This window comes from Silene latifolia, chromosome 3, assembly GCF_048544455.1.
Source record: "Silene latifolia isolate original U9 population chromosome 3, ASM4854445v1, whole genome shotgun sequence".
NCBI lineage: Eukaryota > Viridiplantae > Streptophyta > Magnoliopsida > Caryophyllales > Caryophyllaceae > Silene > Silene latifolia.
This window is the reverse complement of record NC_133528.1, coordinates 131,990,058-132,062,146: the sequence shown is the minus strand read 5'-3', so window position 1 is coordinate 132,062,146 and position 72,089 is coordinate 131,990,058. Positions and strand designations below refer to the sequence as shown.

Sequence of the window (72,089 nt, the reverse complement as noted above, 5' to 3'; positions counted from 1 at the left end):
TTTTAAAGAAAAAATTTTCTCCATATTGAATTTTGGGTAAATTGATAAAACTGCCAACTTTAGTCATCTTTTTCATAATCAATAGCAACATAATCAAAATTAATAATCACTAACAAAATATTAACTTTTTTCTACGATAGGTACCAAGTCGCCTTCTTACTCTAATTTTTTTTCCTACTTTAAAAGTGTTTTCATCTAAGAGAGGGATTTTGGAAGTGGGCGAGTGGAGATTTGTACTTGAATGATGGCTTTTTGGACTTTTTCAAGTAGGTTGAGATTAGATTTTCATGCGACTTAGTACCGATCGTAGAAAAAAGTTAATATTTTGGTAGTGATTACTTATTATTGATTATGTTGATACTGATTATGAAAAATCGTCCTTATATTGTTATTGTTTATCAATTAACCCTTGAATTTTTTATATTGATAATTTTCCCGATATGTTTTTTTCTTAATTTATTTGTGGAAAAACATTTTTTTCTTTTATTTCTCAGCGCACTTATTTTATTTAATCAATTTTGTAATCTAATTGTCCCGAGAAGAGGAAGGTTGAGAGCGAGGGTGGTGGTCAGTCTAGTTACAAGAGGGGTAACCATAACCAAGTGAGGGCTTACTCATCGGGGTCGGGGTTCAGTGGTGGAGCTTCCTATGGGCGTGGCCGAGGTGGTGGTAGTAGCAGCTGGGGTATATCTTGCTTTAACTGCAGCGGTATAGGCCACAAGAGACATGAGTGCAATAGTGCTGTGGGCAGAGGTTTTCAGAGGCCATCACAGGAGAGTTTCTTTTAGGGTTCGTCTCCGAGTTATGCTAGTAACAGGCCAGCTGGGTCATGGAACAGTCAGGGTGGTCAGAATACCAACAACGGTGGGGCTAACCGCAATGGCGGTAATTCATATCAGAAATCGACAACAAACAGCAACCGGGGGTCGGCTGCCAAGCCGTTTACTTCTGCTAGTATTGTCCAGGGATGTGGACAGAAGACCAGTGGTAAGCTATTCATGATGGACAATAAAGCTGCTGAGGATGATGCTCATGTGATCACGGGTACTTTTCTTGTTAATGCTGTCTTTACCGTTGTTTTGTTTGATTCGGGGGTATCGCATTCTTTTGTATCGTCGACTCATGCTAAGCTTTTGGGTTTGAGAGAGTTTGAGTCTGTAAAAGATGAAGTTTTTATACCGTCGAGTTTGTCTGTATCTTGTGGGAGGTTGTATAAGGGTGTGTCTATGATAGTTGGGCAGGTTGACCTTTTAGTGGATTTGTTAGAGTTTCATATGGATGGTTTTGAGATGATAGTTGGAATGGATTGGTTGGATAAGTACAAAGCTAGAATAGACTGTCACCAAAAGAGAGTCTCTTTGAGGGGTCCTAAGGGAGTTAGTGTCTCTTATCGTGGGCTTGTTGTCAAACCCAAAGTCAAAGTGATTGCAGCGGTGACATTGAAGTCTTATATGAGGAAGGGGTGTCCTTTAATCTTATGCCATGTGAGAGACCATAGTATGGTGAGTTCGACAGTTGATCAGATACCCGTGGTGGAAGAGTTTTGAGATGTTTTTCCGGAGGAGATACCAGGCTTACCACCAAAGAGGGAGATAGATTTCAGTGTGGAGCTGAAACCAGGGACATGACCAATCTCTAAGGCCCCATACCGCATGGGTCCTAAGGAATTGGAGGAGCTGAAGAAGCAGCTGGATGATTTGATTGATAAGGGATACATTAGACTTAGTGTATCACCGTGGGGAGCACCGATTCTGTTTGTAAAGAAGAAAGATGAGAGTTTGAGGTTGTGCATCGACTACCGAGAGCTGAACAGGGTTACAGTGAAGAATAAGTATCCTTTGCCGAGGATAGATGATCTGTTTGACCAATTGAACGGGGCAACAGTCTTTTCCAAGATTGACTTGAGGTCGGGTTACCATCAGGTGAAGATTCGGGATGAGGACATATCAAAGACAACTTTTACATCGAGGTATGGTCACTATGAGTATGTGGTGATGCCGTTTGGGTTATCTTATGCACCTGCAGTGTTTATGGATTTGATGAACCGGGTCTTCAGTCAGCTTTTGGATCGGTTTGTTGTGGTCTTCATAAATGATATCTTAGTCTATTCCAAGACTAAGAGGGAGCATGAGGAGCACTTGAGGTTGGTGTTGCAGACGTTGCGTGACAATCAGCTGTATGTAAAGTTGTCTAAGTGTGAGTTCTAACTTGAGGAGGTTGCCTTTCTAGGGCATGTGATTTCCAAGAAGGGTGTAGCTGTGGATCCGACAATGATTGAGGCAGTCACTGGGTGGGAAGCACCGAAGAATGTGGCAGAGATCAGGAGTTTCTTGGGTTTGGCAGGGTACTATTGTCGGTTTGTGAAAGACTTTTCTAAAATAGTCAGACCTATGACAGCGTTGATGAGGAAAGAGAACAGGTTTCGTTGGGATGAAAATTGTGAGACGACGTTCCAAACATTAAAAGAGCGTTTGACCACAGCTCCAGTTTTAGCATTACCTGAGGGGTGTGAGAACTTTGAGATATATACAGATGCTTCAAAGAATGGTTTCGGTTATGTGTTAATGCAGAACGGGAAAATAATTGTCTATGCCTCTAGGCAATTGAAGCCTTATGAGGAGAAATATCTGACACATGATCTGGAGTTGGGTGCGGTTGTATTTGCTCTCAAGATTTGGAAGCACTATCTTTATGGGGCGACCTTTTAGGTATTTTCAAATCACAAGAGTCTCAAATACATCTTCACTCAAAAGGAGCTGAACATGAGACAGAAGAGATGGATGAAGCTGATAGATGATTACGACATGGATATTATATACCATGAAGGGAAGGTAAACGTGGTTGCAGATGCGCTGAGCAGGAAGAGTGTGCATTCTTTATGCACAATTATGTCTTTGATGAGGTTGAGAGATGAGGTGGGGAAGATGGGGATACATGCGATACAGAAAGGGGATGCTAGAGGGGACTTGACAGTGGAGCCAGATCTTTATGATGACATCCGCAGGAAACAGGCTTTGGATCCTAAGATTGAGGAGTGGAGAGCTGGAGTAGAGAAAGGGACAATGTCTCGGTTCTCTATTCATACAGATGGCAGTGTGAGATTTGATGGGAGATAGTGTGTTCCTAATGATTAGGAGTTGAGGAAGATGATCATGATATAGGCTCATTGCACACCATATTCGGTACATCCAGGTGGTGACAAGTTGTATAAAGATTTGAAGAAGACTTTCTGGTGGCCTGGGATGAAGAAGGAAACAGCTGAGTTTGTGGCTCGATGTTTGACATGTCAGAGGGTTAAGGGAGAGCAACGATGACCACAAGGTAAGATTCAGTCTCTTGAGGTACCTGAGTGGAAATGGGAATCTATCTCTATGGATTTTATAGTGGGTTTGCCGAGTAGTCAACAAGGTAACAACATGATAAGGGTGATAGTTGACCGTTTGACCAAGTCAGTTCATTTTGTTCCGATGAAAGATACTTGGACCAAGATACAATTAGCTTTGGCGTATAGGAAGCATGTGGTTCGTTTGCATGAGGTGCCTAAGAATATAGTGTCAGATAGAGATGCGAGATTCATATCACGATTTTGGAGAGAGTTGCAGGATTTGATGGGGACTACTTTGAAGATGTGTACTGCTTTTCATCCTGCGACAGATGGGCAGACAGAGAGAACTATCAAGACCTTGGAGGACATGTTGAGGGCTTGTGTGATGGAGTTTGGTGGTAGCTGGGAGGATAGGTTGGATCTGATTGAGTTTTCTTATAACAGCAGCTACCACACGAGTATTGGGATGTCACCGTTTGAGGCTTTGCATGGGATGAGGTGTAGGAGCGATTTGCTGGGATGGTAGAGCTGAGGTCGTGGTTTTAGGACCACAGATGGTACAAGAGATGATAGAACAGGTTAAGCTGATCAGGTAAAAGATGAAAGTGGCCCAGGATCGACAAAAGAGTTATGCAGACTTACACCGCCGTGACATAGAGTTTCAGGTTGGGGACAAGGTTCTTTTGAAAGTGTCTCTTATGCGTGGGGTTATGAGGTTTGGTAATAAAGGGAAGCTGAGCCAGAAGTTTATCGGACCATATGAGATTTTGGATCATGTGGGTGAGGTTGCTTACCGGTTAGTGTTGCCAACGGCTTTGGATAGGGTGCATAATGTGTTTTATGTGTCTCAGTTACGGAAGTATGTGAGCGATCCTTCACATGTGCTAGAGGTGGAGAACATAGAGTTGGACGAGTCCTTGTCTTATCTTGAGGTCCCAAAACAGATTCTTGATCGCAAGGTTCGCAAAACTAGGAACGGGGAAACAGTGTTGCTTAAGGTTCTATGGTCTAATCATGAGGTTGAAGAAGCTACTTGGGAGGCGGAAGAGGCTATGAGGGAGCGGTATCCGTCTCTTTTTTATCAGGTATGTGTGGTTACGGGGATGTAACCATGTTTCTTTTAGTGGGGTAGGAGGTGATCGCATAAGGTTTTGGTATGGTTTATGTTAATTTTGGTAGAGGTGCTAGTTGTGTTGAGTCGATTTGAGTTTTAGTTAGGAGTTTTGTGTTGAGTTTTTAGTTGCGTTGTTGTGTCGTGGTTAAGTTAGTATGTTTTGTTTTGTGTATAGGTTGAACTTCGGGGACGAAGTTCTTTTTAAGGAGGGAAGACTGTAATACTCTGGTTTTCTATGTCTATGGGTACTCTATCGAGTGGGGCTTACTCTGTCGAATAATTATGTTTTTATACGAAACAGTAGTCTGCCTGATGGGTACTCGATCTAGTACGTGTGACACTCGATCGAGTAAGGGGCACGGCTGCGGAGTTGTGATGAAGATTGGGTGATCTGTGTATTGTGTTTGTTGTATTGTTTTGTGTAATCAGTAACTGGCCCCGTTTAAATGTTTTGAAAACTGTGGTGATCTAGTCGGGGATGGTGAGCAGTTATTGAGCAGGTATGAGATGAATGCGCATGGGATAGCTGGGTTGAGTCACCACGAGATGTCTAGAAGTCTTCCGCTGTGTTTTGAACATTTATTTACTTTAGTTGGTTATTTGATATTTTTGGGAAGCAGTTGTTTTTTCATTTGACAGTTTTGGTTTAAACATGTATCGCTTTAACTTCATTTAATAAAGTACGTTTCGTTATTGTCTATTTGATATACATTGCCTCGGGTAACCGAGATGGTAGCATTCTCATGCTTTAGGTGGTCCCGGTAAGGCACTTGGACTATTGGGGTGTTATAGTTTTAAACATTGTTTCCATGGTAAATGGTAGCTGAAGGATGGGTTTTACATCGTATCTATAATATCCACCTCAAGCATCAAACTTCAATAAATTATTCACTAACGTTAATAATTTGATGTTTCATCCACCATTGAAGTTTGATCCACCATGAATGATATAAATTGACTGAATCACAATGGGTTTTGGTTAAAGAATGTGAATTATAGAGATTAATTTAATAATTTAGAAGGAAAAGTTGACTACGTAATTAAATAATAGACGGAGAACGAAGTTGAGTAAAGCAGTTTTGCTTTTGGCAGAAATACAAAGAGCAAAAAATGACCGTGATGCACATCGTGTATGGTTTTAGAGTATGATTGTTATTACATGGTGTTCTATATACAAATAATTATTTATTTATACTCGATTAAAGGCACATAAATAAGTGTTTTTATATACATATTATGACAATTACAATTATAATATAAATAAACTTATAATTCAATTTTGAAGACCATCCCGTACGGGCACGGGTTCAAAAACTAGTTTTTCTAATTTGGGTTTTTAGTAATAATAAAAGAGACTTGCTATTTCCAACACAAAAATTTACTTAATCCTACACAAATTTGGGACTTGTTCCGACATTACCCCTCTCATTTCTTTAGCCCAACTCTAAACCTATCTCACCTCTCTCTACCTTTTCCTGATAAACACAAAAAAAATGGGAACAACCCAAACCACCCCTACTAGCCAGCCTTCACCACCACCATCGGACCGCCTGCATCGCCCAACCCTCACCTTTCCACCACCCCACGCCCTACGACCGCCGCTCCATCCCACATCCCCTCCCTTGACTATCCACCTTTGCCACATGTCATTTCCCTACAAAACACCCTTCACCACCACTGCACCGCGTTTCCCACCACTGTCGGCGGGCAACCCTGGCGCAACATCTCCGCCCCGCCGACGCCCCACCACAGTGCCCACCCTTGAACAAACCTAGATTGAAATACAATGTTTTTACATTCAATTGATGGAGGAGTTCATCAATTATATTTGGGACTTGCTAAATCCCGCACACAAATTTACTAAATCCTACACATTTTTCAGTCTTATTCCGAGTTTACCCCTCTCATTTCAACCTCATTTTTCACACACACTCAAGGAAGAAATCAAAAACCAGAGAATAAAGAACCTTACGTAACCCTAACAACCAACGGCCAATAACCCCTCCCCTTGTTGGAATATGTGTGTGCCAAAAATCTTTCAGTCTTATTCCGAGGTCATACCTTGCTGGATCACCTGTGTGCCAAAAATCTTTTGCCTGAAAATCTTGCAGAAAAGAGATGATTCTCCAGAAACGATTCTCCACCCATGTTTAGCCAATAATGCTTGATTAAGACATTTTACATTTCGAATGCCCAAGCCACCCCCACTCTTTGGTAGGCTCAGAAAATTTTTGCTACACCAGTGGATATTATGCCTCATCCTACATCCCGTCCACCAAAATTGTGCCAAAATAGAGTTAATCTTATTTGCCACACTTACTGGTATTTTGAAGACCGATAGAAAGTAATTTGAAAGATTTGATAGAACCGATGAGATTAGAGTAAGTCGTCCAGCTGGTGAAAGAAAAATCCCATTCCATGAAGAAATGCGTCTGGTGACATGTTCAATAAGAGCGTTAAAAATGCCTTGTTTTGAGTCTTTAAATTCAGCAGGGATACCCAGATACTTCCCAATACCATTGTTCTTCTTGATATCAAAAGCCTTCATAATCCTCTGGGCTTTGGCTAAAGTAGTACTCGACCAATGTAATCCCTGACTTATCCACATTCAACCTTTGACCCGACGCATCGCAGTACTCCTTGATGATTTGCACTAAATGGGTTACCGAATTCCCCTTATCCTTGAAGAAGAAGATTGAATCGTCTGCGAAAAAGAGGTGTGTAATAGGGCTAACTTCCTTAACCAATTGAATACCATGTACCAATCTAAGCTCGTGTGCGTGTCTAACATTTCGGGACAGAACCTCCATACACAGAATGAAAAGGTAAGGGGATAGCGGGTCCCCTTGCCTTAAACCACACCTAGGCCTGAATTGTGGTAAAGGAACACCATTTACCAGAATTTCATAACTCACCGTCGTGACACAACTCATCATAAGTGAAATCAAATGCGGAGGGAAACCGTATTTTACCAATACCGCTTCCAAAAAATCCCATCTGACTCTGTCATACGCCTTGCTCATCTCTGCTTTGAAGGCACATAATGCTTGTCTCCCCTTTCCATGGCTCGAGATTTTATTGATGGCCTCATGAGCCACCAGTATATTGTCACTAATGTTCCTTCCTGGGAGAAAAGCATTTTGTGTTTCACTTACGAGTGCACTCATCACTTTGGCCAACCGATTTGCTATGCACTTTGTCACAATTCTCATCATCACGTTACAAAGGCTAATAGGCCGATAGTCCGTAACCCCCTCCGGACTATCTTTCTTTGGGATAAGCGTGATAAAAGTTCTATTGAGTTCCCGTAACACTCTCCCAGAATTTAGAATCGATAGAATAGCCTTTGTAAACTCACCCTTGAGCATAGACCAGCACCTTTGGAAGGACGTGTTCTAAATATTATTTATATTTGAATAATGACATTGCCACACATCATTATGACATGAGTGTGTTAGAGATTTAAAATCTCTTTCTGTAAGGTTAAGATGAGACCTCTTCGAAATAGGTATTTTGAAGGGATATGATGGGAACATATATGGTTTTATCTTAATAACTTGGCAATGCAATTTATGTTTCAATTCTTGAAAAGTTTCGATTGAGAAGTCAATTTCGAAATATGTAGAATTGAGTGGGAGTTAGGAAATTCTCATGTGAAGACATGGAATTTAGTGGGAGCTATCATCCTTTGAATGTTTACAACTCATCACTCATTGAAGAATGACGAGATAATACCTTCTTTCATAAAGAAGCATTTGAGTTTTCAATTATGGATGAAAATGGACTATGATGAATCCAATTACATCAAGGGATGTTGGATTAGTATTAAGAGATACACATCGTATCAACATTCACATAGGTTATTCATGTAGATGAAAATGGAATTGCCATTAGCAGTCATGGTCGTTCATTGAACCTATGAACGGTTGATCTCATGATTATTAGTAACTAATGTTTCCGCCATTAGAATAATCATGTACATGTCCAATTATGAATCATATGCATAAGAGCATGATGATTGATTGGTAAGCCATAATAGAAACGTCATGAATTCTCGAGTAGAATCCGATGAGCGATTTCGGTGTTTGTCAAAATGCTCTTATATGTGTCAAGAGGTTGCGCATATTAATGAAAATCCGAGCACATGTAAGGATTTATGAGAATCCTAAACCTTTCAAGCTAGAAAGAGAAATAAGATGTTTTGGAAAGATAGTTAGTTGAATAAGAAGTTACTCAAAACTAATATTTCCTAACTATGCTAGGACTTGTGAGAAGTGCTAGGCCAATCGTCTTGGCAAATTGTTGCAAGACTCTACAAAACATGTACCTAGTGCATTGTGTGTGGATGGAGTACTTGATCAGTACAAGTTATGTCATTCACCACAAATTCGTTCGTTATGTGATAATCGATAAGGAAGTTATTTCAAGTTAAAGAACCAAAACCAAGGTCGGGAACCTTGATGTGTACTTGGTAAGATTCATGCTATGAGAGAAAACATGAATGTAAAGGAAATTGCAAGTGTAAGAAGTTTGAACACATGGACACATGGCATGTTAAACTTCTATTGCAATCAATAAGTGTTTACACTTACGATATACATCACAAGGTTGTAATATGATATTGACTACCCGAGTGTGATGTCGACATTTGTCGTTTGAGTTATTATTAACTCACCTTGTACATTGTTATATCCAAACGGGTTGTGGAGACAATTGAACCCCGTTAAAGTGAACACGGATTAACATTGTATTTGCCCATAGTTACTTGTATGAGGTGACGTCTCGAAGTGACTAGAGTGTGATGCGATTGATGGCAAGTTCAAGTGCCATAGAGTCATGCGAGATGACTAGTCGATCACATAGGCAGACTGTTAGGAACATTTTGTCGGGCCTAATGACCGCTTATAGAGTTCTGGCAAATTCATATAGCCTGGTCGTGGCGAGAGCTACTATAGTATTCGAATGAGTCGATTCTTTTGACTAAAGACTATTCGCCTAAGATGGCACAGTTTCAGATTAACTTTGATTTGTGTTACTACGACCTTCGTAAATGGGGTCAAATGGGCATATTTTGGGTTATGATGGCTGTGGCTAGTCGAAGGGAATGAGTGCGATAGGAATTGTCCACCCCTAGTCAGGGTTATAACAATATCTCAGGGCCACTCGAGGAGTAATGAACTGGAAATGCGTGGCCACGCTCGGAAGGTATCTATGATAGATAAATCCGGTCAATCAGTTATTCTCCAGATTGAGGAAACCACTCTCGATATGATCACTTGCAAGTACGACCTAAAAGACACCTTGCATTGAGTGGGAGATAGTAATAGGCCAAGAGAATTGGTGACGCACACTTGTCGAGGACAAGTGGGAGATTGTTGGAATATGTGTCCTCCGACAATAATGCGATCACGACTGTTGATCATGATGATCACATGTTTAAATCTCATTATAAAGAGTACAATTGGGAAGTAATATTTTACTGTCAACTGGTCAACATATATCGGTAATGATTGGCTGACTAGAGTTTGACATTACTGTCGTGCGACGGTGGTGATCAGTTGATCCCCTAGATCATACCTATAGGGCAACACTCTTAATTGATCATTTAATTAATCGTATAATGTTACGAGTTAATTAAATTACTTGAAAATTGACGGACGATTTTGGAAGTAAAATTTACGTATCATATTGAAATGTGATTAAATGAGATACGGTCTGAGTAATTGAATCGTATCATTACTCGGATGAAATTATTGTTTACAGAAACAATTGAAATTGAATGAATTATTATAAATACAAACTGTTGTGATTTATAAATTGGTAAAATATTTTGGCACAAGTAATTATGAATTACTAAGTCGATTTTTGTATATGACGTATTTTATTAATACGTTGATTTTTAATGTGTTAAAAATACATAACAAATTTATGTTACATATGACATGTGACATATTGACAAAACTGACAAAAATAAAATGGGTACCATTTTATGGAGGTGCCGAAATAAGGGAGTGGTTTAGGCTAATATTGTGTTTGATTAAGTTAATGGAAAACACAATAATTACCTACTATTTAGCCATGCAACTCTATTGTTTATTGTTAAGAGCAACAATTGCATGCATTGGCTCCCTCCTATCCACCCCTCCACCCGGTTTTTGAGATGAGAAAACCATTATGGTTTTTCATCTTATTTACCTAAAAACACATAAAATGTATTAGTGTATCATTCATATTTTCACTCATCCAAAAATTAGAATTCTAGAGAGATAAAAAGGCTCTCTTCTTCTTCCTCCCAAAACCGAAAATATTAAGTGTATTATAATATTTTTGGGTCATTTTTCTACTAGATTAATATTGTACTAGTTCTTATAATATTAATTTTAATTAAGAGAAAGCCTTGGGTATAAAGCTTAGGGAGAGATCCTACACTTGTGATGGGGCATATTCTTCACCCGCTGACCGAGTCAACATATTGAGCAAGGTCAAGGATCAAGAGACAGCAAGTCAACATGTTAGACCGCCTAACCGACGCAGCCTGTCGGCCGGTCACTTGGGTCTCGGCTGGTGACGGCCAGCCGGGAGACATATCCGCGTACTCATATCCAAGACCCCTCGGCATGGAGTCAGCCGGCCTGCCATGGGTCCCTCGGCCGAGGGTAGAACAGTTTTTCCACCTGCTAGCCACTTGGCCACTTGGCCACTACGTGACAAAAGGTGAAAGTCTATAAATACTCCACTTCTCTCATTGAGAAGGGGATCCACAATCTAACCTAAAACTCACTATTCATCTGGTATAAACTCCCTTATCTCTCTACAATATACTTTGTCAAGTAACACACAACTTAATCCCTTTAAGTTTACTGACTTGAGCGTCGAAGTGAGTATGCTCGGTGCCAAGCCGAGCCCTCAGTTTGTTCATCGTTTCAGGAGAGACCGAAAGGAAGAGTCAAGGCAAGGAAGGACATCCATTCACCAAGCTTACGTGGTAAACAATACTGCTCCGGAATCTACACTCGGAACAACTTGGATCTTAGTTCTTCCATTAAAGGAAAGCACAAGAACAAGAGAGAAAGGTGATCTCTCTTGTGCCCATAAAACCGAAACATCTAATGTAAGAACATGATTTCTCCTCTATTTTGCTCATTTGTTTGCATGCATAAAATCCATCTTTAATTTTATGACAAATTAAATTAAGACATATATGAATATGTAAGTATATAGATATACTTTTCCTTCAATTACCTCCGCCACCGTCGACCACCCCTCACCGCCCCTATTCCCGCGCCGATCATTCCTCCTCGCCACCATACCCGCACCGGCCACCTTATCCCCACCATGTTCGTCGCCTCGACTCAACCGCAATCATCATCGATCCACATTTAGCCGCAACGAAGGTGTTAGATCGACGGCGGGGCTGGGATGGAGTTGACGGCGGAGTAGGAGGTCGGCGCCGAGGGCAGGCGGCCGGTGCCGGTGGAGGGTGATTGGTGTTTTTGGAAGGGTGATTGGGGCCGTCGAACTGGACGTCGGGGTTGAGAATTTTTTTTTCTTTTTTTTTTAAAGGGTAGTGGTGGAAATATTAGGCAATATGTGTAGGATTGAGTAAAATGACGTGTTGGATTTAGCAATTACGTTATATTTGACCCACAAAGTTAATAAATCCAATTCACTAATCATTTGATCGAAATTTATGTAAATCTAATCAACAAAATGAAGTAATTATCTGTTTAATTGCCATCTACAATTCATAATTGAAAAATTGGGATAATTTTAAGGGTAAATTGATAATTTATACAGAGTACCTAATATAATACCAATTTTAAATTTTATACCTAACATAATTTTTTTTGAAAACTTATACCTAACTTCCTATTTTTCTTCATCCTTAATCCCAAATTTCACTTCCGGCATGTAAAATGACTCGATTCCGGCAAAAATCACGTTTTAATGATAAAATTATAATGTTGTTTGCCTAATTTGCCCCTTAATCAACTCCATCTAATAATGTTTCAACCTAGAACCCCACCATCATCCCCAAACACCATCAATCCATCACCATCATCGCCCAATGCCATTATCGCCGCCATCACCGCCCTGTACCACAATCCACTACCACCGCCCAACACCGCCTCCATTTAACACAATCACCGCCGTCCAATACCGTCTCGACGTCTCCATCTAACACCACTATCAACAGCGCCCAACACACACGGCTACTACCTAGCACCACCACCAACATCCCCCAACACCATCATTAACACCGCTCACCTACCGCCAGAATTGACCCACGACCAATAACACCATCACCAGTGCAAGCGTTGCCCAACACCACGACCACCAAAAGCACGCACATCATCACTAGATCTGACCCACCATTCACGCACTGAACCACCATCACAAGCCTCGACTAGATTAATGACGATGGAAGAAGGGCGTTGGTGAGGGTGCATATGTTCTCGTGGCTGCTACCCTGGTAATCGATTGGTCGAGGTCGTGGGCGGAGGTGCAAGAGAGTTTGGTATTGCCCAGTGGCTGTCGGAGGCAACTGATTAAGGAATTGACGCAAAATCGCAAATGGGGATAGACTCTGGATTGGTGGCAATAGGTAGAGGGAGGTCACCGGTAAGGGTGGTTTTCGTGAATGTTGATACCTTAGAGTGGTAAGATAAATAATTGTTGGTTTTGAAAACCAAGGGGAATGAGTGTAGGGTTAAAAAGTAAGGATAAAATGGTCACTTTGTCATTTTTTTGTCGGAAATTCAGCTTGGTATTAAGTTTGGAAGAAATTGGGAAGTTAGGGGTAAGTTTTGGAAAAGGGGAAAAGTGAGATTTTATTAGAGGAAGGGTAATTGTGGAAAAACTTGATAAAATGTGTAAGATTAGGTAAAAGGCTGTGTAGAATTTAGCAATTACTTAATAAAATCGGAGTAAATGCCATCGTCGTGCGTGTTGCAAGCAAAAATTTTGGTAGTGCATCACTGAATCCACAATAGTCCACGACTTCTGGACTAATTCTGCGTTGACTATAAACTATGATCAACTTAGATGATCACAATCATATGATTAATATGATGATTATATTTGATGATTGATTTACAGTAAGAGAAGAGAGAAGAGAGATAAGAAGAATATTTGTTATATAAAACTTATGATTTTCTTACAAAGGGGAAGAGTATATATACTAGTTTGTTAAGTCGGTTAGAGTTAGTTTTAGTCTAATAATATCCTAACTAACTCTATAACTAACAGTGTCTATATCCCCCCCTCAAGATGGATGATCTTGATAGAGTTTAATGCCTAGCTTAGAAACAAAAAAATGGTGCTCTTGTTTACCAAGAGCCTTGGTCATGATATCAGCGAGCTGCAATCCAGTCCTGACATGCTGAGTATAGAGAAAACCTTCCAATTGTTTGTCTCGTACAAAGTGACAATCAATATTGAGGTGCTTTGTCCTTTCATGAAAGACTGGGTTTTGTGCTATGTGCTGCGCAGCTCGGTTATCACAATATAGGGGTATAGGTAGCTTGATGGAAACACGCAAATCATGCAGCAATCCAACCAACCAAACAAGCTCACTGGTTGTGTAAGACATGCTGCGGTATTCTGCCTCTGCAGAACTCTTGCTTACTGTCACTTGCTTCTTGGTCTTCCAAGAAATCAACGAATGGCCTAGGAAGATGCAGTAGCCACTTAAGGATCTGCTGCTGTAAGCACAGGTTCCCCAATCTGAGTCTGTATATGCTTGAATGGTCAGAGAAGAGCCTGCAGGATAGAACAGACCAGCATTGACAGTTCCCTTCAAATATTTGACAAGGTGCTGAGCTGCTTGATAATGAGGCTCTCTTGGAGAGCTTAAAATCATTTCTTGCTATTTCTAAACCCAAGAAATATCGCATCTCACCAAGATCCTTGATGGTAAACTTCTGGTGTAACTCCAGTTTGAGCAGTGCTAGAGCATCATGGTCATCCCCAGTCAACAAGATGTCATCCACGTATACCAACACAATGGCCAGTTTTTGTGTAAGCTTGTCCTCTTTAGTGAACAAGGAATAATCTTGCTTGGATTGGACATAGCCAAGTTTAACCAAAAATTTAGTTAACTCCAGGTTCCACTGCCTGGAAGCTTGCTTCAATCCATAAAGTGATCTAACCAGCTTGCAAACCTGATCTTTATTAGCCTTGGTGTAGCCTAAGGGTGGCCTCATATACACCTCCTCTTCAATAAAACCATGTAAAAAAGCATTGTTCACATCTAGTTGGAACAATTTCCATTTCTTTATAGCAGCAACAGCAAGTAAAGTCCTCACTGTTGCAAACTTTGCAACAGGAGAGAAAGTGTGTTTATAGTCTTTATCTTTGACTTGATTGAATCCCTTGGCTACTAGCCTAGCTTTGAATCTCTCCACTGTGCCATCTGACTTGTGTTTTATTTTATAAACCCACTTGCTACCAATTGCCTTCTTTCCATGGGGCAAAGTGGTTAACTGCCAGGTATTATTCTTCTCTAATGCTATTAACTCTTGGTCCATAGCAGCTACCCATCTAGGATCCTTACAAGCCTGAGTATAATAACTAGGCTCAACCTCTTTAATAACGTTGGCCAGGGAAGCAGTATACTTCTCATCAAAGTCAGAGAGTTGTCTTATCACATCAGAATGAAAAGCAGAAGATGTGCATTGATAGTCTGCTAGCTTGGCAGGCCTTTGTTTAGCTCTTTCTGAACGTCTGAGAATAGGTGTACTGGGTATAGGTCTAGTAGGTAGTATATTCATATTATTAGTAATTTCTGAACTAGCTTTATGTGGCTCAGAAAAAGTAGTATTGTTACTAGTATTTGAAGTATTAGGTGAGAATGAAAATTGAGTACTTTCTGCAACATCAAGATCTGTTAGAAAATCTTTGGATATAATAACATTACTGTTAGTCTTATAAGGAAAGCAGTGCTCATAAAAAACAACATCCCTATTGACAAAAACATCATGTGTTTCAAGGTCATAGAGCTTGTAACCCTTCTGAGTAGGAGGGTAACCAATGAATATACATCTCCTTGCCTTAGGTAGAAACTTATCTTTGACAGTAGGTGGTCTAGAAGCATAACATAAAGTACCAAAAACTCGCAAATTATCATAACTAGGCAAGGTGTTGAATAAAAGTTCATGTGGAGTCTTCAAATTGAGAATAGAGGAAGGCATTTTATTGATAAGAAAAGTAGCAGTTAGTAAGCAAGCTCCCCAAAATTTTATAGGCAAATGAGCATGAAATCTCAATGCTCTAGCTGTTTCCAAAAGATGTCGATGTTTCCTTTCGACCCTACCATTTTGTTGAGGCCTACCTACTATACTTCTTTGATGTATAATCCCTTTTGAAGCAAACAACTCATTGCATTGTAATTGGAAAAATTCTGTACCATTGTCAGACCTAACTATCTTAACTTTAGCATGAAACTGTGTCTCAACAAGAGTAAGAAAATGCTTTACTAAATTTGGCACCTGGGTCTTATGTTGAATCAAAAAAGTCCAGGTAGTCCGAGAGTAATCATCAAGAATTGTTAGGAAAGACTGAGCTCCAGTCATATCAGGGTGTTTATAAGGACCCCATAAATCCATGTGGATTAGATCAAAGCAATGTTCAGCATAAGATAAACTTTTATAAAATGGCAAGGAATGGTGCTTGGCTAAAACACAAGTATCACAATACAATTTATTAATGCCCTGAACAGCTGTCTTATTTACATGCTTTAGCTTATCAATAGAAGTATGTCCAAGTCTAGCATGCAACAAAGCAACATCTATAGTCTTAGCAGCATTAGCAGTACAATGTTTAAAAGAACTTTTATCAAAAATAAATGTCCTAAGTTTATATAGGTCCCCAATTCTGACTCCTTTTGCAACAATGGCCTTACTTGAATGGTCCTGAAAAACACATGAATCATCCAAGAAAGTAACAATTAATTTTGAACTGGTTATTAACTTAGCAACAGATAAAAGATTTGGTTTGAAGTCTGAAATAAGAAGCACATCTATCAACACGATATCTTGTGACAGAATAGCATTGCCAGTATAATAAACAGTTTTAATTGATCCATCAGGTAGGGAGACAAATAGTGGAGATTTTAGCTTTTTAATATCATGTAATAAAGAGACATCTGAGGTCATATGATCAGATGCTCCTGTGTCAATGACCCAATCCTTGCTTGGATGGAAACCAGTTGTAAACTGAGTAGAAGACTTACCTGCAAAGTGAGTGTAGGATTGAGATCCTGGATCAACAGATGCAGAAGAAGCCTTGTCAGTTAATGCTTGTAAGACTTTGTTCATCACTGAGTCAACAATCCCTTGAACCAAATCTGGTGACAACTGTGAACTAAGGTCACTAGCAGACTGAGATGAGGGAACAACAGGACTGTAAGTTGAAGCAGCAGGTGAAACAGTGGGAGGACAACCATAGGCAGTAGGAAAGAACACATTAGCACATTGTGCAGTCTGTGGGACAGGAGCATATTCAGCATCTTGGTTACCACAAATTTCTGCATTGTTTACTGGTTTCTGTGGTGGTTTAGCAGAATCACCAGATTTTGCCTTTCCTTTAGTCTGTTTGGCCTTCCAAGCTTTAAAATCAGTAGCATTGTCTATTATATGGCCCTTTATCTCACAAAAGAGACAGTGCTGCAAAAAAAAACAGTCTTCAACTTTATGATTAGTCTTACCACACCGCTTACGGGGTGGAAAAGTGTTCATGCTATCTTTTGGACGTTTACCCTTGGGGTTTGCCTCTGCCGAGATGAGGACCGGCATAACGTCTCTTAGCAAAGATAGGCAACGAGAATCAAGAACAAAGCAGACTTGTACTATCATTAATAGACTTACGCCTCTCAATCTTTTGTAAAACTCCTAAAGCTTTGTTAATGGGGGAAGAGGATCCATGGAAAGCAACGAGGTCCGAACTTGCTCATAACCAAGATGTAAACCCATCAACAATCGTAATAGTTTGGTCTGTGTCTCCCTCTCAACAAGACGTTTCAAGAGACTACAAGTGCATTTAGACATAATACCACAAGTACAAAGAGGAATAGGATCCATATGATCAATATTCTCCCAAAGACCCTTGATTTTAGTGTAGTAATCAATCAAAGATGCATTTTCTTGTTTGAGATTAACAAGTTCCTTCTTTAATTCATAAAGTTCTAATACATTCAACTCGACCAAAACGCTCAACAATTTCGACCAAAGATGTTTAGAAGAACGCATACTTGAAAATGATCACGTAAACCTTGTACCATGGAATTCCTAATCCAACGAGATACAAAAAGATCACAACGAATCCGGAATTATACTTTGTCGGTCTTTTCAGAATTGAACATTCTCCCGAAATAAACCCAATCTTGTTCTTGGAAAGTAATGTCTGAATGACCTCCCTCTGCCACTGACGAAAGTTGGTGCCATCAAAAAGACTCTCTGTTAACCTCAACCCGTGTTGCTCAGTGGTTGACAGAAAAAGAGGATCATCATATGGGGAAAAAAGCGGTTCTTGATCGTTGGATAAAGGAGAAGCCATGTCGTGATCAACGAATTTATGAAGAAAAAGATGAAGATCTTAAGCTGATATTGATGAGTATATTCAAAGAATTAACAATGAATATATGAATTTTGGATGAATGCGGAAGCGAAGAAAAAAGAGTGGATCGTTTATACCACTGATACCATATAAACTATGATCAACTTAGATGATCACAATCATATGATTAATATGATGATTATATTTGATGATTGATTTACAGTAAGAGAAGAGAGAAGAGAGATAAGAAGAATATTTGTTATATAAAACTTATGATTTTCTTACAAAGGGGAAGAGTATATATACTAGTTTGTTAAGTCGGTTAGAGTTAGTTTTAGTCTAATAATATCCTAACTAACTCTATAACTAACAGTGTCTATATTGACTCTGGGTCAACTCATCATCAAACCAAAAAAAAGGAAAAAGAAAAACGTGCAATTTATAGACTATACATCTGAGATAGTACATCTTATTATTTATTTTCTGAGTTTTATTTTAAAGTTTTTGAGTTTAACACATTTACTAAAACATTACACTAAAAAAATATAATATTGATCAAAAACTATATTTATAAATGGTACTATGCTCAGAAAAAATGTGTATATGCTAAAAAACTACAAGGCCTGCGGTACTACCTCAGATGCGTAATCATTTTTCTCAAAAACGTGTAATGTCTATACATGATATAGAGTAGTATTTTGTAATCTATTTTTTTTTTTTGGAAAGATTATTTTATAATCTATTTGTCACGGCTAAATGACTAATAGTTTACACTTACTTTTGTTTTGGTATTTCAGTTAATAGTTTATATTTTTTTTTTGTTTTGTATAATTTACTCTTTATTTGATCTTTTAATAGAAAACATTTGCTCTCTTTTTGTACCTTGGTAAAGTATATGTAAACATTTCATTGAGACGAGGGTAAATTGTGTCAACTCATGACAAAGTGATTAATCACGGTTGTTATGTGTCATTTGTCAAATTTGTCAAATATTAAGAGCAAGTGCAATGAAAGAATTTCACATAAAATTATTTCTATTCCCAAATCATTTTTTATTAACTACTAAGTTTAAGAACTTGACACTACAATGGAAGAACTTTTTCTTAATTCTTAATTATGATCAACTATTAATTATCTTATCTCCATTAACCTATTTAATTTTTTTTGAAACTAACAAAGAACTTGGTTCTTAAATAAGAACCAAGTTTTTATTTTGACAAACCCAATATCATCCACAATGGAAAGAACTTTATTTTTGAAATTCTTATTGACAAACTCAAGAATAAGAAGTCCCATCTCAATTGCTCTAATACAAATTTTATTTGCAAAATGTTAAAAAGAAATTGTGTCTCGTTTTCCAAATTCACACATTAATGGGCCATGCAAATTGACTTAGACTTAGTGCGTCTACGTTAGACTACTCAAATCAAATTCCCTATCTATCTTTGATTATTAATACAAAAACAAGTTAAAAAAACAAAAAATAATACCTGAAATTGTTGCTTACGTTAATTTTGCAGTTGAATTCATCATGCTTTCGAATTTTTATTATCGGATGAGCTTGCTAAACTTTGCTTCAATGACATGCATTCTTGTGTTTTTAAATAATGTTTGGGTTTTGCAGTTTGGAGTTTCAAGTAATGTTGATTCCAGATCCAGTTGTGGACTCACTGATTCTATTGAAGGTATGTTTTAATAGTTTTCTGATATGGGGTTTGCTAGATTTTTAATTTCACAAAAATTCTGAATAGACAGTTTCTTCTTAAGCTATACTTGAGCATTTTAGAATTTCATTTTTTTGATAGTAAATGTTAATGTATCACATGACCATAAAATTCTCACAAACATGTTTTTTTTCATATATGAATTTTACTGTTTTACGTGCGTTTTTTTTTTTTTTTTTACAATTTTACCATAAATCATTTTTTTTCATTCTTTTACCCAAATTATTTTCTTTACCCCTTGCCTCCTCATCTCCTTTCACACCCAATAGTCGGTACAATACATATAATTATATAATAAAAAAATCAAACTAGAATAATCAATGTATACAAATTTTTTGTTTAAAATAATATTAGTAAAAAAACTAACTAATTTATTACTCATTTTGTGCACATCAATTGTTATTTATTTTTGTTTTGGGATGTATCACTCAATTGTTATCTATTTAAGTAGGTTAGTGGCATCTGAGAGAGCTCTTTAGTTGCTCACCTCATCAACCATGAGGTTAGATGGTTCGATCTCTGCCCATGAGAATGGAGCTAACTCTTTGGCCAGCCGTTTAGCTCTTCGTGAGACCTCGCGCGACGAGGAAACAGTGGACAGCCCGGTTTACACCAAAAAAAAATTATTTTATCCCAAAAAAAATTCACAAACTTATCAGCTCTTCCCGTGCCCAACCTCCCCACCACCGCCTACCACCCACTCCAGCCTCCGGCTGTCCCGACTCCCAACTGCACCACCCGATTATCCATCCCCTTTCTTCACCAACGCACCACCCCCTATCCACCGTCAAGCACCCTAATCACCGCACCTTCCACCAACCCATAAACCCTAATTGATAAACAAGTATGCATATTAATTTTACTAATTGATAAACCTAATAATTTCAACCAAATATATTAATAATTGCTAAACAAAATTAATTCACTAATTGTCGCTTGTTGCCGGTGTGTCAACATATGTATCATCAATTCATCATCTGCCTTCAGTAAGTAAATACTCCGTATTACTCTCTCCGTCCCGGTCAATTATTGTCCTGTGATCGTGTGAATGATCACAGGACAACAATTGACCGAGACACCCAAAATAGAATAAGATAACAAAAGACGGCGGGACGGAGGGAGTATGTAAGACAGTTTTGAAATCTAGTAGTGTAGTCTGTATCTTGGAGTTGCTGATAATTTTCCTTGAAACTTGGGCTATATCCCCAATGCTCTGGCTTAATACAAGCTTTTTAACGGAAAAACTTATATACATTAGTGTACCAGTAATCTGATGTGTTAAACTTCTGCAGTAGAAGCTCTACGCGACGCGGCTAGAGTACTAGGAAAGCCTGACTGGAACTGCACTGATGATCCTTGTGAAACACGTCCGACTTGTTGGGTTTCTGATGATTTAACGAGGTTATTTTATGTCAATCAAGTAAATTGTTCGTGCCAGGATGGCATTAATCATGTTAACAATATGTAAGTTACCTAACTATTAAGCTATAGTGTCTAGCAATATGTTCGGCTCAAGCTCACAAATGGACCTTTGAGTATAGACGCGGCTTCAAGTGCCGGACAGTGGTGACTGGTGTGGGTCGGAGTGTCAAACACAGCTTTTTGCGAAAATGTTTCTGTTTTTCTTAACTTGAAGATTCTGTGTTGTGAGCGGAGACACAGCCAAAGTGAACTGTTAAGTGACATGTGATCTCGCTTTATCAAATTATCTTATGAAACTTGTGATTGCTTCTTGTTGTAAAATCAGATCCTTTAAAGGACAGGATCTTTCAGGTGTCCTTCCAACATCACTGTCTAAGCTGCCATTTCTTCAGCTTATGTAAGAATAAATAAATACAAAACTACATATACTAATCATCGTGCTTCATCATAGGGAAATAAATAACTAGCTTTCACTTTTGGCAGTGATCTGTCAAGGAACTTGTTGAGTGGCTCAATACCTCAAGAATGGGCTTCCTTAAAAAACTTGAAATACCTGTACGTACCGAATGGCGATTGCTGGCACAAATTTGCCCGTTTTTGTGATTCTGTTTTTATTGACTTGGTATATTCTCTTACAGGTCTGTTATGACCAATAACCTTTCAGGGCCAATACCTGCGTATTTAGGGAACATTACTTCTCTCACTTACATGTATGCTCACTTTCCTCTCCTTACACACATTGTATTCATGTAAATTGTTTCACATTGTTGTACATATTCTAACTTAAGTGTTTTCTAACTATTTCATCAAATTTCAGAAGCTTTGCGAGCAATCGGTTCTCTGGAACTGTTCCCACAGAACTTGGAGATCTGCTCAGTCTGCAGACCTTGTAGGTTTACTTTGTTTTATTCATTTGTAGTTGCATGAATTACGCAAATTTTTACACAATTTTCATTATAAGTCATCAGAAAACATCATTTAACATAGAGGGCATGTTGTGTACATCTGACCCCTATGCCTCTTCACAGGATGGACCCTTTGAGGCAATAGGATAATGTTATTATTGTTGGTAGTAGTAGTATATGATTGAAGTGTACTCTGTCCTCTCCGTGTAGTCATGTAGGTGTGGCTTAGATCCGTTTTCCTATATTTGACATTAACCTTCTAGGCATGATTGGTAGGATTCTCAGTGATAACAATCTTACTGGACAGTTGCCAGAAGAACTAAAGAACCTCAACAATCTAGTTGAACTGTATGTTCCTCTTCTCATTTTAGATCTACGAAATTTCATGGTTTTTTGCTCTTTATTTTATTCTGTTAACAGTTTTGTATGTTTTCCATTCAACTCTTTCTTCAGTAGACTAAGCAGTAACAACTTCAAAGGACATCTTCCAGATTATTTTAGCAGCTGGTTGAATCTACAGAAACTGTAAACTTCTTTGCTATATACATAATACTCAGGTGCAGGAGTTCGTAACATGTACTGTATAATAAACTGTCATATTATTTTTTCCAATATTGCAGTGAGATCCAAGGCAGCGGCTTTGACGGACCTGTACCAGCTAGCATATCTGTTCTGCATAATGCAACTGAACTGTGAGTTGATATGTAACTATGTGCCATAATTCCGCTTAACTCCTAATATCAATTCGCTTGGAACTTTTGTAGCACAAATTCTGGTCGAAATGTTTCATGATAAGACTATCATGAGATTCACCCATATTATGGGGTGATTATTTGGTGCTTTTATTTTCTAATGGGTCAATGGATATATAGTTGTGATTCTGGTTGACTTCGACTAATTGTTTATGCAGAAGGATAAGTGACTTAAATGGATATGACTCCAAATTTCCACTACTGCAAAATTTGACGAATTTGCAAAAATTGTGAGTCATATGTCAAAACTTGTGGAATCTAAGAAACCAAAAAGTAGGACTGCTCTAAGTTCTAACTTCCACATGATCAATTTCTGGCAGGGTTTTGAGGAACTGTAACATCTCTGGATCTATTCCGGATTATATAGCAAAAAGTCTGCCTCTGGAATCGCTGTATATTTCTTCGTTTCTTGCATTGTGTCGTAAATAAATTTTTGATTGATGCCATTTTGCTTAGTTGACCATATCGGAATCAGAAAGGTGTCATAATGTTTATTCTTATCATGAGATGGGTTCCTGACTTTACATCCACACTGTAACTCATGCAGAGACCTTAGCTTCAACAGCTTAAACGGTACAATTTCTTCAGATTCTGACAGTTTCCGACATATAAAAAATCTGTAAGCATTCAAATTCATGTATGACGAGGTCTTTCCATTGTCTTTATGTGAGGTTAAATTCTCAATAATTGTTTTCTCTTCATATCTGCAAGTTTCACAGTCGTAGGTATTGTCTCACAAAAACAATTTTTTTTTGACAACTGATCATTAGGTATTTGATGCACAATATGCTAACTGGAGAAGTTCCTGACTGGAGTACGATGAGCACTCGTAGAAGGTCTTCCACCTAACCTTTGATGATAAATTTTGGATGAAATCGCAACTATTGAAACTTTGTTTGTACATGAATATACTTCCCCGTTTCCTTATTGGGTGCTCATAAGTACTTGCATTGGGATCTTTGTTTTTTTAGTTATTCATCGACACTATGGTTTATGAGCTGTGACTGACGAGATCAAAATGATTATTAGTTTAGAATCAAGAACAATCAAAGAACCTAACCACATGATGTAAGATTGATGTGTCATTTACAAATTGAAATGTGTCTCCATTAGGAATACTATTGATTTGAAATGTGCAGAAAGCCAGGGCAAGGCAATTTCTATCTCGGGTCCTTTAGAAAGCTGTCCCCCTTACCCCGTAATGTGTTGCTAACACAAGGGTAAGGCTACATATATCCGACCCCGGGTAATGTTGTTTTTGTTGTGTAGAAAGCTGTAAAAAATAAATCACATTGTGTAGTGTTCAAATTTTATTATGACGTCTACTGACTATGCAAATCAATTGTTCCTTCAGATTCAGGCCATTCAGCAATATCGATCTTTCATACAACCGCCTGAATGAAAACAAAAGTTGTGGTGAAATTGGTGATGGCTTCGGTAACATGTAATTACAATTTTGAGAAGATTCGTTTTAGTGTACTTATTACTTTCCTAAATTTCCTTTCCTGCTATATATGTCTAAGAAAATAAGTTGATTTATTTTCAGAAATCTATTCAGAAGCCTAAAGGGAGACTCGATTCTGTAAGTTGTTCATCAATGTGCATATCTCATGCATAAAATTGATCTTTCAGTTATGAACTTATGATGTTCACCTTTTTGTAAATTGTTCCGTTTTGCTAACTGCTGATAAGGTTGTTTTTTTAGGGAATCTACTCCGTGTATAAGAGACTATAATCCTTGCTCTAAAGGTGAGAAGTCGAAATTAACTCTACAATAACAAAAGCTATTTCTAATACAACTTTCGAAAACTCTAGGCTAATGTTGTACATCTGGTCCCTCTTACCATTGTAAGAGAGGGCCTTTAAACAGTGGGGTAATGTTGTATTCTGTCTCTAGCAATGCAATTTGTATGAAGACATTTTCTCCGTGTTCCTGACATTTCATATCTTACTTTGCAAAGTCCTTTATTCATTGCACATCAACTGCGGTGGAGAGAGAATACGTGTTGGGAAGATTACCTATGAGCAAGATGTTGCAGCAGGTGGTGCAGCAATTTTTTTCCATACAGGGGTATGGGGATTTTGCAGTAGCGGGGATTACTGGAATGTCAATAACATAAGCAATTATATAGTAAAAGATTCAACACCCAGACTACAGGATTCAGAGCTGTTTCAACAAGCGCGCATCTCTGCCACCTCTCTAACTTATTATGGACTTTGTTTGGCAAGAGGAAGATACAAAGTCACACTGCAATTTTCTGAGATTGTCTTTGCTTCTAACAAGTCCTTTTCCAGCCTCGGAAATCGAAAATTTGACATTTATATCCAGGTGCTCCTGTTTTTCAGTAGTATGTTTCAAGGTTTTGGCTAAATTAACTGGAATTAGCCGAAACACTAAGACCCTAAAGTGGAAATGTTGCTTCTGAATATTATTTAGAAATGTCATGGACCATCTGTAGTTTCAAGGTTTCAATAATTCCATTTTGGTAAACTTGGCTGGATTTATTTCTCACTCTAGTCACTTAGTGAGATTATCAAAATTCAGAATAACTGACACCTCAAGTCACCAATGTGAATTAGTGTTTAGCCGCGGGGGCACAAAACTGGAATTAGTGCAAACACTAAGGCCCTAAAGTGGAAATGTTGCTACGGAGTCTGTAATGAGTTTATGGCCATCTATATTTTCCTTTCGAAGGTTGCTAATGAGGGTATGTGGAATATGCTGCAGGAAACCCTAGTTTGCAGGGATTTTGACATTCTAAGTAATGGAACTCACCAACCTGCGAAAATGGTTTTTCCGAACATACATGTAGATAATAGTATTGAGATACGGTTGTACTATGCCGGAAAAGGGAGTACAGCAATTCTTTCAAGGGAAATCGGTGCCTACGGGCCACTTATATCAGCTATATCTGTGGAGTCAGGTATAAGGATATCATCTTCTGGGTAGTAGATTGCTTAAGACCATTAATTTTTATGCTCCATTTAATAGTTGATGCTACAAATAATCATTTTTTGTAGAATTTAAGCCTCCATTGAGTAGGCAGACAATCATATGGATTTCGGTTGGAAGTGTAGCTTTGTTGTTATTGTTCATAATGAGCGTTCTGGGTGTCTTCTGGTGGAGGAGTCGCAGAGAGGTTACCGCTTCAAGGGAAGAAGGTGAGTCGTTGACTCTTATGCTATGAAATTTCTGTTAAATAATAAGATATTGTATTTGTTCAGTTTTTACTGTCTTGTACTATAGAATGTATCGATATGTCATTGTTACATCAATAGATTCATTATCTCGTTATCAAATTTCCTACAATTCAACACCTCGCTTGGCCGAGTGTCACAGGTCCCGACACTCCAACAGTCTGACAGGACCGAAACTATAATACTTGCTCCTTTTAGGATTGAAATATGAAACTTTTCCACAAACTGATAAAATAGCTTGTCCGTCACTCCAATGTTGTACACTTGCACAGTAACAAAGATATTGCAAAAGTATATTGTGTTCTTGTTAATGTTTCTTAAATCTTCCTCTTTATACAGATTTGTTAGGACTTGATTTGCAAACTGGTATATTTACCTATAGACAACTGAAAGCTGCAACAAACAACTTTGATGCTAATTTCAAGATTGGAGAAGGTGGTTTCGGCTCAGTGTACTCGGTATGTTTCCTTGTTTTTCAAGGGCTAACCTCATATTAGATGATTAATATCAACTGATCAACCCACTTTCATCATGGTGAGGCAGGGCGCATTGCTGGATGGAACCAATATAGCAGTTAAGAAACTTTCACCAAAATCGTCTCAAGGGAACCGAGAATTTATAAATGAAATAGGGATGATTTCAGGGCTGCAGCATCCCAATCTAGTAAGGTTGTTTGGCTGCTGTGTTGAGGGGAACCAGTTATTTGTCATATATGAATACATGGAGAACAATAATCTTGCGCGCGCTTTGTTTCGTAAGCAATCATCATTACTCCTTACTTTTCACCAAAGATGTTTCTTTTAATTCTATTAATCGATTTTCAAATATTTTTCATTTAGCGGACCAGAAATAAGAACACTCTATTTATGTTGTTGCGCAGATGATGGACAACTGATACTAAACTGGGCAACTAGACAAAAGATATCCATTGATGTAGCAAGAGGATTGACCTTTCTTCACGAGGAATCGACCTTCAAAATCGTCCATAGAGACATCAAAGCTACCAATATTCTTCTTGACAAAAATCTTAATGCTAAAATCTCAGACTTTGGCTTGGCTAAGCTTGACGAAGAAGATCACACTCATATTAGCACCAGGATTGCTGGAACTGTGTGAGTCCTCTTTCGTTTAACGTGATTTTTCGAGTTTTTGAAGTTAAGATGGTATAGAAAATAGTCAAAAACGGTACTTCTCTAAAGAAAATTACATGTTGCAGAGGATACATGGCGCCAGAGTATGCTTTGTGGGGTTATTTGACTTACAAGGCTGATGTTTATAGCTTCGGGGTTGTATTGTTAGAAATTGTTGCAGGAAGAAGTAACACAAAATTTCGGCCCGAGGAAAATCACTTTTGTCTTCTTGATAAGGTAACACCAAATCATAGTCTCGTTTGCTTTGTTCGACGTTTTCTTTTCCTGGCATTCTAAGACCTGACATAACCTACTTGGATTGTCCGCCAACTCTAATTCAAATTCCGAACCTGAACTGAGCACCCTGAAGTAAACCAAATAGCATGTTTCGGATATGATCCCCATTATGAAATCGTCTTAAAACAACTAATTATAAACAAAGTTTCAAAATCACAACACAGAAAAGAACTTAAAATGTCTCAGTTGACCAGACTAGTAACAACTGGCCCGAACATACCCATATCCGAAACTACCCAATAACAATCCAGTAATAACTAGACTAAAAGTCTAAAACCTGACCTGTAAATCTGTAACAACCTGAAATATCTCGATTGACCCGTGTGGCATGTACTTACCCATACCAGCCAATCTCATGACCCTAAACGGTTCCAAACCAGTGATGAGCCGTCTGGAACCCGACCCAAATGATCTGCTTGTCTGGTCTAATTATTAAATTACTAGATGTGTTATCAGGCATACTTAACCTAATGTAGTCCGAATCTTGTGTTAGGCCTTTGTTCTACAACAGAAAGGAGATCTCACAGAGCTGGTGGATCCGAGGTTAGGGATGGAATACAACGAGGAAGAAGCGCTAAGAATGTTAAAAGTCGCGTTGCTATGCACAAATTCATCCCCTGAACTCCGGCCTACCATGTCGGTGGCACTGTCAATGCTCGAGGGGACCACGATTGTACCCGTCTATGAAACAACTTTGGATCAAAACATGCAAACTAAGTGGTTGTATCCTGTATCTAGGAGCCACAATGAAAAGATGCCTGAAAAAGATACTCAGAGCCTTATTATGTCAGGAGGTACTTCTGGGTACGCTTCCTCCTCGAGGTCTGAATTCTAATAACCATGATCTTCTCCTAATGATTTTTGTTCTCATCATAAACGTTTAGACCATCCCCATGCAGAGGTCGTGCTAATTAGGTCGCAACCCGGTTTTACTCTTAAACACACCTTGTTTATCTTGACTTACTTTCACCCGGTTTTACTCTTAACCATGACGGCGTCTGTTATTCTAATATAAGGTCATCATTTTGATCAACATCTGGAAGGAGGAAGGTTGATTATTGTCGTGATTCGAACTCAACTCGTAAATATCACTGCTTATGATTTGAACACCCAAAAATTTGTACCAAGGTGGTATTGTACTCATGATGATGCTTTTTTTTTTTTTTTTTTTTTTGGCAAGAAATAAGTTACATGAAAAACTTTGTACCACTAACAAAATAAAATTATAAAATAAATAAAACGATAAGTACATCAATTAAACACTTTTATAAGAGTGACACCATCTGACCATCTTCTACATATATTTGTATTAACTCAATTAATTATGTATGGATCCTTGAATGATAATGTGTGGTACGAACCTTAACATCATCAATAACCGGACCACACATCGAACCCATATTGGTCATGGTATAAAATGAGCTCATGAACCTAATTCTCGTACGAGGCTTTTTGGGGGTAAACAAGAGTTGCCCTCTAATGAACCCACCTTCACCCTTAGAGTGGTAGTTGATTGTGGTCATAGCCTCCCCAGCGAAAGCCTCAACCGCCAAGGGTCCCACGCACTCGTTTTTAGCATCTCCTACGAGGAACGTGAGGACGTAGGATTCCCCTACTTTAGTCCTTATGGTTTGCGCAATAGAGCTCTCTTTTCCTCCGATGAGCTCAATTGCCCTTTGTCCCTCAGGCACGAAGAAATGGAGGGAGTCTATGTATTTAACCGCCTTATGGGACTCGATCATCCATGCTGGTAAGGGTGACTGATTGTCCTTGATGTTTGATGGGATTAGGACGCCGGTGGCTGAGTGGTGGGAGACATAAGGGCCTTGTCCAAACTCACCATTCTTGATCAAATTGCCTACGAATATAATGTTTAGCAATTGTCGTTTCATGCTGTAAGATCGTCTTAGGTGAAAAACATTAGACGGAAATTAAATAGAGGAAAAGACAATTGTACCTCCGGTAGCCTTGACGTCATCTAAGATAACAAGAGCGACATTATCAATAATGGGCCCACACGTTAAATCCTCGCCGGGATGGTGCATATTATGAAAGGTAATCTCAATGACACTAGACTCAGCACGGAAACCCCACGCATAGGCGTCATGACCCAAATGACTATATATGGTTTGGAGGGGCAACAGGCCGGAACCGTGTTTCTTGTGGTTTGGTGAGATGGTGATGTTAAGGGTTTCGTCTTGAGAACAAGTCCGAGCAAAGCTAAAGGTAAGGGCGTAGAAACGGCCCTTGGCAACCCTCACTTTTTGTCGAATGGACGCGTTGTTCCCTAGTCTAACTGCGTGCTTGCCCTCGGGTATGACTAAGACCATGTCACCTTGTTGTGCACCCTCGGTTATGTACTCTACGAACCCTTTGCTAACCCATTTTGGAATTGCGTACCGGCCGTTTACTTTGGTCCCGGTTAGTTGTAATGCGCTTGGGCTGATCTCAAAATCACCATTTGGGAGCATTCCTACGGGGGAAAAAAAAAGAATGATATAGTTAGTTTGTGCATTATGATTTACGACTCCATACATACATAAGATACGGATCCCTTTATTATTCCCGTCACAAGAAAGACTTGTTGTATCCAAAATAGGACTTCGATCCTAGCAACTAAATACCATGTTTTTTTTATACGCACCACTCTCTTATCGGAAAAAAAAAGTTCAATATATATCACATTTATTCCGTCACAAATTATTGCTTTAGACGGGCTATTTTGATATAAAATAATAAGACGGAATTTTATAACCATTTTACAGCCAAATATTACCACTATTGAAAAACAAATTATCTGTAACATCAGTAGTACCAATTTGGTTATGTTTAACCATAAAATAATCACATATGCCACCATATATACATGTCCGGAACTACGGACAAAAAGTGGCCAAACAAGAATTTGTGATACTCCGTATATACTTAACCGAGCTATTAATGCTCTTTCTATTCATTTCATTTCCATATATGTTATCATGTCATATTCAAAACAAAGGAAATCTATGGCAAGTCTTTGCTTAGTCAAATATAAAAACAATGTTACGGAGAATAGAAGAATTACGAGAAATTATTTCTACATACATATACATATAGGGTTGGTCTCCCTTGACGGGTAATTTTGGTTTGAAAGATAAGACGGGATTTTGTTACCATTTTACACCAAATACATATAACCACTTTTGGAAAACAAGTTACCATAAGCTGGAACACTAGTTAGATCGTTGTGGTTATATTTGAACATAAAATAGTCACACGTCATTTTGATAAGACGGAAATGGTCTATGTGAAATAAAAATTTGTGATACATATCATACATGCAAAATTTAGAAGTTTAAGTAAAGAAAAGTCAAACCTCCAAATGAAACACATAAGGTAGACGCCAAAACGAGCACAAAAACCACATTATTAAGCTTCATTGTGTAGGAATTAATAGAGAGAATGATGATCAAATTATGTGATGAGAAATGTGGGGGGGGTGTCTTCGAGTTTATATGTGATTTTCGGTGTGAAAAAGGGCTTAATATTGTATACATTTACATATAATGCCATTGGTGGATGCATATAAATAAATAAAATACAAGTGAAAGTATATGTTATATCCTGGCAGTTTCTTTATCGTAAGATATGATTTAAGATTGATTGATAATTAATCACATAGACAGTTATTGTTGGTTAATCTTAGACAAGAGCTTAAGTTTATGTTTACACAAATCGAGGTTATTAAAAGGCTTGTTCAAGCATTAATACACAACAAATGTATTTTTACGAGTAATATGGTCTTAGTTTCATAGGTTTATCTTCAAAAGGTGATCGAAACTCTTTGCATTGATATGTTTGTGATGAGGAGCAATGACTTTAATTATTGGTAATTGTAAGTAGATCTAGTGAACGAGTTATTTGGATTGGATTTTGGTTGGTTAATTTGAGTTGGGTTATTTTCGATCCTTCATATATTTCGTTTTCGGTTAAGTCCGGATATTTTAGGTTTCAGATTAATTCTGAATGTTAAGTTGGCAAATTGTTTCAAGTTTGGGTCACTTTAGGTCATCCCACTTCTCATTGGGTTATTTTTGTGTATGAGTCAATTTGGGTTTGGTCATTATCTGCTTAGTGGTTAAAACACTTTAATTAATTCTAATTTCACTAGCAAAGAGCGTTGTACAAAATTATATCTTTATCGTGAAGCGGTGAAACCGATGAACTATTTTATTTTGATGTACATTAATATCGTACCCAACTTATCCTAACTACCCAGCTACGAAATGTTAGGATAAAGACACAACTAAGTCGAGTCACTAACTTGACCCATTTAATTTTTAATTTCTATAACCTAACTCAATTGATTTAACTCATTCACCTTTAAGCGTGTCATTTTAACTAGATTAATCCGCGTACCAGTGTATCCAATAAACCATTTAACCTAAACTAGGTCGTATTTCCCATTAACCCATAACGATGAATTATATACCTTATTTTTAAACGGTTTTGATAGGTTATTGCTGAACTAACCAACCAAATTGCGATATGGTTGTATAATAAATGGGTTAATCACTTAGTTATATTCGGTTCGTGTAAGAAGTTAACCAAATCCAGTCACAATTAGTGACGTATTCTGTGTTAACTCAATTACTTAACTAAGTTACACTATCTTAATAATTTTTATAACCTGCTAATTTTGTGTCAAGTTTTTATCGGTTTGGTGACAAGCGTCACCTCTAATTCTTCATCCAGAAAGATCTTGAACTATTGCACGTGCAAGACAGCATATGCATGCAAGCTGAGCTTACAAATTGTTACAATTCCAGATAATAATACTCATAATTCTTATAGAAACCTCTAAGAAAACCCCAAAATAAGTAGAGTCAACACAACAATTGAAAATAAGAAAACAACCAATCAATCCCAAATTACAAGTAGGCCGGTTAATCAATTAAACTTTCAAAACGAGTCAACGTATGATTATGATAAAAAAAGCCAGGTGTTACTAAATGTCAACTATATTAAAAAAAAAAAAAAAACTATATTAAACAAGGTATGTTAGAAACAAAAATAAAACCCGGTTCTCTTTTTTTTTTTTTTTTTTTTTTGATGAGGAAAGTGCAGTGTAATGTCCAAGGGTTTAGACAATTATAACAAACAACTCAGCAAACCAGGACAATTTCTCAGGAATGCAATAAACTTGTGCTATTTGGTAAAATTATCAAATGGCCTTCTAAAATCTTGAAATTTGCAGTAATTAACTTTGGTATAGGATCTAACTCCGAGCAAAATTGCAGGATTTTTAAGGGATTCAATGTATTTTTAAAACTCAACTGAAACTAACTGACAGACACAATAAACCGTAAATGAGATGGTTCTAAAGTGGTGATTGAAAGAAAGGACCTTTGGATATAATTATCAACTGATAACCCACAGAATACTCACATGGAGATAAGTTAACAATTTGGGGGACTTAAGCTGAGAAATTCCACAGATTTACACAAGAAAATCTCAACTGAAGCAAACAACAAAGCTAAACAAGCCACAGACTCAGCATAGGAATGTTTAGACTCTACTAACAGGTACTTAATCAACAACCACAGTCTAAGCACAGGTTATTATTAAGCCTGACTCTAATCCACAGACTAAGCACAAGATTAAGAGATTTAAATTTGAGAGAATTCTCAGGTTTCATTCATAAATCAGCTGTGTTACAACAGTCTTAGTCAAGGTCCTTATATAGGCCTTTTTAGGTTACAAACTTGAAAGGAAACTACATCCAACGGTCAGGATCCTTCCTCACATGCTAACAAGAGTCCAAATATAATATTACAACGGTTAAAAAGCTCTTAATTGTAAACTGGAGTGAAAACAAAAGAGAAATGCAGATGACAGGGACATGTTGTGGTCCTTTGATGCATTGCTGGCTTTTCTGTTGTGTGTAGGCACTTGAGGACAAAATGATTGGGTCATTGGCAATAAAATTGGTTCTAGGTTGCATCTGGTAAATGGTGAGATAAGCCAAAAGTTCTTTAGTAGCCTTTTCCTCATTGTTTAGCCAGAAATGGAAAGATTGCTTTTGCTTTTTGTCATTTGCTGCATCTCTGTCCAGCTCGAATTTCTTGGACTTGCACTGTGATTTATCCTTGGCCCCCTAGGACTTTTTTTAGCCTAATTCAGTGGCCAACCAGCTGGCCATGGTGGTAGCTGGTGGTTGGGCTTGAACACATACTTATTGACCACTAAACTTGGCTCTGTTGGACTGGTTCCTAGGAAATGTGCATTGTTGCCTTGGCTTGCTTGTTGGTGTGAGGTGACCTGGTTAGTGGCTCCTGCTGCAATAACCCCTGGTTGAACATGGCTTGTCCTCAAGCCTGGTGGCTCCTCCTCTTTAGCATCCTCATAATATGGACTTAAATCACCCACATTGAAAGTACCATGCACCTCATAATCTGCTGGTAGATCCACCTTATAGGAATTTGGGCCAATTTTCTCAACAATTTAAAAGGGGCCATCAGCTCTTGGCATTAATGTGACACCCCCATACTCCAAGTGCCTTATCAGGACCACTCAGGTATAGGAACATCACCATCTCGGTTACCCGAGGCAATGAATATCATAAGACAATAAAGAAACGTACTTTAAAAGTAAATATAATTTAAGTGATTACATGTTCAAAGCCAAAACTGATAAATCAAATACAATTCCAAAACCAAATGTCTACTAGCCAAAACTGAACGACTACAAGGACATCGTCTGACACAACGGAAGACTCTTCTAATTCCAAGTGATGACTCATCCTAGCTAGCCCAAAAACATCATATCAAACCTGCTCAACAACTGCTCACAATCCCCGAATGGATCACCATAGTTTTACAAAACAAACAACGGGGTCAGTACTAATTACATGATACAAATCACAATCAAAGAAAATGCCAGAGTACCCATCGCAACAGATACTCCACACCGCCAGTGGGGGATCGCAGCCGTTCCCACCTAAGCCCCGCTCATCTCCATCGAGCGATAAACCCATGTTCATTAATGTGCACATCCCTTCTGTGGCGGGTTCCACGGAAGGTGAATCAAGGGCGTGAAGCCACTTCCGCAAGTGACTTCACTCAGCCAGAGACGCACCCCGAAGATCACAGACAGATACAACAACAACAACAATAATAATGAACAACAACTGTCACAACCACCAACAATATACTTTAACAACAATCACAACGAAACCACCAATCACAACATGTAATTAATACTAAGTAGGGAAACCCTACCTGGAATGCAATCACAAATCAGAAGATCTAGAAGCTGTCTCAAAATCTCTCCTCTACGAATCCTCCTCCTATACATATATTCATACAATTACTACCTTAACCATATAAAACATAAAAACCCCTAAATCCCCAAATTAGGGTTTAACCAACATCAACTAAATGCTATAAAAATGGTACGTAGAACTTACCCTTGATGCAAGGATCACAATGATATAAAGAACAAAGGAAACCGACTCCTCTAGCTCCGGGATTTGTTAAAAAAGCGGAAGAACAAAGCAACGTAACTTGAAATCTCTCTTAATCAGTGAATTAGGTTTTGTAAAAGTGTTTAAAGAAGATGACGAAAGTTATTATATATTAATCCGCCTTATTAACAAAACCCGTCAAATAACACCCGATAACCAACTTACTCGATCGAGTAAGACACGTACTCGATCAAGTGCCAAGGCTACTCAATCGAGTACCCTACATGCAGACTACTGTTTCGTATACCAAACATATTTACTCGACAGAGTAAGCCCCACTCGATAGAGTACCCACAGACTCATAAAACCGTAGTATTACAGTCTTCCCTCCTTACAAGGAACTTCGTCCCCGAAGTTCAAACCACAACAGAACAAAACACACTAACACTCTCCCGACACAACAACAAAAACAAAACTCAACATAAAACTCCAAAACATACTTACCAAACCACACTTAACCTGACTCAAAACAACTAATAACTATATCAAAACCAACATAAAAACATGTAAAACTCTTCGCGACCATCTCCTACCCGCCTAAAAGAAACAAGGTTACGTCCCCGTAACCATACATACCTGATAAAAAAGAGACGGGTAGCGCTCTCTCTTGGCCTCTTCCGCCTCCCATGTAGCCTCCTCAACCTCATGATTAGACCAAAGAACCTTAAGCAACACTGTCTCACCATGTCTAGTTTTCCTAACCTTCCGGTCAAGGATCTGTTTAGGCACCTCAAGATAAGACAAGGACTCATCTAGCTCTATGTTCTCTACCTCTAACACATGTGACGGATCACTAACATACTTCCGCAGCTGAGACAAATGAAACACATTATGTACCCTATCCAAAGCAGACGGTAAAGCTAACCGATAAGAAACCTCTCAAACACGGTCTAAGATCTCATATGGTCCTTTGAACTTCTGACTCAACTTCCCTTTCTTACCAAATCTCACGACCCCACGTATAGGGGACACTTTCAAAAGAACCTTGTCCCCAACCTAAAACTCTATATCCCGTCGATGTAGATCTGCATAACTCTTCTGTAGATCCTGGGCCGCTCTCATCCTCTCTCTGATCAGCTTAATCTGCTCTACCATCTCATGTACCATCTCTGGTCCTAGAACCACTGCCTCAGCACTGTCGTCCCAACAAATCGGACTTCTACATCTCCTCCCATATAAAGCCTCAAATGGCGCCATGCCAATACTGGTGTGATTGCTGTTGTTGTAGAAAAACTCAATCAAATCCAACCTCTGCTCCCAGCTACCACCAAAATCCATAACACAAGCTCGCAACATATCCTCTAGAGTCTTGATTGTCCTCTCTGTCTGACCATCTGTCGCAGGATGAAATGCTGTACTCATCTTCAATGTAGTTCCCAAAGACTCCTGCAACTCTTTTTAAAACCGTGAGATAAATCTCGAATCTCTGTCAGACACTATATCTTTAGGCACCCCATGCAATCTCAACACATTCTTCCGATAAGCCATAGCTAACTGTGCCTTAGTCCACGTATCTTTCATTGGCACAAAATGAGCTGACTTGGTCAGTCGATCCACTATAACCCATATTATGTTGTTACCTGTTGACTCTTTGGTAAACCCACGTTAAAATCCATAGAAATGGAGTCCCACTTCCACTCAGGTACCTCAAGAGACTGAATCTTACCTTGTGGCCGTCGCTGCTCCCCCTTTACTCTCTGACATGTCAAACAACGGGCCACAAACTCAGCTGTTTCTTTCTTCATCCCAGGCCATCAGAAAGTCTTCTTCAAATCCTTGTATAGCTTGTTACCACCTGGATGTACCGAGTATGGTGTGCAATGAGTCTCTGTCATGATCATCTTTTTCAGCTTCTCATCATTAGGGACACACCACCTCTCATCAAACCTCAGACTACCATCTGTATGAATAGAGAATCTAGACACTGTCCCTTTCTCTACCCCAACTCTCCACTCCACAATCTTGGGATCCAACACCTGTTTACCGCGAATATCATCATAAATATCAGGCTGCACTGTCAAATCTCCCATGGCATCCCCTTTCTGGATCATATGTATCCCGAACTTCCCAACCTCATCTCTCAACCTCATCAAAGATATAGCTGTGCACAAAGAATGCACACTCTTCCTGCTCAAAGCATCCGCAACCACATTGGCTTTCCCTTCATGGTAGATAATATCTATGTCATAATCACCAATCAACTCCATCCACCTCCTATGTCTCATGTTCAACTCCTTTTGAGTGAAGATGTACTTGAGACTCTTGTGATCTGAAAATACCTTAAAGGTCGCCTCATATAGGTAATGTCTCCAAATCTTAAGAGCAAACACAACTGCACCCAACTCCAGATCATGTGTAGGATAATTCTCCTCAAAAGGCTTCAATTGCCTAGAAGCATAGGCAATCACTTTCCCATTCTGCATCAACACACAACCCAACCCATTCTTTGAGGCATCCGTATACACCTCAAAGTTCTCACTCCCTTCAGGCAATGCTAAGATTGGAGTTGTGGTCAAACGCTCCTTTAATGTTTGGAACGCCGTCTCACAACTCTCATCCCAACGAAACCTGTTCTCTTTCCTCATCAAAGCTGTCACAGGTCTAGCAATCTTGGAGAAATATTTCACGAACCGTCGGTAATACCCAGCTAAACCCAAGAAACTCCTGATCTCAGCTACATTCTTTGGTGCTTCCCACTTGGTAACTGCCTCAATCTTTCCAGGATCCACAGCTACCCCTTCCTTTGAAATCACATGTCCCAGAAAAGCAACTTTGTCCAACCAGAACTCACACTTGGATAACTTTGCATACAACTCATGTTCCCTCAAGGTCTGCAACACAATCCTCAAATGCTCCTCATGCTCCTCCTTAGTCTTAGAAAAGACTAAGATGTCATATATGAAAACCACCACAAACTTGTCCAAGAACTGGCTGAAAACTCGGTTCATCAAATCCATAAACACAGCTGGTGCATTAGATAACCCAAACGGCATCACCACATACTCATAATGGCCATACCTCGACGTAAAAGCTGTCTTTGGTATGTCTTCCTCTCTAATCTTCACCTGATGGTACCCCGACCTCAAATCAATCTTAGAAAAGACTACTGCACCATTCAACTGATCAAACAAATCATCTATCCTTGGAAAAGGATACTTGTTCTTCACCGTCACTCTGTTCAGCTCCCTGTAATCTATGCACAACCTCAGGCTCACATCTTTCTTTTTCACAAACAGAACCGGTGCTCCCCACGGTGATACACTAGTTCTAATGTATCCGCTCTCAATCATATTTTCTAACTGTTTCCTTAGCTCGTCCAACTCCTTGGACCCATACGGTATGGTGCCTTAGAGATTGGCCCCGTCCCCGGTTTCAGCTCAACACTGAAATCTATCTCCCTCTTTGGTGGCAACCCCGGAATCTCCTCTGGAAAGACATCTGGAAACTCTCCCACAACTGGTATCTGCTCAACTGTTGGACTCTCCACTCTGTGATTCCTCACATGGCACAAGATCAACGGGCACCCCTTCCTCATATAGGACTTCAAGGTCACAGCTGCAATCAACTTAACTTTGGGTTTGACAACAAACCCACGATAAGACACACTAATCCCCTTAGGACCTCTCAGAGAAACTTTCTTTTGATGACAAGCTATCTTAGCTTTGTACTTTCCCAACCAATCCATCCCGACTATCATCTAAAAACCGTCTAAAGGAAACTCTAGCAAGTGTACAGGTAGATCAACTTGCCCAACTATCAAGGATACACCTCTATACAACCCTCCACACGATACAGACTCACCCGAAGGTATAAAAACTTCCTCTCTTACAGACTCATACTCTCTCAAACCCAACCTTTTAACATGACCCGAAGATACAAACGACTGTGACGCCTCCGAATCAAACAAAACAAAGGTATAAACACCATTAACAAGAAAAGTACTAGTGATAACATGAGCGTCGTCCTCAGCTGCTTTTTTTTCCATCATAAACAGCTTGCCACTGGTCTTCTGCCCACCTCCCTGGACAGTACTAGCTGAGTTAGTCGGCTTAGCACCCGACCCCTGGTTGTTGTTGGTGTTCGTAGCTGGTTTCTGATAAGAATTACCGCAATTGCGGTTACCCCCGCCGTTGTTGTTCTGACCTCCCCTGTTGTTCCATGACCCAGCCAGTCTGTTACTCGCAGGACCCTGTGAAAAGCTCCCCTGTAACGGCCTCTGGAAACCCCCACTCAACGCACTGGTGCACTCATGTCTCTTGTGGCCTACACCGCCACAGTTAAAATAGGTCATCCCCCAGCTACTACTACCACTCCCACGGCCACGCCCCATATGAAGCCCCAACACTAAACCCCGAGCCAGATGAATATGCTCTCGCCTGAGTGTGGTTACCCTTTTTATAGTTGAATTGACCATCACCCTCGCTCTCAGCCTTCCTCTTCTCAGCACCCCTCTCCCTGGTCATCTATACCAACCTCTCAGCCCTCCCAGCTCTCTCATAGACTTCCTTAACATCTGTAAGGACTCCCACCGGTAGCTTCTGAATAATCTTGGGGGTCAACCCTTTCTCAAACCTCAAAGCTAGGTTCTCCTCACTCAGCCCCATATCCTCAGTGTATCTGGACTTCTCATTAAACTTACGGTAGTACTCAGCCATCGTCATATCAGATGCCATCTTAAACTCATCGAACTCCTCCCTCAGCTTACTCCTCACATGTTTCGGCACAAACTCACGTCTCATGGCTCTCCTAAACTCATCTCAAGGTATTGCAGGTAGTCCCTGCTTCATATACATCTCCCTATCACTCACCTTGACCTTATCCCACCACTCACCTGCTGCTTCCCTCAAGTAGAACGCAGCTTATTCCACTTTCAGCTCATCCGGGCAGTGCACCAACTCCAGGATATTCTCCATCTCCCTGTGCCAATTATCCAGAAGAATTGGCTCCCTAGTTCCCTTATACTCTTTCGAGTTGAACCTCGCTATATGGATGATGATCTTGGAGTGATCAACCTCCTTATCCTTTCCCACTCTCTTCAATGCTTCCGTAAGAACATCTTGGTGCTCCAACATCTTTACTATATCATCAATGTTCATGCTCTCAGCTCTAGCATACAAAGCGGTTTTCTTTGGCGGCATCTTGTAACTATATAAGAAAAGGTAGACATAAACACGCATACTATAACCCAAAACACGCATACGACCTGTACAGAACCCACTCGATCGAGTACCAAAACCCACTCGATCGAGTTGAGGCCACTCAACCGAGTGCCCAACCTACTCGATCGAGTGCCTCGACTCCAGAACCTGATCAGACCTCAGCTCAAAAACACACTCGACCGAGTTGACAAGCCACTCGATCGAGCAGACCCTACTCGATCGAGTGCCCCTACGTACTCGATCGAGTACCCAAAAACACGTTTCTGCCCAGAAAAACACTAAACTCCCTACTCGATCGAGTCAGACCCACTCGATCGAGCACCTCCCCTACTCGATCGAGTGCCCCCACTCGATCGAGTCATGCAGACTCGTATAACTACCCACATGCTCATCTTACTTTCCCAACATTATATACAACTTCTATACTTTCAACATGACAACAACAACTATACATGCATATATACGCAACTCTTTATATACTCAACAAAACGATTTACTTCATATCACTAATATGCCACATTATAAACAAACAACATGCCTTCATCCATGCCAACATATAAATCACATATCAGTCACCTCTATTCAATACCTCTAATCCTCCACATTCATACATCCATCAATTCACACCACATGTTACTATATAGATACCACAAATCAGAAGACAACACATACGATCCCGACACGTACCCCATGTGACCGGTTCAAAATTGCAGGGTGAGTTCGCGACTTTAGGACGTCTCCCAAGCCTTTGCATTAGCTCCTACAACTTCTACCCCGAGTTCATTTTAATTTGACTCCCTATGTTCATTAGATTCATTGGTTACAGGTTTCAGGATCGTCTCTATGATACCACTTTGTGACACCCCCACACTCCAAGTGCCTTACCAGGACTACTCAGGTATAGGAACATCACCATCTCGGTTACCCGAGGCAATGAATATTATAAGACAATAAAGAAACGTACTTTAAAAGTAAATATAATTTAAGTGATTACATGTTCAAAGCCAAAACTGATAAATCAAATACAATTCCAAAACCAAATGTCTACTAGCCAAAACTGAACGACTACAAGGACATCGTCTGACACAGCAGAAGACTCTTCTAATTCCTAGTGATGACTCATCCCAGTTAGCCCAAAAGAATCATATCAAACCTACTCAATAACTGCTCATCATCCCCGAATGGATCACCACAGTTTTACAAAACAAACAACGGGGTCAGTACTAATTACACGATACAAATCACAATCAAAGAAAATGCCAAACAGCTCAATCGTCACATCAAACCTGAAACTCCATAATCAATCTTCACATAACTGACTACACACTAAAGTATGTAGTCCTGCCGGAGTACCCATCGCAACAGATACTTCACACTACCAGTGGGGAACCGCAGCCGTTCCCACCTAAGCCCTGCTCATCTCCATCGAGTGATAAACCCATGTTCATTAACGTGAACATCCCTTCTGTGGCGGGTTCCACAGAAGGCGAATCAAGGGCGTGAAGCCACTCCCGCAAGTGACTCCACTCAGCCAGGGACGCATCCCGAAGATCACAGACAGATACAACAACAACAACAACAACAACAACAACAACAACAACAACAACAACAACAACAACAACAACAACAACAACAACAACAACAACAACAACAACAACAACAACAACAACAACAACAACAACAAAAACAACAACAACAACAATAACAACAACAACAACAACAACAACAACAACAACAACAACAACAACAACAACAACAACAACAACAACAACAACAACAACAACAACAACAACAATTAACGATAATGAACAACAACCGTCACAACCACCAACAATATACTTTAACAACAATCACAAAGAAACCATCAATCACAACATGTAATTAATACTGAGTAGGGAAACCCTACCTGGAATGCAATCACAAATCAGAAGATCTAGCAGCTGTCTCAAAATCTCTCCGCTACGAATCCTCCTCCTATACATATATTCATACAATTACTACCTTAACCATATAAAACATAAAAACCCCCAAATCCCCAAATTAGCCAACATCAACTAAATTCTATAAAAATGGTACGTAGAACTTACCCTTGACGTAAGGATCACAATGATATAAAGAACAAAGGAAACCGACTCCTCTAGCTCCGGGATTTGTCAAAAAAGCGGAAGAACAAAGCAACGTAACTTGAAATCTCTCTTAATCAGTGAATTAGGTTTTGTAAAAGTTTTTAAAGAAGATGACGAAAATTATTATATATTAATCCGCCTTATTAACAAAACCCGTCAAATAACACCTGATAACCGACTTACTCGATCGAGTAAGACACGTACTCGATCGAGTGCCACCCTACTCGATCAAGTGCTAAGGCTACTCGATCGAGTACTCTACAGGAAGACTACTGTTTCATATACCAAACATATTTACTCGACAGAGTAAGCCCCACTCGATCGAGTACCCACAAACTCATAAAACCGTAGTATTACAATGTATGGGGGTGTCATAATTAATTTGTTCTTCCTTCTTGTTGGAAACCTCTCTTTTCTTAAGTGAACCAAGACCAAATCCCCTGGAACAAATTCTTTCTTCTTCTGAGGCACCTTGGACTGTTTAATGTATTTCTTATTGGCTTTCTCAATTTCTTTTTTCACAGTTTCATGGAGCTTCAGTAATTGTTCTGCCCTGGCCTTAGCATCAAAGTTCACTTCATTTCTTGGCACAGAGGACAAGTCTATAAGCATGAGAGGATTAATCTCATAGACAACCTCAAAAGGACTGTGACTAGTACCAGTTGATGGTGATCTATTGAAGGCAAATTCTGCTGCTGCTAACTTGATGTCCCACTCTTTCAGACTCTTGTTGACAAGACACCTTAGAATCCTATCCATTGTCTTGTTAGTGACCTCATTTTGGCCATTTGTTTGAGGGTGGTGAGATGTACTGAACAACAGCCTAGTTTTGAGCAGCTTCCATAGAGTTTTCCAAAAGTAGCTCATGAATTTTGTATCTCTATCTGAAACAATTGTTTTTGGAACTCCATGAAGCCTCACAATTTATTTAAATATAGCTCAGCAACACTTGCAGCATCTTCCGTTTTCTTGCAAGCTATGAAATGGGCCATTTTAGTGAACCTGTCTACAACAACCATGATTGAATCCTTCCCCCTCTATGTCCTTGGTAATGCAACAATAAAATCTATGCTCACATCTTCCCATAGCTTGTTTGGTACTGGCAGTGGAGTATATGGACCAGTTTGGAAAGAGCTCTTAGCCACTTGACATGCTGAACATCTCCTGAGAATAATTTAGACATCTCCCATCATCTTTGGCCAATAGAATTGTTCCTGCAATATATCCAGTGTCTTTTGAACACCAAAATGTCCCCTTAAGCCTCCTGAGTGGACTTCCCTGATCAGGAGATCCCTGTAAGAACCCCTTGGCACACAGAGCCTGTTGCCTTGGAATAAAAACCCATTTTGTAGCAGATACTTGCTCCTTGGAACTCTATGCCCCTCAACTTGTGTGATCCACTCTTCAGAGAAGTCAGGGTCCTCCTTGTAAATTTCTTTTATGAATTCAAAGCCAAGAACCTTGTTCTCCATAGTTGACAGCAAGCAGTGCCTCCTTGATAGAGCATCTGCCACTACATTTTGTTTCCCTTCCTTATACTTGTCGGAAATGTAAATGATTGCAAATATTCCACCCACTTGGCATGCCTGTGACTCAATTTGTGTTGGTCATTTATGTACTTCAAAGCTTCATGGTCAGAATGCAACACAAATGGTTTTGGTTTCAAATAATGACTCCAATGCATGACTGCCCTGATAATTGCATAAAATTCTTTATCATAGATAGAATATTTCAATTTAATTCCGTTCAATTTCTCACTGAAATAAGCTACAGGTTTCTGAGCTTGGATCAGGATTACATCAATGCCCACACCACTGGAATCACACTCCACTTCAAAGAGTTGATCAAAGTTTGGTAATTTCAGGATAGGAGTTTCACACATCAACTTTTTAATCTTCTCAAAGGACTGCTGAGCACTCTCAGTTCAATGGAATTCTCTCTTCTTCATACACTCAGTGATTGGAGCAACAACTGAGCTGAAGTTCTTGATAAATCTTCTATAAAATGAAGCCAATCCATGGAACCCCCTCACCTCAGTAATTGTTTCAGGAGTTGGCCATGATTGAATAACTGCATTTTTTTCCTGATCAACTGTAATGCCCCACCCAGAAACAATATACCCCAGAAATGCCACTTCTTCAACCATAAAAGTGCACTTCTCCAGCTTGCCAAACAACTTTTGTTCTCTGAGGATCCTGAATACAGCTTCAAGGTGTTTCAGGTGTTCACTTCTACTGTTGTTGTAAATCAGGATGTCATCAAAGTAAACCACTACAAACTTTCCTAAACATGGCATTAGCACCTCAGTCATCAATCTCATAAAGGTGTTTGGTGCATTAGAAAGACCAAATGACATCACAAGCCATTCATACAGTCCATGTTTAGTTTTGAAAGCAGTTTTCCACTCATCTCCCTCTCTTATCCTTACTTAGTGGTACCCTTGCCTGAGATCAATCTTCGAAAAGATCATGGCACCACTAAGCTCATCTAACATGTCATCCAACCTTGGGATTAGGAACCTGTACTTGACAATAATGTTGTTGATGGCCCTGCTGCCAGTACACATTCTCCATGTCCCATCCTTCTTTAGAACAAGTAGAGCAGGGACTGCACAAGGACTGAGAGATTCCCTGACAAATCTTTTGCTCATAAGATCCTCAATTTGACTCTATAATTCTTTGGTAGCAGCTGGATCACACCTATAAGCTGGCCTATTAGGAAGCATTGAGCCTAGAACAAGGTCTATGTGGTGCTCAATGCCTCTCAATGGTGGCAACCCACTAGGCAGCTCCCTTGGAAACACCTCCTAATACCTCTGAATTAATGGCTTGACTTCAGCAGACATTTCAGGGTTCCCTTCCTTGCTCACTTCTTTAGATAATAACACCCAGATAGGCTGGTCTTGCTTCATTTCTTTGATCATGGGTGCCTCAGAAAGAAATAGCACACCATTGACCTCCTCTGGTATACTTGGACTTCCATAGTTCCTCTGGTTAGGTGGCAATGGGATCAAGGTGACCTTCTTGCCTTCATGTCTGAAACTATAGATGTTATCCTTCCCATGGTGAGTAGTACCTGTCATAATCCCATGGCCTTCCAAAGATTAAGTGACAGGCATCCATTTGGAATAATGTCACACAAGACTTCATCTTTATATATCTTTCCAATAGAAAATGGAATCAAACATTGCTTGTCCACCCTTACTTATGCTCCTTTATTCAACCATCTCAACTTGTAAGGATTTGGGTGCTCCTGAGTTGTCAAGTTGAGCTTGTTAACCATAGCATTGGACGCCACATTTGTACAGCTTCCCCCATCTATGATCAGGTTACAAACCCTTCCCTGAACTGTGGATCTAGTTCTGAATATCAGAGACCTTTGATCAGCTTCCAAAGGTGTGTGTTGGGAATGCATAACTCTCCATAAGACCAAGCTGTGACCTGTATCAGGGTGGGCCACAACTTGCTCATGTTCTGGTTCCTCCTCAGTCTCCCCTTCTTCCAACATCAGGGTCTCATCTTCCTCATATTGAACCAAACCTTCCCTCTCCCATTGTTCTACCTCCATTGCTGTCAAGGCTCTCTTAGAAGGATAGTCCTTCCTATAATGGTCGTACCCTTGGCATTGGAAGCATTTAATCTTCCCATAAGTCACAGGTGGGTTAGTTTTAGGATTCGTAGGACTCTTTCCTTTGTCTGGTGTTGGTTGGGTTACAGGTCTTGGGTTTTCTCCAATCCTAACCCCAGAAAAAGGTTTGAAAGTAGGTCTGGTAATGGGTTTGGATGCAGTAACCTTAAACTTTCCCATCTTTTCAATCCTCAATGCCAGGTTAACTACCTCATCAAAGGACCAAACTCGCTGCATTCTAAGCCTCAAAGCAATCTTAGGATCTAAACCCTCAACAAACCTAGCAATCTTTTGCTCAGGTTTTTCAGTGACCTCACATTGCAGGGTTAGCTGTTCAAAGCTCCTAAGATAGGCCTCGACAGATTGTTGGTCTTGTCTTAACTGAGTTAGTTTGATAAAAATGTCTTGGGTATAGTCTTTGGCTATAAATTTCCCTTTTAATTTCTTTTTCAACTTAAGTCAAGATCTAATTGGTTCCTTACCATCTCTAATCCTTTGGTGTTTTATGCTTTCATACCAAAGAGATGCATATCCCTTGAGTTTTAAGATGGCAACTTTAAAAGCTTTTCTGTCATCATAACTTTTAAACTCAAAGACTCTCTCAACAGATCTAAGCCAGTCTAACAAATCCTCAGAATTTAAACTACCATGGAAATCACGAATGTCTACCTTTACATCTTTGTCTCTGGCATCATAGATCCCTTCCTCCAATCTATAGTCATCTGATTCAGAGATGGCTTCTTCATATGGATCATGTTGTGGCTGGCTCCTTCCTGCTCCCATTGCAATATCTCTCCCCCTTCCTCTTCCTCTAAAAGGTGGTGGTTGCCTTCTTGGGTCATGGTTTGGAAATCTTTCCATGATAGTATGGACAGCATTGAGCAAAGTATCCACATTTCCTGCCAAATTCTCAATCCTTGTCTCAATACCAGCAAGTCTCTCTTCACTCATTAGGTTGTTTTTTGTGTTTTTGTTGTAGTTAGGGTTAATGAACTCACTTTCTCTCACTCAGGACTAACACAAGATGGGATTGTGTTATAACCTAAGTTCTGATAACCAAATTGCAGTGTAATGACCAATGGGTTAGACAATTACAGTAAACAACTCAGCAAACCATGATAATTTCTCAGTAATGCAATAAACTTGTGCTATTTGGTAAAATTATCAAATGGCCTTCTAAAATATTGAAACTTTGCAGTAACTAACTTTGGTATAAGATCTAACTCTGAGCAAAATTTCAGGATTTTTAAGGGACTCAAAGTATTTTTAAAACTCAACTGAAACTAACTAACAGACACAATAAACCGTAAATGAGGTGGTTCTGAAATGGTGACTGAAAGAAAGGACCTTTGGATATAATTATCAACTCATAACCCACAGAATACTCACAAGGAGATAAGTTAACAATTTGGGGGACTTAAGCTGAGAAATTCCACAGATTTACACAGGAAATCTCAACTGAAGCAAACAGCAAAGTTAAACAAGCCACGGACTCAACACAAGAATGTTTAGACTCTACTAATAGGTACTTAATCAACAACCACAGTCTAAGCACATGTTATTATTAAGCCTGACTCTAATCTACAGGCTAAGCACAAGATTAAGAGATTTAAATTTGAGAGAATTCTCAAGTTTCATTCATAAATCTGCTGTGTTACAACAGTCTGAGTTAAGGTCCTTATATAGGCCTTTTTAGGTTACAAACTTGAAAGGAAACTACATCTAAGGGTCAAGATCCTTCCTCACATGCTGACAAGAGTCCAAATACAATATTACAACGGTTGAAAATCTCTTAATTGTAAACTGAGTGAAAACAAAAGAGAAATGCAGATGACAATGACATGTTGTGATCCTTTGCTGCATTGCTGGCTTTTCTGTTGTGTGTAGTCACTTGAGGACGAAATGATTGGGTCCTTGGCATTAAAATTGGCTAGGTTGCATCTGGTAAATGGTGAGACAAGCCAAAAGTTCTTTTGTAGCCTTTTCCTCATTGTTTAGCCAGAAATGGAAAGATTACTTTTGTTTTTTGTCATTTGTTGCATCTCTGTCCAGCTCGAATTTCTTGGACTTGAACTGTGATTTATCCTTGGCCCCCTAGGACTTTTTTGATCCTAATTCAGTGGCCAACCAGCTGGCCATGGTGGTAGCTCGTGGTTGGGCTGATACACATACTTATTGACCACTAAACTTGGCTCTGCTAGACTGGTTCCTAGGACATTTGCATTGTTGCCTTGGCTTGCCTGTTGGTGTGAGGTGACCTGGTTAGTGGCTCCTGCTGCAGAAAGGAAACTGGGTTAATCAAAGACTACCCCATAACACCCTTTCGGATGAAAAAGGTAACAGAAAATCAAACATTTTCAGTTACCAAGAAGAATAAAAGAGGACAAGAAGATGATGACTCTCAAGAAAGTCGGGCCTTAAAAGCGTCTACAAGAAAAAGAAAACACCATATCAAGAGAGAAAAGGAAAAAAAACAAATCACAAGAAACATTGTTAAAAAAACATCAGAGGAAGAAGAGAGAAAACGGATCTGGAAAAAAAACTTGCTAATGGACTTCAATAAGGGGGACTTATAATTAGAGGGGGCAAACGGGTCAATCGGATCAGTTTCGGTTCCGGTTCTTTCGGATCGAGTTATTTCGGTTTATCTTTTTTTTTTCGATTTCAGTTCGGTTCAATTCAGGTTGGATTCAGTTTTCACTTTTAATCGGTTGTAGATATTTCGGGTTGGTTCAAGTTCGAGTTGGGTCAATATCGGTGCAAATAAGGTTCGAGTCGGGTCAATATCAGAACAGATGAGATTCGAGTCAGGTCATAATCGGATCGGATGTCAAGGGATTAAGTCTTTATTCAAAAGATTGGATATATAATACGAATAATTTTTTTTTAAAAAAAGTAATAAATAATGTTTTTTTCAATAACTACGATATAATATTAATTCATTGACGTCAAAGGGGTGATACTCATCTACAAAAAGATACTCTAAATGTGACGCCTAGGTACATTTGGGTCATTTCGGGTTTTAATGTTGGGTTTCTGTCATCAATGTACGGGTTGAAATCGGTTCAGGTATATAACGGTTCGGATTAAAACAATTCAGGTTAAAACAGTTCAGGTTCATTCGATCTTGGGTCTATTTCGGATATTACAAATTCGGTTCGATTTCAAATCAATTTAGGCCGATTCAGGTTTCGGGGTGAAGTTCAGTTAAACCTTTCGGGTGTACGGTCAGGTGTCGATTCGGGTATTTTCGATCGGTTTTTCGGGTTCGGTATACTTTTGCCAGGTCTACTTATAATCACAAATCTTCAAACTCAATCACCATTGTTGACAAACTCAATCACCATTGTTGACAATACATACACATAATTATATATACTCCAACACAATCTACAAATTTTTCTTTAACTAATTTCTGAGATTTAATTCAAATAATTGCTATGAGAAATCCTGATTTAATCAACCTTCTAAGAACTAAGACATGTGACTAAATATAGCTCTCCTAGGTTAAAATGGAGAGCAAATAAAGTCTAGTCTTAAAAGAAGGTTAAGAAATCAAAGAAAAATAACTCAAGCAAATTTTCTCTATTCATACAAAAAATTAATGAAGAAGACAGATCTACACTATCTTCTAAAAAGGAAAGAAGACAATGAAAATTATAGCTAAGATAAGAGATAAAGGAAATACTATTGAAAGAAGCAAGCAAGATAGGAGACTCAACCCCAATATCTTCATTCTGATTTGTTATTCTTTTTTTTTTCTTTAGAGAGAAAATTATCTCTCTAAAACTAGAAGGGAGAGAGCCCTCAACTCGTTCTATGGCCTATCTAAACCCGGTTCTCTGTTGAATAAGAACACTTCTCTCTGTGAAGGGTGAAGTGTGACTACTAATAGTAGCTGGCATACGGGAGGGAGGATTTGGATTTTATGGAAGCCTGATTGTTTCACTATTCAATTCTTATCTTATGGAGCTCAATAAATTCATTTTAGAGTTCAATCTAGAGATGATGGAAAGGAATTCTTGATGACAATGATCTATGCTTTTGATGGGGTTGCTAGAGACTGGAGTTGTGGGAGTTCCTTAAAAATGAAGCTGCACATTGTAATGAACCTTGGCTTTGGACAAGGGATTTTAACACAGTTTTGAATCCTATGGAAAGACTAGGTGGCAACACTACTGAAATAGAGATGGAACAATTCCAGGATTGTGTTTCCTTGTGCTGTATGGAAGACATTCAGGCAACTGGGGTTCTGTTTATATGGTCTAATAAGCAAGAACCAGTAGACAGGGTATATAGCAGGTTAGATAGGGTTATGGGAAACTTTGAGTGGATGGAGGAGTTTGGTGACTACACTGCTCATTTTCACCCAGAAGGACTTTTTGATCACTGTCCATGCACTATTCCAGACAGGAAGATGGGAATTACTGACAGAAGGAACTTTAAGTACTTTAATATGTGGGGTCAATCTGATTTATTTAAAGAGTGTGTAAAGAGTGTGTGGCATTATAGAAGGAGAGGTACAAAAATGTTCCAAGTTGTCAAGAAATTAAAGGAGTTGAAGCATGTTCTTAAGCAGCTGAATAAAACATATTTTTCTGATATTGAGAACAGTTACAAGATAACTTGTGTGTTATTAGAGTCTATAAATAATGAATTAATGGATAAATCAGGGGATATGGAGCTAATGAAGCATGAGCATGTGGTGGCCCAAGAGTTAAAGGGGTTACAGAGTGCAAGAGATAGTTTTTTAATCCAAAAAGCTAAGGTGAAATGGTCTCTGTAAGGAGACATCAACTCAGCTTATTTTCACAATTCAGTTAAGAAGAGGGTGATGCAGAATAAGGTAATGAGTATTGAGGATCAAAATGGAAATTTATGCACAAATGGAGACCAAATCCAGAATGCATTCCTTGAATATTATTAGTCCCTGTTGGGGTCCAGAAATTCAACTAATGAACTTAATGTTAGTGTGGTGAGAAGGAAGGCTTGTTTTTCTATGGTGCATTGGGATATTCTGAATAGGGCAATGACTGCTGAAGAAGTTAAGCAATGTCTATTTAGTATACTTAAAGATAAATCCTCCGGGCCAGATGGGTTTACTAGCCAATTTTATAAGGATGCTTGGGAGATTGTAGAGGATGAGGTGACTGATGCTATAATGAATTTTTTTGACACTGGTAAATTGCTTACTCAAATTAATGCCACTTCAATCACATTAATTCATAAAATTTATGGGCCTACCAGTGTCAAAATTTTCGACCAATAGCCTATTGTAATGTGATTTAAAAAACCATTTCCAAGATCTTGTGTAATAGGCTCTCACTGATATTACCTGAGATCATCAGTAGAAATCAGGGGGCTTTCATTCAGGGGAGGAGCATTTTGGAAAATATGCTAATTTGTCAGGATTTAGTCAGGCTTTACAATAGGGGGTGTGCATCCCCAAGGTGCATGTTTAAATTGGATTTGCAGAAGGCTTATGATTCAATAGAGCGGGTATTCATTGATCAAATGTTGAAAGCATTGTAGTTTCCCGATCCTTTTAGAAAGCTTCTAATGACTTGTGTGACTACTAATTCTTTTTTTTTTTAATTTCAATGGGGCAATGTTTGGATACTTCCCAGGAAATAGGGGATTAAGGAAAGGGGACCCAATTTCCCCTTTGCCGTTCACTAGTTGTATGGAATACGTTACTAGAGTGTTGGATTTTGCAACTCAGAAGTGGTATTTCAGGTTCCATCCTTTATGTAAGGGACTCAAGTTAAATCATCTTCTCTTTACAGATGATTTGCTACTATACTGTAAAGGGGAAGTGAGATCCATTATGTTCATTCCGAGAGCATTCTCCACATTCTCAGCAACTTCTGGATTGAAAGTTAACTCAAGAAAGTCAGAGGTAGTATTCTATGGGGTTGCAGATGAGTTGAAGACTGAGATACTTCAGATATCGGGTTTTAGAGAGGGTTATTTACCTTTTAGGTATCTTGGAATACCAATACGCCTTGTGAAGCTTACGATAATGATGCTCAGGACACCCATTATGAGAGCATTCTCCACAATCTGAGGACTCCCACGTTGCTCAAGACACCCATTAAACGCCTTGTGAAACTTACGATAATGATGACCAGGGCATAACCATCGACGATTTCCCCTGTACACATGCTTGCGAGAATGCTTCAAATATTCTGATTTAACATCCCCCCTACACAATGGGCAAGCCTCTTTCCCATGTATAGTATGTCCATAAAGATCGCCGTATGCCGGAAAGTCAGTTATTGTACACAATAACATAGCTCTCAGATTGAAACTTTTCTTCTTATAACCATCAAACACTGATATCCCTCTTTCCCACAGAATCTTAAGATCATCTAGAAGTGGTTCTAAATACACATCTATTTCATTTCCAGGTTATCGAGGGCCAGATATCAACAAAGACAACATCAGATACTTCCGTTTCATGCAAACCTTTGGGGGCAAACTATAGATGGCCAACACAACTGGCCAAGTACCGTGTTGGGTACTCATATTTCCATGAGGGTTCATTCCATCCGTGGAGAGCGCTAGACGCAAGTTCCTTGCTTCTTTGGCGAAGTCAGGATATTTAGAATCAAACTCTTTCCACTGTTGACCATCTGTTGGGTGTCTTAACTTTCCATCTTAATTCAATCCTTCCACTATTATGCCAAGTTAACATTCTTGCATCTTCTTCATTCAAATAAATCCTTATGAATCTTGGTATTATTGGAAAATACCACAACACCTTAGCTGGAATCCCTTCCTTAGTCTTATAACGCCATACAGAGCAGCACGAACAATATGATAGTTTCTCATAATCTTTACGGTACAATATGCAGTCATTGGGACAAGCATGTATTTTCTCATATTCCATGCCCAGGGTTCTCTAATCATTTTTTTAGCCTCATATGTCCGACTCGGAAGAACATTACCGTCAGGAAGCATGTTGTTAGGGCTAAAATTTACAATTTTTCCCGTGTGACACATGCTTTATTTTTGTTGGAAGAAATAAGGGCAAAAAGATCGGCGACTTGGCAAGATAAGAACCGCCAGATCAAAGTGCAAGGGAATGTCTATATACATTCTTGACCAAGTCAAAGGAAAAAAGATCCACATAACTATCCCCTAAAAAATAGGTAACGACTCCTGAAAAGTAGGAGGCTGACCCGGAGGTGCCTGAAGGAATTAAACCCTAGGAAGACCACATTATAAAAGGAAAGGAGCAAAGGAGAATGGGGGATATACATCAAGGAGTTCACAATTCTTTCGTCTCGAAATACGTTCCAGTTGTCCACTAGAAAACTCTATTGTACTTTCTTACTTGCTAAAAATCATCTCGATCTTAGTGCAAATATTGATGGGATTCCGACTCTTCCCGCGGTTATTCCCACACCAGGTTTTCCGCGTCACCAAAAACTCCTTATGTCAATCTTTCTCTTGCTGTCTCTTACTTATTTTGCATCGCGATTTCTTAGTTCGTTCACAACAATAGACGATCACTTCGACCCATTGACTTAACACCTAATCGGTAAATTTTTACCAAAATAATTTGGCGCCCACCGTGGGACCCTAGTGATCAATTTTCCATAAAGTCAAAATTCAGCAATCCGTTTTTCACCATGTCTGGAGCCAGTTCAAGTTCATCCAGCACCCAGGGGGGATCCCCTCAATCTTCTGGTAGAAGACCTCTGCCGACAACCACAGGACCGATCACCGCATCACCAGCAGCCAGCCAGATGGCCCCTGTCAGCGCATCTCCGAAGGCTATGCCGCCACCTTTCAAGCCACCGCAGGTGCTTAAAGCATCAGCAGCACCCAGTGTGACGAGATCCAGCAGGGAAAGCAGCCCCAGCAGGATCCAGATTCAGGAGACTGCATCAGGAGGAATTCCCAAAAAACCAGGAGCCTCATCACCAGATCCAATGCGAGTGGTACTAGAAGGAATGGATACCCTGCACCGGGCCATCGAAAGCTTGAGGAAGGACAATCAAGATCTCAGAGACCAGATCACAACATTGACCCGGTCTAGGACCACGTCAGCTGCGTTGCCTCCACCTTCTGAGGTCCCAACTTCAGCCACCATTGCAGGATCATCCCAACAGATTCTATCAGAACTGGTCACCAAATTGGATCTTCAAGGAGTACCACCCAGAGGAGCCATCGAGCCCAGTAAACTAGGGTTCCTGTCTTTTGATCGACCACTCAGCTTGCAGCCGACTCCAGTTAGTACTTTGTCTAACAGCCAACCAGGGACTAACTTGCAATCTTTTGCAGGAACACATGTCCAGCAGTTGGCAGGATGGAATCCAGGACCCAGCACCAGTATGATGAACCTAGCAAGCGGTCATTTCTCTGGCGGAACCTGGCTGGAGGAGCCTCTTCTCAGCAGGCACCATAATGGCGGCCAGGAACTATCATCCACGCAACACCTTTGGCAAGTCAGCCATGCAGTCAATTCCCAAGAGGAGCCTGGCTTGGAGGTGCACCTGTTGGCTCTTGTCCGCCTATCTCTAACCCTCTTGCAGGAACAAGCAGCTTACTGGAGCAGCAGTACCAGGAGTTAAGGGACCTAATGTACAGGATTCCGGGCGTAGCACGACCCCTAGAGAAGGCAACACGTGATAGCTACGGAGACTCCCCTTTCGTGGACGACATAGCCCTTGTCGGTGTTCCCAAAGGATGTGTGCCACCAGCCATGACACTCTACGATGGGACCACAGATCCTCTTGATCATATCAACCACTACAAGCAGAAGATGATGGTGATCACTGCGACAGGCTCCTTGAAGGAAGCTTATATGTGCAAAGGGTTCGGATCCACCTTTTCAGGAGCAGCCTTGCAATGGTTCGTCAGCCTGCCCAATAAGAGCATAACCTGCTTCGCTGACTTAGTCAATGCCTTCCACCAGCAGTTCGCCAGTCGCCGCAGACCAGAAAAACAAACCAGCGACTTGTATCGAATTGTACAAGGACCTGAGGAGACTACCCGAGATTTTCTGAACAGGTTCAACAGAGAGAAGGTGGCAATTCCCCGATGTGACATAGCCACGGCTATAGAAGCTTTCCGCCAAGGGCTCCGCCAGGACTCAGACTTATATAAAGACCTAACCATGTATCCATGCACTACCTTCGAGGAAGTACAAACGAAGGCAATCGATGTCATGCGGCTGGAGGAAGACTCAGGGCCCAGAAGAGCCACCTATGGCACAGATCATACATCCAGAAAGGCACCTGTAGAGAAGCAGAGTGAAAGAGCTAAACCTTACAGAAAACCTGTGAACAAAGTCTCTGAGGGCTCAGGAGGAAAGAATAACTCTGAGCCACCTCCGAAAGTAAGTGAATACAAATTCTCAACTAACCTTGCAGGAGTGCTCAAGGCCCTAAAGGAAATACGGGGAGTCAGATGGCCCAGGAAGCGGACCGACGAGCGCCCTAATGATAAGAGAGATTCCAGCAAGAAGTGCGAGTACCACGATGACATAGGCCATGGCATCGATGACTGCTACACCTTGAGAAGGGAAGTCAAATTCCAGTATGATGGAGGAAACTTAGACCACCTCTTGCCAGGAGGCTCCACCAAAGTTAATTCCACTAACCAGGTTCTGCCCTCTCCTCCACTTGTGTGCACTAGAATTGTGAATGTTATTACAGGAGGCTCGGAATTGTGCGGTCTGACTTATTCGGCAGCCAAAAGACATGCCACACAAACCAAAGGAGACAAGCCAGAATTCTCCTGCATAATCAGTCGCCAGGACCTCCCAGCAGTCACCTTTGATGAAACAGATGCACAAACCACTCCAGAACAACACCACGATGCTATGATCATCACCCTCCCCATAGGAAACTGCGAGGTAAAAAATATCCTGGTGGACACATGAAGCTCTGTCAACCTGATTATGTTGGAAACACTCAAAGGCATGGGGTTCAGGGAAAAGGACTTGGCAACGAAAGCAGTACCCTTGGTCGGTTTCAGTGGTGAAACAAAGCACTCTCTAGGAGAAATTGTCATCCCAACCTACGCCAAAGGAGTTAACAAACAGGTAAGATACTTGGTTATCGATGGGCCCTCTACTTACAATGTAATTCTTGGCAGGCCCTGGATCCACGAAATGAAGGCAATACCTTCAACCTACCACTAATGTTTGAAATTCCCAACACCCTGGGGAGTACAAGAGATACGTGGAGATTAGGAGGATGCTAAGAATTGTTACAAGATAGCCCTAAAACCAACAACCCGACCGCCGGCATAGCAATTACAGAGCCAGCGCATCCAGGAGGAATATGTCAAGCCACCTCAGGCAGAGTTAGACGAAGTCAGCCTGGACGCGCTGCAACCTGAACGGACCGTACTTATTGGATCAGAATGCACAGGTAATATCCGTCAGGAACTTGTTCAATTATTAAAAACTAATATGGATTACTTTGCTTGGTCCCACAATGATATGATAGGGATAGACCCTAGCATAATAACACACAAGCTAAGCGTGGATCCAAGTTATAAACCTGTCCAGCAAAAGAGGAGGAAGTTTGCTCCAGAGAGGCACCAGGTTATAAACCAGGAGGCAGAAAACTTGCTTGCTGCTGGAAAAATCAGGGAAGTGAAGTACCCGGAGTGGTTATCTAATGTGGTGGTGGTTCCAAAAAAAGAACGGCAAGTGGAGGGTTTGTGTTGATTTTACAGACCTTATTAAAGCTTGCCCAAAGGATCCATTCCCTCTACCACACATAGATGCCATGGTGGATGCCACAGCAGGCCACGAGATGCTCACATTCCTAGATGCTTGGAGTGGCTATAACCAGATCAAGATGCATCCTGATGATCAGGAGAAAACAGCATTCTGGTCAGAGCGAGGTATTTATTGTTATAATGTAATGCCTTTTGGTCTAAAGAATGTAGGTTCTACCTATCAACGGTTGGTAAACACAATGTTCAAAGAGCAAATAGGCCACACCATAGAGGTATACATCGATGATATGGTGGTAAAATCGAAGCAAGCTGCGCAGCACGTCGAACATCTGGCTGACACCTTCAGCACCCTGAAAAAGTATAAAATGAAGCTGAATCCGTCAAAATGTACCTTTGGAGTCTCCAACGGGAAGTTCCTAGGATACATGGTTACCAAGAGGGGGATAGCAGCCAGCACTGATCAAATCAAGGCCATACTCCAGCTAGAGTCACCTCAAAAGCCGAAGGACGTACATCGCCTGACAGGGCGAGTGGCTGCTCTAAATAGGTTCATAGCAAGGTCCTCAGACAGATGCAGGTTATTTTACGACATCCTGAGGAAGAGCCAGAGGTTTGAGTGGACTGAGAAGCATGAGAAAGCACTCACCGAGCTGAAACGGTATCTGAGCACTCCACCACTCCTATCGAAGCCAGAACCCGGAGAGCCCTTGTCCTTGTATCTCTCAGTAACTGAGGTGGCTGTCAGCGTAGTGCTAGTTTGAGAACAGGAAGGAGTACAACATCCAGTGTACTACGTTAGTAAGTCTCTGCTGCCTGCAGAGACCAGGTACACCTCACTTGAAAAACTCGTACTCGCACTTGTCACAACCTCCTATAAGTTACGTCCTTATTTCGAGTCACATACTATCTCTGTGGTAACTAACTATCCTCTTAAGGCTATAATGAGAAAACCAGAGTTAGCAGGTAGAATGGCCAAATGGTCCGTGCACCTAAGTGGCTACGACCTGAAATTCGAACCTCGAGCAGCGATCAAATCCCAGGCTCTAGCAGACTTTGTCTCCGACTTTTGCCCCTCCCTCCAAACGCAGGCCGAGAAGGACATTCTCACCCTGGAGGAAGACAAAGGGGAGCAGATGTGGGAGTTGAATGTTGATGGAGCCTCCAAAGTGAAGGGAAGAGGAAGGTTAAAAGAGTTTTAAAGAAGGAGGAGATTAAAGAATCCTAGGGAAGGTAAAAAGCGAGTGGGCGGTTGAATGAAGTTAATGGGCATGACAGTTAAGAGGCGTAAGGGAAGTGAGGGGTCTAATCAGTTTCCTAAATGACGGCTCTAGAAGATTAAAGAAATTCCCGCCCAAGCAAACTTACACGGGAATTTGGGGGCAATTGTTAGGGCTAAAATTTAAAATTTTTCCCGTGTGACATATGGCAGATTTTCGTTGGAGGAAATAAGGGCAAAAAGATCGGCGACTTGGCAAGATAAGAACAGCCAGATCAAAGTGCAAGGGAATGTCTACATACATTCTTGACCAAGTCAAAGGAAAAAAGATCCACATAACTATCCCCTAAAAAATAGGTAACGGCTCCTGAAAAGTAGGAGGCTAACCCGGAGGAGCCTGAAGGAATTAAACCCTAGGAAGACCACATTATAAAAGGAAAGGAGCAAAGGAGAATGGGGGATATACAGCAAGGAGTTCACAATTCTTTCTTCTTGAAATACGTTCCAGTTTTCCACTAGAAAACTCTATTGTACTTTCTTACTTGCTAAAAATCATCTCGATCTTAGTGAAAATATTGGTGGCATTCCGACTCCCCCCGCGGTTGTTCCCACACCAGGTTTTCCGCGTCACCAAAAACACCTTGTGTCAATCTTTCTCTTGCTGTCTCTTACTTATTTTGCATCGCGATTTCTTAGTTCGTTCACAACAATAGACGATCACTTCAACCCATTGACTTAACACCTAATCGGTAAATTTTTACCAAAACACATGTCACATAACAAAGCTAGAAGATCCGTAAAACTCTTATCACTCCACCCATTTCACTACGCCAAATCTGGCAATCAATAAGGAGCGTATCACAATGGTTTTGTGTATTTAATAACGACACTTAGATTACCATTTTCCAAATATTGACGAAAACCTAGACCGCGCTAATAGGAATTACGGTTTCCCTCGAAAACCGTTGTTATTATAATTTAACAACGGCTGATTAACAAACCGTTGTAAAAAACTTTTAACGGTTTCCAAAAACTCGTTATAGAATCACTCTTATCAACGATTGTTAGAAAACGGTTACCATTTTAAGATATCGGCATTTTGAAAACCGTTACTAAATTAACACCAGCAACGATTTTTGTTTCCCGTTGTTATGTTATAGCTACGGATTTTTTGTAACCATTATTATTGTCTATTATGAGATAACGGTTTTTCAATTCAACCGTTGTCAGTATTTGATTAGATTTTTCAATTTGATTACTGCATTCAAAACTGAACTTTAATAAATATTCAATTTGACCAATAATATTCAATTTAACCAAAATAATTCTATGAATGTCTTCATAATGTTTTAGGTCAAATTCTAAATTATCAAACATTTACTCTCTAATTTATTTCTAAATATCTCTCTAAAAAAATATGGCTGGTGTATCGGAGCTACAATCACGTTCTCGTAACGCACAACCTTTTACTTGCATTCTCGTAATCTCTCGGTTCATTATGGTGTGAATGGAAAGGGTTTAAACCCTAATTTTGGGTGGTTGACGCAAATGCTTCATAACTCCGGTTTCACCGTGTTTAATAAAGTGTACCTTGTGTCTACAAACAAGCAAGGTTTTATAGGCTTTGCTTTTATCGTGTTTGACGAAGCCAACTGCCATGATAGTTTTCGTCAGGCAAGAAAATTAGGAGATTTGCGGGGGGAGGGGGGGGGGGAGGGGATGCGGGGAAAGAGGAATTCTATTCGGATGATAAACAACAAGGCCCTTATCTATGGGTTGCGACCTATCTTGATCATTATCTGCTGAAACATTACAGGAGCATCACATTCTTGCCACCGTGCCTATGTCATGGGAGAGAGAGGCCATTCCACCTGCGCTTCCTGGTGATAATGAAGGGCCAATCTACGACTTGCTCTATACCAAAATTCATAATGAGTATCCTAATACTTCATTAGATTCTAATAATTAAGTCTTTAATTATTATCTGGCATTGTAAGTTGTATTTGGATTATGGTGGTGGTTTGAATTAAAGTTTAATTATTTATGTTTTTTGTTACGTTTTTTGTTACCCCATCCTCTGGAATTCAGAGACAATATCACCAGAAAAATATCAAACTTTTACTATAATTACTTCGGTTTTTAGGAGTACATTAAAATATCAAGCTAAAGAAAAAAAATCGCGTAAAACAAGCGTTGACAAACATGAAAAAGCAAATGTGTAGTGTGGAGTTGAATGGAGGGAGTGTGTTTTTTGTTACCCCATCCTCTGGAATTCAGAGACAATATCACCATATATGTCTCTTTCACCTTCAGCCCAATCCACACAGTCCTTTTCCCATTGCAACGGCACTGTCCCCTGCTCGGCAATGCGACCTTGGCGGTGCAGAATCGTAAGTAGTAGGAGACGGTCAGATTCATTCGTAACCCATAAGTATGAGACTACCCTCTGATCATCGTGATCAAACCAGAGTCTCGAAGAGTCATTGTTATAGAATGCCTGCTCAAGTTTGCGAGCCTGACGAAAGCATTCCCGCTCCTCACCCCCGCCAAACTCGATGAGGGCGCACCGCCCGAAGCCGTGATGCGCATCATTGTCCGGGTAGATAGTTTGAACCAAATTCAATCCGGCTAACCGAATCAAACCTATTAACCAGGCAAGGCTCTACGAGAGTATAACCTTTCCATACCCTTCCTCTGTATACGGGAGATTGTGAATGATACACGTAAAGGGTTTAACATACATAAATCTACTTGGGGGTCCTACAAGAGGTTCATATGATGCTTCATCATCATCATCAGCGGATGAATAATATGAACCACTATAAGTTGATGAACTTGACGACATAATCAATGTGGAAAATTAATGCAGGACTTAACAAGTTAAGAATTGGAAAGTGCAAACGGTACAAGTTAAGATTGTGAAATTATAATTCTACTTATAATGAGTTTGGGTTGTATTGGAAATGGTATAGTAAGATAGTAAGAATCGGAACCGATATAATAATAAGATAAGAATTGGAAACTTAATAAGTTAAGAATTGAAAAGTGGAAACGGTACAAGCTAAATAAGAATCGGTTAACTCTACCTTGTTAAACATATTAGGTTACAACGGTTATCAGAAAACCGTTGTCTAATTAGTAAAAACACAACGGTCCAATTACTTAACCAGACTAATGCATGCCTTGTAATTTTTACTTTTTCTGTTCAAAGTTGCAGTATTGCGTGTTTGACCATATGTATAACATAAAATGATAACGGTTCTTTGTTAAGCCGTTATCATATTTCACATATCAATGACAGTTGGACAGAATTCGTTTTAAAAAAAATTTGTTTAATTATCTTTGATTTTCTAGTGTTTGTGATTTGACTAATGCATGCCCTGTAATTTTACTTTTTCTGATTCAAAGTTGCAGTATTGATTCTTTGACCGTATGTATAACACAAAAAGATAACGGTTCTTTGTTAAGCCGTTATTGATGCGTGTCTTTTATATAAGGTTTCCACCTCATTTTTACACGTATTTCTGTACTTTTTATGTAGCATCTGGCTACAAATACCCCCGAATATTCTACTCTGGTTCGTTTTATGTAATTTGCAGGAATTAACCGAAGAGGAGCTAAATCGAGCCTAATTTGTCCCAATTGTATGCATTCATGGAGAATAAGGAGCCGGAGCTTGGAAATCTAACACTTGGAAGACGCGTGAGCTGGGTTCGGGAAGTAATTCAAGGTCTAACGAGCTTAAACAGCTCGATCGAGTGATTTATTGCTCGATCGAATGCTTTTATTTGCCTAAGTTACTCGATCGACCACTTTTGAGTACACACAAGAGGTGACAAGCAAGAAATACTCGATCAAGTAGTTTATTTCTACTCGATCGAGGGGATTGACGCATAACTGCTCGATCGAGTAGTTTATTTCTACTCGATCGAGTGGTTTTTCCTTCCTTAGTTAATTTACGCCTAATTATTTTATGGTCTTTTGTAATTAGTCCATAGATTAGGTTTTAGGATGGATTTTTAGTATAAGACTGAAGGAGTGAACTACGTTACTCCTCTCTTCTCTCGACGTTCGTTTTTACTCTAGTTCTTGCTACTGTTCTTTGGATTTTGGCCCTTCTTTTACTCTTTGCTACTCGGATTTGGGATACGATTGGTATTATCATTCTATTTTAATCTCTTAATTCTTAATCATTGCTCTAATTCCTTCTTCCCTTTATTGTTATCATAATTGCTTTATTTCAGTCCTTTTAGTTTTATCATCATGTTAAGTCTTAATTATCAATTTGTCATTATCGTTAATTCATTGGTTATGAGTAGCTAACTCCCTTATGCTAAGACTATAGGGGATCCATAATTATGAAGGGAGAGTAAACGATTTATTGGGTTAATGCTGGTATTGTCTTTGTTGGTTAAATGCTACAATTAACTGTATCCGTCTAATTGAGTCGACGCAATTAGACATTTATTTCTTAGTGATCCTTGACCTGGACCGAAAGGTTGGAAAATGCGAGACTAGTAGCGAACAATAGGGTATTGCAGTGAGGGCGAAAGTTAAGCTGTTTACACTTTAGGGCGAATTGAGACCGAAAGGAGATTTTCACCGCTCCTTAGACCGTATTAGCATTGACCTGAGACCTAGATTACTTGACCGGATGATTATGGTGAACCGTTTGTCTTAGCTGTTTCTCTCTATCTGTTTAATTCCTTTCTCTTATTCTCTTTTCCTTATTCCTTTTAGTTTAGAGTATCACAATTATAAACCCCCTCAATTTGGTTACCTTGACGAACTTAGAATAAGCCGACAAATTCCTACCTCTCTGTGGATTCGACCCGACTTCCCTAGCTATATTAGTTAGAGCCAGTTGGTATTTTTGACAGGTACGCGACAGACGTGTCAGTTATCATATTTCATATATCAACAACGGTTTTTTGTAAATCCGTTGTCATATTACACCAATAAACAACGGTTTTTCTTATAACCGTTTTAAATACAGATCTAAAACTGAAAAGTTTGTGGTTTTACCAATGCATGCCCTATTATTATTGGTTGTTTGACCATTATTAACCTCATGCATGCATGCACAATTAATACAAGTTTGAATGTAACGTATAGATGAAAATAATCTAATTAATTATAGCTTTATTATACTATAAATAGCATCACATTTGCAGTAACAATAAGAATCACTTTATTATTACTAACCTTTCTACTTCACTTTTTAAATAATCTACATATACATACATATAATAATTAAAAGAATGTCGTCGTCTTTATTATCTGCAGTCGCACCTTCTTAGCAATCGGTAACCCGCTATATCAACTCGATTACGTGCATAATTCACAATCTCCCAGTCATACGCGATGCTTCTGGGAAGCGAGCTTCTAAGTCTCTTAACCCATTGAGGGACATCCTCATTGAGAATGGGTTTTCAAATGTTAGGGCAACCCACCCGGCTTGGATTTCTGGTCGTGGGTTTCTTGGATATGCTCTAATCGTGTTTCGAGGGGATGGTCTTGATGATTTGCGCCAAGCAAAACAACTCGCTGCTGATGATTAAATTATTATTCCTCACAAGTGCACAAGGGTGTCGTGAGTATGTGAGGGTCGAACCCAAGAGACGGTAATTTTGGCACTAGGATTGGCTATTCAACTACTAGTTTAATTCGATCTAAAGATGGGGAATGGAATGAGTTCTAAACTAAAGGCTAAATGCAAACTAAAGCAAACAAGAGATTGACAATGACTAAAACGATTTTAAGACAATAATATTAGGGGACTAGGACGATCGGGTTCACTCAAGTAGCATGGAGGGAGGATATAGGCATGAACTAGTAGTTATCTAGGTTATCACAACAAGTAGATTTAATCTCTCGATTTAAATTCTACATTCAAGTTAAGATTAATCAACTTACTCATTCAATCAACCTAACTCACAACTTGTTATCAAATCCTAGTTACTAATCAAGTTACTCACTCAAATAGTAGATAGATTGTTAGTGGAATTACTCAACTTACTCATTTGGGTAATTCATCAAACACTTTATGGGCATAACAAGTGGTAAATGTAAACAACCAAAGAATTACTACTAATCCATGCCAAAACTCTCTCCTTAATACAACAAGAGATCCCCCTACATCCTAGTAAGGCACTACTCACACATGGGAATGGAAACAAACATAAAAGATGGAGAATTTAACATAGAACAATAAAGAGGAAACATGTTTGCAATTACTATCAATTATACTAATCAAAATGTAAAGAAATGAACAATGAACAAAAGTAGAGAAGAATTGTACCAAACATAAAGGCAAAGTTGCAATCTTTGAATAGATGGAAGAACAATCTTCAATAAATTCCAAGTTACAACCCAACTATCAAATGTAAACAACCCAACTAAACTATTTCTAAACTATAATAACAAGTAATTAAAGGATTATTAAGGAAAGATTGAAGTTTTAATTAAGGGTTTGCTTATAATTAAGGAAGTAATTTCAGATCTAGGGTAGTGTGTACAATTGATTAAGGGAGGGGGTATTTATAGGTTGCACTCTAATTAGGGTAGAATTACAAACGGGCTTTTGAAATGCGGTGATGCACTCCCAGCCGGGCAACCGGCTGCCGGTCCCAAGACCGGCTGGGAGTCTTCTGGAAGATTTAAAACAATTTCATATCATCAGGTGGTCACGGTCGGTCAACCGGCTGCCGGTGCCCGACCGGCTGGGGCTACATTGACTTCCACATTCTTCTGTTGACTTCCAAGATGTTATGCGTGTTCCCAGCCGGGAAACCGGCTGCCGGCCTTGTGACCGGCTGGGAAGTTCATGTAACTTTGCAAGCTTTTCTTCACTTCTTGTTCTCCCAGCCGGTCAGCCGGCTGCCGGTCTTGTGACCGGCAGGGAGTCTCCTGTAACTCCTTCGCAAAACTCATTTGTATACATTTGAGGGGCTCCCAGCCGGCTGACCGGCAGCCGGCTGACCGGCTGGGAGTGCAATTCAGCTTCTTTTCCTCCTTCTTCCATGCTTAGTCTAATCGACCCATCTTCTTGCTCCAATTCTCCCGTTCCCGCCTCAATTCTTGCAAGGAGGGTACAATGTCATAGGCACGGGAATCGGGGCATGGATCGCAAGCAAGGACATATAAAACCGACTCAAATGGAGTCGGAATGCGTGAAAATAGAGGGGAAAAGGGGTGAAAATGAATCCTATATCAGCTTCAAGGTATGCATCACGTGACAAACAAAGGGGCAAAAGTGACTATTATGACGGCGACCCTAAGGATCGTTATGTACATGCTGAGCCTTACTTATGGGTTGCCACTGCTGAGGACGCTCATTTGATGAGAAGGTTCATACCGTACAGTTTTATTAATGTACCGAAATCATGGGAAGACGAAGAAGTGCCTCATTTTGATCACCGTCGTGATGCCGATGTAGTAAGCTTGATTTATAATCAAGTTTATCCTCAGTACCCATCTCCTCGCCAAACTCCTGTTAGGGTGTTTGATTAATTTACTAATTAGTTAGTTGTTTGTTTTGTGGTTTTTATTTTTTATTGTGTTTCTTTTTTTTTCCCTTGTTGTACTGTTTTTTTTATTTCGTCATTGTATAATATGATCGTTTTAATATATAGTTCTACTCTTTATTACATGCAACTTGAATATAAACACCTCTAAAAATGACAACGGTAGTGCATAAAAACCGTGTTAGATCATAAACACCTCTAAAAATAAATGGAAATTCAAAGATATTAATAAGATAATTACAACGGTTCTTATAAGAACCGTATTAAATTATGCAATTGCTGAATTACATTATTTTAAATAACCTTTTTTCTTTCTTTATTTCTTCATTTTCTCTCTCTCTCCCTCTCTCTCTCTCTCTCTCTCTCTCTCTCTCTCTCTCTCTCTCTCCCCCCCCCCCGCCCCATCCCCACCCCCACCCCCCCTCTTATTACTCAATTTATGTCAAGTGGTAGCTCTTCTTCTTCCTCTATTTCAACAGGGACATGTAATTGCTCAGTTCCGGCAGCATTGCGGACTTCTTGCACTAAAACGAAAACGCGGCATAGTGACGGGCATATTGACGGAAAATACAAGCCGTCAGAAAACACGGGATACTGACGGACATCTGACGGACATGTAATTGCTCAGCTCCGATGCTTTTAAGGAATTGGTAAGTATTGTTTATATTGCTTTTAAAAAGTGGTTAATATATATGATTGACAAACATATACTTGATTTTACTTGTTTCCGTACTACTTTCAGGGTGAAGAGGCCATTCCGTCCAAGTTATTTACGAAGACGAAGAAAAATAAGAAGGGCGAGTGGGTTAATCCTCAAGCTGCTGAGATAGACGTATGTTTTTGTATTCAATTTAATATTTATTTTTATTACAAAGAACGGTAATATCTTTCTTAGAAAGAACGATAATATCTTTCTTATAAAGATAGGTAATATATATATATATATATATATATATATATATATATATATATATATATATATATATATATATATATATATATATATATATATATATATATATATATATATATCATTTCGACGATTTTGTTCCTTTTTCCAGCATGATTACAATGAGGAGATGAGTCAACCATTGCCACCTAGACAGTCTCCCAATGAGATCCGGGCGTACTACAAGGTTGTCAAAGGCTTTGACGAGAAGAACCGGATATTTGGGACCGGAGATAAAGGGGCCGAAATATGGTATAATCCTCCTACTAAAAAAGCTGGTCGACGGTCTTTCTCTTATGTTCCTAGCATGATTTCACAGCTTTCCACCTAAATGAATAATAAGCGAGCCGCTCGAATTGCTCTTGAAAAAACCATTCGTGAACAGGCCGAACAAATGGCGGCAATGCAAAAGGCTTGGGCTGATATGCAAGCATCTCAACCCCCAAACACGTGTCCCAATTTAATCCACATAGGCGGGATGACTTTCCGGATGATGGACACGGGTTTGTAGGTGGTAGTTTTATTGAGCCTATAGGTTAGAGCCTTTAGGTTAGAGTCTTTAGTTAGGTTAGTATTGTCGTCTAGCAGGGAGTATGAAAAAAACATTGGTGATTCGTGTTTAATTAGTAACACAATGTACGAATTTGACCGACTTTTTATGTAAAAAATTTGCGTTCAATTCTCTTTTGTTGCCTCTCTTGATTCCCGCAATAACGGTCGACGTGAAAATGGATTCTCGCTTGGCGGTCGACGAATTTATATGTGTTTTGCAGGTTTTGGTTGTATTTGAAACGATGCAAATAGGCATCGTGGCTGTATTTGAAACGATGCAAAAACGCATCGTGGCTGGGCAGCAGGTTGATGGTTTTTAATAAAACTGACGGAAACTCCGTCGAGAATGTCCAAACTACCGACGGAATTTCCGTCATTGGCATATTTTCATATTTTCCACCAGTCTTCCACGTGTCACGCAAACCGATGGAATTTCCGTCAGGGCTCGCCTTTTTAGATTTTCAAAAGTACCGCCAAAAAATGCCACTTGTCTCGTCTGTGACAGAATATCCGTCAGTAAATACAAATACTGAAGGAAATTACGTCAGTGGTGTCCTTGTATTAGACGACGGTTAGTCCGTCAATTATCCGTCAGTATTACTGACGGAAATTTCGTCAGGATAGCTATTTTAGTGACAAAAAACGCTGACGCCGAATACCGACGGAAATTCCGTCAGTAAAAGTCTTTTACTGACGGATTTTGCCCTTTACTGACGGATGAAATCCGTCAGTTTGCCGCGTTTTCGTTGTAGTGTTGGACTTTGCAAAATTTGGGAAGAAAGTTTCTTACTTGCAAATTCTATAATCCCGAGACTAAAATGCGTGGATGCAATTACTTCAAGTGGGTTGATGAACCAATGACCGAGTGGCAGAGGAAAGTTATAAACAGGTTAGTGAATGAGAAAAAGAGCATGGATATCGAGATTACTCAAGTGAGAAGTATACTATATCAATTTGAAGAATCGAAACGGGGAAATGACAGTGAAATATTGAAGGCAAAAGAAGAATGCAAGAAGTTAACCATGAATATTGTAGAACTCAAAAATAATGAGGCATGGCTTAAGTTAATTGTCAAATTTCTTCTTCTAATTGTTATTTACCTAGTTTATTATGTATGGTGGTAGTTTGTACTCTCTATGTGTAAACTTGTAATCCTTTAAATTAATGGAAATAAGCAAGATTTTCTAAGAAACATATTGTAATTATCTGGCATATACCAAATAATGCTTTATTTCTTGGCGGTAAAATCAAACACAATGAAATATAAAATAAAACGGTTATACCAAAACCGTTGTTAAGGACATATACAGTTATAATGGTTCAGTCCGTTGTTATGTATATAAAAATGATGCTTTATTTCTTGGCGGGAAAATCAAACAACATGAAAATATTACAGACAACGGTTATTTCTAACCCGTTGTAGATAGTACGAATCAATTACGGTTTCAAACAAAATCGTAGTCTGTTTGGAAACAAGGTCTTGCAAGTGTTGTATTATTCACACATATATACTATGAGCTTCCCCTACTCCACATAATATTCTCAAACATTGAGCTTCCCCTCAACCACCAGCCTACCCCATCGCCGTCGCAGTCATCGTCATCATCGCCATTGCCGCCGCCAGATCAATCCGGATTCTCCTCTTTAAAGAAGTAATAAACCCTCCTCTCGGTAGATTTGTTTGTTTTTATAAGTATGCATTGTTATTATTTGTTTATTAATTTCTGCTTTAGATATGGTCCAAAAGCGGAAAAGAAATGATGGAAATGCGTCAGGCGACGACTCAGGTGATGAGAATAATTTGCAATACACTTTGGGTCGAATGCGCCACAGGGTTTCCCTAGAAGCAATAAATTCAAAGATACCTAATCCTTTACAATGGGATAAAGATACGGGGCTGCCATATGGTGAGTATGCCGGGTATTTTGCGAGTTGGATTGGTTGTTGTGTAAGACAGTATGTGCCTTTCGGTACACCGCGTATCAGTGAACTGAGTAAAATACGGAACACCATGCTAATAAGCAGAATAAAGGTATGTATATACAGTAATAAATGTTTTTGCTGAAATTTTGTTACTACTTCATATGTATATTAGCAGAACCACTTGTACCAACTAAGCTCATCATATATGCAGTTAGCTTACGTTGTCCCCGAAAAGTATGATAAGTACCTAAAAAAAAGACAGGGGAAGCCCCCAGTTCTTGGAAGTTAAAGATTGCTGAGAAGCACTTGTTCAACAAGGAAATCGGGGAGATGAACAAGAACCCACCAACAAAGAAGTATCTGTGTGTCAGTCAAGACCATTGGGACAGCTATATCGCTTATAGGCAGTCTGACAAGTTTAAGATAACTTAATAATAATAAGTAAAGAAGTATACTTAGTTTAGTGTTTGGTCATGCTTACGTTTCTTAATACAATTTATTTGATGAAGGCTATGAGTGAGAGGAACAAGGCGAATATTTCAAATAAAAAGACCGTCTTTTACGGCTCCCGAGGTGGTTATAGATTGATTAAGAAGAAACTTGTAAGTACATAATTCTTATAGTATTAGACTATTGGGCGTTTTAGTCGGATGTTATATATGTTCATCGTAATCATACATATTTTGAGAGGATATCAATGTGATGAATGAATTGTAGGCAAAGCTTAGAAAATTCAGTCGTCGCGACGCTTGGGTGGAAGGTCACACTTCTAAGAATGGAAAGACGGAAACTGAATATGACAAGGACATCAAAGAGAAAATTGTAAGTTTGAATAAATAAGTCACCCCTACCAGTGGTAGTCGGAGTTATATAATTGTGTGTTGCTTAATGGTTTTATGTGTATGTAGAGGATCTTTGAGAAGGAGGTAGAGGAAGGAAAATGGAAGCCTGAAGGACGTGATGACACTCTTGCTAGGGCAATCGGCAAAGCAGAGCATCCAGGTCGTGTGAGAGGGATATCGACGCATGTTGATATCAGTAAGTATTTTGGGAAAACTACTCGAAGTGGTGATGATTCCAAGAAGGTAATCTATAAATACTGTATTTGAACCAACGTAATTTATAACTATATATGCTGTCATTAATTTCTACTACACAGCTACATAAAATAGCCAGGTTGATGAGGAGAATGTTGGAAAATGGGGAAAAGCCATCAGAAAAAGAGTTGGATATAGTTCAAGAACTCATAAAGGAAGCAGATGAGGAGGAGGAGGAGGAGGAGGAGGAGGAAGAGAAGGAGGAGGATGAGAAGGAGGAAAAAGAGGTAATAATATTTATGTCTTATATATATATATATATATATATATATATATATATATATATATATATATATATATATATATATATATATATATATATATATATATATATATATATATATATATATATATATATACAATGTGTTATATGATTTGGAAAATCAGTACGCGTTATATGAACAAGTGTTAATGTACAGAAGGAAGCCGAGGAGGACATGGAAAGGGAGAAAGAAATGGTAAAAGAGACTCAGGTGGGAGCCGAGGATCGATATCAGGCAGTTGAAGAGGAAGAGGAAGTCAGGAAGGCCGTGAAGAGATTGAGGTAGTTGATGATCAGACGTTCTTCTCTACACCGAAGAAGGTAATAGCTGCTAGTTTATTATTATTCATCTCAGTACACATTTTTTACTTATGAAATTTATTAAAGGTAGTGAATGTATGTGTACTAATTGATTAAAGCTGTTGTGAAGGGCGATTGCAAGGTGCCTTGTCGTCTGTTCTATTTACAGGGGAAACAGAAAGTTGCTGTTGCCAGAGGATACGTGTTCGCTTACGACCGACTTCAACAAGTTAAGGTTCATGGTATAGCCCTTCGTCACAATTGCAGTAAAGTGGAAGTGTCCCAATTATATAAAGACGAGAATGGGGAAGTAAAAGTACCTACCATTTCTTACTGAGGAGGTCACGTATTTGAAAGAAGCCTTGAGCTCTTATGTGCAATGGCCTAACAACCTCATCAATGTTGTCATCTCCGAGGTACCTATACGCAGACGTTAATTATTAATTGTTCTTTAAATATATTAGGGTACGAATATTAACACATCGTAAGTACTTTAATCTTTATATTTGCAGAAGTTAAGCAAAGTCATGACAGCAGCTAAAACAATTACTACTATGTCAACGGAAGTTGTTGCAGTCAAGCCTGCTTATGATTCTTATTATGAATCGTGTGAATATAAGAAAAAAATGAAAACTGCTTCGCTGATGGCTTTGCACAACCTGACTGTAAAGAAATCACCTAGAGGGGATGTAGTCATGATTAACATTGAAGAGGAAATTATGGGCGCAGCTGATGTAGCCGTACTGGACCCGAAGCAACTGATGAAATTTATCGACCTTGACAATTTAGATCTTCTTCACATTTTGAATTGGATGAAGTAAGTTTTATTAATAAAACTATTTAGTCATTTTCATTTACGAATAATGATGTTTGTTTAAATTATCAATTACAATATTATTCGTTCCATGTGGCGTAATAGGTACCTGAATAATCAGATCGCTGAGTGGAAGGTCCCATTTCACACCTACGGATTTTTGAGTCCTAAGGCGTTCTTTGTGCACAGAATTTCATACGAAGAACAAATCAATAGTATCGCTCGTCGGTTGATGTCGTCCAAAAAACTATGGCTTGCCCCCTACAACGAGAATATGTATGTATAGTACGTGATTATTGTAATGAATCACGGTTCTATAAATTTATTACTAACATGCTTAAATGCGTGTAAATGAACTAACGGTTCAATGTCCCAAATTGAATAGGAAACATTGTATGCTACTGGCAATCCAAGTAGAAACAAAAACAGTGTACTGGATTGACTCTCGCGAAGACAAATCCTCTGACAGTTGTGTAAGGATGATAACTGAGTAAGTTTACAACCTTCAATAATGTCATTTATTATTGTATGACTTGACATATATATATATATATATATGCAAACAATAATGGCATGTGTGTATATTTATGATTTAGTGTTTTTGAAGCAAAAAAAAGATTATGTCCACTTGGGAAATATGAAAGCGACGTTGGTGCCAATTTTATCACGCCATTAGTAAGTGTATTTTTAATAATTACTCGTATCATTTAATTAATGTTTATGCGAGAGGTTGATTATCTAATTCAGCTGATTTGTGTGTGATTTATATAATAGTCTCCTAAAGCACCAGACGACAAACAATGCGGTTTTTACGTTTGCCAGTCCACGTGGGAGGTTATCAACAGAAAACTATTTACCATTCCGATACGGCTTAGTGTGATTTAAAAACTATTTCAGACGTAAATTGAG

At 39.4% G+C, this 72,089-nt stretch overlaps 4 protein-coding genes across 7 annotated transcripts; 3 read left to right on the top strand and 1 right to left on the bottom strand.

Annotated features, from left to right (window-relative positions):
* Positions 1 to 19,546: 19,546 nt before the first annotated feature.
* Positions 19,547 to 28,564, top strand: LOC141648059 (putative leucine-rich repeat receptor-like serine/threonine-protein kinase At3g14840). 4 transcript variants are annotated; one of them, XM_074456511.1, is made up of 24 exons: positions 19,547 to 19,678; positions 21,010 to 21,181; positions 21,465 to 21,536; positions 21,623 to 21,694; positions 21,778 to 21,849; positions 21,957 to 22,028; positions 22,321 to 22,392; positions 22,498 to 22,569; positions 22,665 to 22,736; positions 22,955 to 23,026; positions 23,117 to 23,188; positions 23,344 to 23,415; positions 23,567 to 23,632; positions 24,151 to 24,240; positions 24,343 to 24,378; positions 24,502 to 24,545; positions 24,758 to 25,125; positions 25,525 to 25,720; positions 25,818 to 25,958; positions 26,334 to 26,452; positions 26,538 to 26,748; positions 26,875 to 27,106; positions 27,211 to 27,361; positions 27,915 to 28,564. In XM_074456511.1, exons 1-24 carry the CDS (start codon positions 19,549 to 19,551, stop codon positions 28,254 to 28,256), a joined length of 3,018 nt encoding a protein of 1,005 aa, XP_074312612.1. In that variant the 5' UTR covers positions 19,547 to 19,548; the 3' UTR covers positions 28,257 to 28,564. The 4 variants fall into 4 exon arrangements, with proteins under 4 accessions (XP_074312612.1, XP_074312613.1, XP_074312614.1 ...); XM_074456513.1 differs by lacking the exon at positions 19,547 to 19,678 and adding an exon at positions 20,318 to 20,703; XM_074456514.1 differs by lacking the exon at positions 19,547 to 19,678 and adding an exon at positions 20,375 to 20,703 and having other exon boundaries at positions 21,013 to 21,181.
* On the bottom strand, positions 28,556 to 30,888 carry LOC141648060 (BIIDXI-like protein At5g11420). Its single transcript, XM_074456515.1, has 3 exons — positions 30,777 to 30,888; positions 29,379 to 29,894; positions 28,556 to 29,279 (listed from the first exon to the last, which is right to left on the bottom strand). Exons 1-3 carry the CDS (start codon positions 30,838 to 30,840, stop codon positions 28,744 to 28,746), a joined length of 1,116 nt encoding a protein of 371 aa, XP_074312616.1. The 5' UTR covers positions 30,841 to 30,888; the 3' UTR covers positions 28,556 to 28,743.
* Positions 30,889 to 48,882: 17,994 nt separating this feature from the next.
* Positions 48,883 to 51,904, top strand: LOC141649713 (uncharacterized). Its single transcript, XM_074458396.1, has 4 exons — positions 48,883 to 48,906; positions 49,898 to 50,619; positions 50,863 to 51,017; positions 51,465 to 51,904. The coding sequence occupies exons 1-4, from the start codon at positions 48,883 to 48,885 to the stop codon at positions 51,902 to 51,904; spliced, it is 1,341 nt and encodes a 446-aa protein (XP_074314497.1).
* Positions 51,905 to 54,427: 2,523 nt separating this feature from the next.
* LOC141649712 (uncharacterized) lies at positions 54,428 to 55,732 on the top strand. The gene has a single exon (XM_074458395.1). The coding sequence runs from the start codon at positions 54,428 to 54,430 to the stop codon at positions 55,730 to 55,732; it is 1,305 nt and encodes a 434-aa protein (XP_074314496.1).
* Positions 55,733 to 72,089: the final 16,357 nt, after the last annotated feature.

Excerpts from the sequence above, each read along its gene's own strand:
- LOC141648059 (XM_074456511.1), top strand. The coding sequence starts at position 19,549 with ATGAGCTTGCTAAACTTTGCTTCAATGACATGCATTCTTGTGTTTTTA. Across the intron at positions 22,393-22,497 it reads CTCAACAATCTAGTTGAACT|TAGACTAAGCAGTAACAACT; the intron begins GTATGTTCCTCT and ends CTCTTTCTTCAG. Across the intron at positions 25,959-26,333 it reads TACCGCTTCAAGGGAAGAAG|ATTTGTTAGGACTTGATTTG; the intron begins GTGAGTCGTTGA and ends CTCTTTATACAG.
- LOC141648060 (XM_074456515.1), bottom strand. The coding sequence starts at position 30,840 with ATGAAGCTTAATAATGTGGTTTTTGTGCTCGTTTTGGCGTCTACCTTA. Across the intron at positions 29,895-30,776 it reads CTTATGTGTTTCATTTGGAG|GAATGCTCCCAAATGGTGAT; the intron begins GTTTGACTTTTC and ends TTTCCCCCGTAG. Across the intron at positions 29,280-29,378 it reads TGACGTCAAGGCTACCGGAG|GCAATTTGATCAAGAATGGT; the intron begins GTACAATTGTCT and ends TTATATTCGTAG.
- LOC141649713 (XM_074458396.1), top strand. The coding sequence starts at position 48,883 with ATGTACGGGTTGAAATCGGTTCAG. Across the intron at positions 48,907-49,897 it reads ACGGGTTGAAATCGGTTCAG|AGACTGGAGTTGTGGGAGTT; the intron begins GTATATAACGGT and ends TGGGGTTGCTAG. Across the intron at positions 51,018-51,464 it reads AATGAATTTTTTTGACACTG|GAAATAGGGGATTAAGGAAA; the intron begins GTAAATTGCTTA and ends GATACTTCCCAG.
- LOC141649712 (XM_074458395.1), top strand. The coding sequence starts at position 54,428 with ATGTACAGGATTCCGGGCGTAGCACGACCCCTAGAGAAGGCAACACGT.